The 59341-nt window shown below is 33.6% G+C and overlaps 2 protein-coding genes across 4 annotated transcripts; both read left to right on the top strand.

The window, feature by feature from the left end:
• The first annotated feature begins 9323 nt into the window (after nucleotides 1–9323).
• On the top strand, nucleotides 9324–11904 carry LOC132033382 (cold-regulated protein 27). Its single transcript, XM_059423344.1, has 5 exons — nucleotides 9324–9568; nucleotides 10629–10802; nucleotides 10912–11140; nucleotides 11225–11337; nucleotides 11426–11904. The coding sequence occupies exons 1-5, from the start codon at nucleotides 9467–9469 to the stop codon at nucleotides 11492–11494; spliced, it is 687 nt and encodes a 228-aa protein (XP_059279327.1). The 5' UTR covers nucleotides 9324–9466; the 3' UTR covers nucleotides 11495–11904.
• Nucleotides 11905–24831: 12927 nt separating this feature from the next.
• LOC132033381 (uncharacterized) lies at nucleotides 24832–35976 on the top strand. 3 transcript variants are annotated; one of them, XM_059423341.1, is made up of 5 exons: nucleotides 24832–24937; nucleotides 25044–25510; nucleotides 28420–28615; nucleotides 30919–31050; nucleotides 35265–35976. In XM_059423341.1, exons 2-5 carry the CDS (start codon nucleotides 25209–25211, stop codon nucleotides 35385–35387), a joined length of 753 nt encoding a protein of 250 aa, XP_059279324.1. In that variant the 5' UTR covers nucleotides 24832–24937; nucleotides 25044–25208; the 3' UTR covers nucleotides 35388–35976. The 3 variants fall into 3 exon arrangements, with proteins under 3 accessions (XP_059279324.1, XP_059279326.1, XP_059279325.1); XM_059423343.1 differs by lacking the exon at nucleotides 35265–35976 and adding an exon at nucleotides 33972–34297 and having other exon boundaries at nucleotides 24875–24937; nucleotides 25019–25510; XM_059423342.1 differs by lacking the exon at nucleotides 35265–35976 and adding an exon at nucleotides 33969–34297 and having other exon boundaries at nucleotides 24875–24937; nucleotides 25019–25510.
• The last annotated feature ends 23365 nt before the right edge of the window (nucleotides 35977–59341 follow it).

Below are 59341 nucleotides of genomic sequence, written 5' to 3'. Positions count from 1 at the left end.
AAACCGAAAACCAAAACCAAAACCAAATCGATATTTACTTGGGTTAGGTTTGGTTTAGTTTTGAATTTTTAAAAACCGATAATATTTGGTTTGGTTTTGGTTTTACTAAAAGCAAATAGAAGAAAAAACGAACTGAATCGATAAATTTTATACATATTATTTTTAAAAAATACTTTTAAATAATTTGTATACTTTTTAAGAATTTTTTTTATTTATTTTTTATTTATCTCTAATAGGCTAATGAACGTTATACCTTTAATCGATTTTAAAAGAAATCCATGAATTCAAATTCATGTATTCAAAGAAGCAACTATATGAGATTTACCTAGATTTATTTTTGTATTTCTTATAAACTTTATTCACTTAATTAAAATCGTAAATCCTAAGACACTTTCTCCATAATGCAAGAAACTATAGCTACCACAATAAATGGGTAATAATAGATTATAAGTTGGAAAAGGATAGAAAATTCTCTCCTAATTGTAGGAAAAAGAGAAATACCCTTAATTTTCTTAAAAATCGAAAAATCGACTACAACCAAACCGATGGATATGTATTATTTGGTTGGGTTTTAATAATTTTAAAAACCGATAATATTGGTTTGGTTTGGTTTTAACCCAAACCTAAAAGCAAACCCATGAACAAATATGACATACATTCAAGTAATAAAGTTCAAATACATGTGACATCAAATATATATATATACAATATATTATTTGAAAAAATACTTTCAAAATAAGGTATACTTTTTAAGAAAGTTTTGTTGGCTTTTCGAATCGGGCAAGGGGAGAGTCTCGCCCAAATACACGCGAAAATGAACTTTATACCTTTAATCGATTTTGAAAAATGATAATCCTGAATGGTAAATCATGTATTCAAAGAAGTTATAACTATATGCCTTTTTTATAGAGAAAATTTTGTTGGAGTAAAGTATTTCTCAAAGTCCAAAATGATATTCACTGTAAATAAGTATATTGGTCGATCATGTAATTAAGTGAACATTTTCTATTTGGTCCTTACACTCTTTGCAATGTATATATACTATAGCTACCACAATAACACAAATTCTCATTTTCGATCTCTGCATTTTAACATTGTATCAGAGCGGATGTTTATGATCCTCTCGTTTTCCTCTATCGATCGAGCATAACTGATAAGTTGGTACTTTTACCAACATATCTCTTCTTTAATCTTATATTTTTGCTATGTTCGATTGAGAAAATAGTGCATTTAATATCGTTTACATCTATTTTACAAGTTTTATGTGACTTAGAAGTGATCGGAAGAAACCAAGTGAAAATAAAGTAAAAAAGAAGCCAAATTGGACAAAAACTGCACAGTTTTGCAAAACTGTCAAAAAGGGACAATTTTGCAAAAACGGGACAGATTTGCAAATTCCGAAAATCAGTGGCTGCTTTGGACATATTTTTGATTGCAAAATTGTGGGACTATAAATATTGACATCTTTGGCATTTCAACACAAGCCTTGGAGAGCTAGGGTTTCATCCTCACACTATGGAAGAGAAGATTTCAGGCAATAATAAAATTCACCCATTTCTTCATCTCATCTATTTATTGAATATTTATGTGTGTAGTATTTCATTTCAATACTTGAACCTTGTTTATGGAAATACATTGTTTAAGTTTGGATTGAATCTCTTGTTTTACATGTGTTGAATGATTTTATAAAATATGAAGAGTTAATGTTGTTTTAATTATTCTTGGTCTTTAATGTTTCTTAAGGGAATTGCTCACCCTAGGACTCGCCTATTTATTTCAGTTTAAACTTGCAAGAGGCAAACTCGAGGTTGAGAAAGAATAATTAACAAGAATTTGGGGCGTTAATAATTAACAAGAATTTGGGGCGTTAACCCTCATCTAATGGAAATCGACCTAGGGATAGGCGACACCACTTGTAGCCATTTTATGTTCTTAATGCTCCTAATTGCTTTAGGGATATTCAATTAGGTAGTCTAAAGTCTTCGTAAGATAGGCCCAATTTAGAAATAAGAAATATAACTCACCATTATTTGTAAATCATGAAATACATTGGATCGTTGAAGTAGTTTCTTTGTATCCATTCTTCGGCCATTGATCATTTTACTTGCTTTCTAGATTAGCTTTAGCTTTGTTAGTATATATAAATCAAAAACCAATATATTATCAAGTGTTTGGCTTAGCTTAGGAAGCGATAATTCCTTACTTGATCTAAATTGCCTAGTATATTTTAACATTGTATCGACCCCAACTCAGCGGATGTAAATTATATGATGACCTGTACACTTTCTCTTTGAGGAGTGGATTTGGACGTTATCAATAACCGTGAAGATTTTTTTCCTTTTTTTGATGTTCTAAAGTCGCGAAATGAGTTTTTTGTTGTGGTTTTCGAAGATTTTGAGCTTGTGAGCACATTGCGAAGTTCGATTTCATTGTATTCAAGACCTTGCTTCTTCAGGTTGCGAAGAAGGGCGACAATTGTTCACTATCTCAAAATTTTTCATTTCTAGGGTTTATTTTCGTTGATCTAGGTCTTTTTTTTTTTTTTTGATGAAATATTGCTAGAATCCTCGATTTTTGTTGATTTCTATGGTAGATTTGCAAAGAAATTGTTGTATTTTTGTTGCTGAATAGTTGTGTAGAAATAATGGCGTCGAATACTCGTAATACTTCTATTGGTAATACGTCTACGTCTACTGAGGGTTTTGAAGAGTTTACTATCTCGACTAGTCATCCTTTCTATGTACAGATAGTTGAGGAGTTCATCTAGTTTCACCTACGTTTGATGGTACTGGTTTTGCGATTTGGTGTAGAAACATGTTAACTGCTCTTTCCGCTAAGAACAAATTAGGCAGTGTAACTGGGAAAGTTGACACACCAGGACCTGAATCCCCTTATTTTTCTTTCTGGGAGAGATGCAATGATATGATCATTGCCTGGATTACCAACTCACTCTCTACAGACATTGCTACTAGTGTTATGGGTTTTGACACTGCCAAGGACATATGGAGTGACATAAATGAGAGATTTAGGTCTTCTAATAGGTCAAAATATATACAATTTCAAAGGGAGATTAGTAGTACTTCTCAGGGATCTTCCAATGTTACCTCATATTTTACTAAACTTTGTAGTCTTTGGGATGAGCTCAGCACAGCCCATGTAGGGCCTATTTGTACATGTGGAGCTCTTCCCAAATTCATAGATGAACATAAACTATTCTAGTTCCTCAGTGGTCTTAATGTGTCATATTCTACATGCAAGAGTAGCATTCTCATGATGCCCCATCTTCCAAGTTTAAGCAAAACTTACTCTATGATACAACATGATGAGAAGCAAAAGGAAAATTTTGTTCCTGTATCCAGCTTCTCAAATGAATCAGCCTCATTCAATACAAGTGTTTCTTGCAACTTCAGTGGTGCTTAGAACAGGAATACTTCTCATGGTCCAACTACAAATATAAACTTTTCTCAGAAAGTCCAATTTGATCCAAAGAGTTCTTACAACAACAATAGTAGGGTTAATTTTGATCCGAAGAGTTCTTATAACAACAGTAGTAGGGTTTAATTTGATCCAAAGAGAGGTTCCACCTCTACTTCTTCTTTAATGTGCAAATATTGCAAGAGATATGGGCATACTATTGAGAAGTGTCGTAGGTTCCATGGCTTCCCATCAGACTTTAAATTCACCAAGAACTAGAATTCTGCCTCTTGTGTTCAGTCTGATGATGATTTCCTTCCAGAATCTTCTTCTTTCGGCCCAAAACCTGGTAATGTTGGCCATGGTTTTACCCAAGATGAATACCACCACTATCTGTATCTCCAACAACTTCATTAAAATCATATGAGTGCACCTCAGGCTACAGTTGACACTGAGAACTTGGGATTTGCAAACTTTGCAGGTGTGTTCAATCATCCTGAGGTTAACTTTGTTGCTTTTCATGCTTGTGCAGTTTCTACCTTAGGTTCTAATCCTTAGATCATTGATTTTGGTGCAACTAATCACATGACACCACACAAATATTTCCTTCATAAGATTATTCCTCTTGTTACCCCTTTCCTAATCACCTTACCTAATGGCTACAAAGTTAAAGTCATTTCCACTGGTTCCTTGCATCTTAGACATGACTTTACATAATGACTTTACCTTCTTTCCATTTCAATCTAATCTCTGTCCACAAGTTGCTTCTACAATTTAACTGTAATGCAATTTTCTCAATTTTTAATTGCATCTTACAGGGCCGAAGCAATTGGAAATTGGTAAAGCTACAAATGGTTTATACTTTCTCAATTCTGATGGCATGACTTCTTCAGTCACTTCTAGAATTCCTTTTAATATTTTTTCCTAATGTTCCCATTTCTAATTCGGTTACTTGTAATAGTTGTGCATCTGTTATTCCTTCCATTTCACATTGTCCTCCTTGTAATTCATCAGTTGTTAATAATAAAGATGATTTGTTTTGGCATCAAAGACTAGGACAGATGCCTTTCATTAGGATGAAATCTATTAGTTACTTGTCTGATAAAATTTCTTCAAAACAAACAATTTTTATGTGATATTTGGCCCAAAGCTAGGTAACAAACACTACCCTTTCATAATAGCAGCATTCATACTTCTGTCCCTTTCTAGTTAGTCCACATTGATATTTGGGGACCTTACAATACTCAAACTTATAATGATTTTAGGTATTTCCTACCTTTAGTTGATGATTTCTCCAGGATCACATGGACTCACTTCTTATCCTCTAAAAGTAATTATTTTTCTATTATTAAAGCCTTCATCCTCATGGTCAAAGTACATTTCAACACCAATGACCATACTTTTAGGTCTGGCAATGCTTATGAATTGGGGAGTAGTTCTAAAATCCAACAATACTTTTGTGATAATGGAATCCTTTATCAGACTACCATTCCTTATACCCTTCAACAAATAGGGTGGTAGAAAGGAAACACAAGCATTTATTGGAAGTATCTAGGGCTTTTCTATTCCAGTCTAAACTTCATTTGAAATACTGGGTGAGTGTGTTCTTACAACAACTTATCTCATTAATAGATTCCTTTCTGTTGTCCTACAAAATCTTACACCTTTTGAAGTCCTACATGGTCATCCCCTTATTTATGAACACTTAAAATCTTTTGGTTGCTTTTGCTGTGTTGCTACACCCAAACCTAGTAGGGATAAATTCCAACCTAGATCAATTTCTTATGTATTCCTTGGGTATCCTTATGGTAAGAAAGGTTACAAGTTACTCAACCTCACTACATATTCTATCATTTTTTCAAGGGATGTGGTCTTTTATGAGCATATTTTCCCTTATGAAACATTATCTTCCTCTCTCTTTCCTGCACCTGATCATCCTTTTGTTGATACTGCACTAACTAATCATGCTCATCCTGTCCCTGTCCCTCAATCTATATCTATTCCACTTGTCCCTAATGTTCCAACTACTCCACTCGATCCTCCTATTCCACCTGTTCCTACTGTTAAACCTCTACCTCCTAGAAGAAGTTCCAGATCTTTCCATTTTCCTTCTCATTTTCTTTCTGATTACATCTGTAATTCTGCTTTTCCTCCATCTTTCTCTATCACTGTAGACTCCAAGGTTTCCACTTCTCACCTGTACTTGCATGAACCTCAGTTTTACTAACAGGCTGTTTCCCATCCCGTCTTAAAGAGGCTCGAGGCAAACCATACCTGGGACATTGTTCTCATTCCTTCTCACGAGAAAGCCATCCCTTGCAAGTGGGCATAAGATCAAGCAAAGGTCTGATGGCACTGTTGAGAGGTATAAAGCTAGACTATTTATCAGAGGTGACACCCAAAAAGAAGGCATAGATTACACTGAAACATTCTCTCCAGTTGTAAAGTTGACTACTCTCAAGTGTCTCTTGTCTTTGGCAGTTAAGAGAAACTGGACTGTTTTTCAACTTGATGTTAACAATGCCTTCCTCCATAGTGATCTCCATGAAGATGTTTACATGAAATACCTCCTGGTCTTCAGGTTTCTTCTTCCTCTTCATCCACTCCTTTGGTTTACAAACTCAAGAAGTCACTATATGGCCTCAAACAGGCTTTTAGATAGTGGTTTTCCAAACTTTCTGAAGCTTTGCTATCCAGAGGCTACATACCTATCAAAAATGATTATTCCCTCTTCATCAAGTCTTCAGGGGATTCTTTAGTTGTGTTTGTGGTCTAAGTTGATGATATATTACTAGCTGGATCTGATATTGCTGAAATGACCAGTGTCAAAACATTCTTAGATGCTTAGTTTAAGATCAAAGATCTAGGTCTTGTCCATTATTTTTTGGGTTTGGAAATTGTTCCTCATTCAGGTGGTTATCTTATGAATCAACACAAGTTTACATCTGATCTATTGGAAGAGTTTTATTGTTCTCATTTCACTCTTGTTTCATCTCCTTTGGACTCATCTCTTTAGTTGGCTTCGGATGTTGGGACCTAATTCCCCGATCTAGTTCTTATAGAAGACTCATTGGCAAGCTTAATTTGTTACAACATACTAGGCCTGATATCTCTTTCTCTGTACAACACCTTAGTCAATTTTTGCATTGTCCAAGAGTACCACACATGCTTGGTGCTCTTCATGTTCTGAGGTATCTCGTGTCTGCTCCTGATTTGGGTATTGTATTAAACTCCTCTTTTGATTGTTCTCTTGTGGCATTTTCTGATTCTGATTGGGCTTCTTGCCCCCACTTCAAGAAGATTTGTTACTGGGTTTTATATAACTCTTAGTGGGTTGTCTTGTGTCTCGGAATTGCAAGAAACAACCCACCATTGCACTGTCATCTGCTGAGGCTGAGTATAGGACTTTGCGCAAGGTGGTAGCTGAGATTGTTTGGTTGACTAGGCTGCTTGGTGATCTTGGTCTCTCCATTACAGAACCTGTTCCTATTCATTGTGATAGCCAAGCTTCCCTTCAGATTGTTAAGAATCCAGTATTCCATAAGCGAACAGAGCACATCGAGATTGACTGCCACTATGTTCGTGATTGTTTGAACTCATCTCTTATCTCTCTTCATTATGTTCACAGATTACGATCACCGTCGATATTATGACAAAAGCTTTGCCGTGACCTCTACACCACCATTTGTTGGGCAAGTGCAAAGGAGTGCACACCCTAATTTCGAGGGGTGTTAGAGTAAGCCCAATTTAGTCAAAGTCCAAGTAATGATAGGCCCAATTATAAATAAGTATAGTTGGATGATGGCCCAATTGTAATTAGTGAATGTATTTTTGGCTATTTGGTCCTTACATTCTTTCATTATGTATGATTTATATATAGCTAGAGAAAGAGACAATAACACAAATTCTCATTTTCAGATAAAATATATCTCCTCTCTGTTTGTCTCTCTCATATGAAACCTAGGGTTTCCATACAATTTCACATACATTTTCGATCTCTGTGTTTTAACAAAGTTACCTATTATAAAGTCATTCTAGTCGCAAAGTGATATATCCAGCCACTTATAGACGGTGTGTCACCTATTTCTTAAGCTAAAAAATAGAAATATTAAACTTAAAAGTGATATATCCAGCCACTTATTAACAGTGTGTCACCAATCTTTATTAAGCTAAAAAATAAAAAAATATTAAACTTAACTCATTTTAACTGAAAACTTTCTATCCAACCCAATATCCAATCTGTAAAATCCCTTTATATGCTAACAAATTTATTGTTGATAAATGGTTTCTCCAATTCTGATCGATGAAGGAGTCTTTTTATATTTGGGTGAAACTAATCTTATACGAATATTTTGATCAAATCTAAAAATGAATCAAATTCTTTTCTCTATTGCTGAGTTCAAATCCTACCAATCACTAAATGCCTTTTGTCTTCTTTCTTCCCTCTTCATTTATTCAACGACTTACATCTAAAGAAGTAAAAAAGGTGGAGAAAATATCTAACTCAAAAAGGAGGAAAAAATATCTATGTTCTAAAATCAACGATATTTATGGAGAGGTCATATTCTTAAGACAGACACATGCTATCCTTCCTTTCACATGGCACATCGTACTTGACATTGACTCATTAATCACACTATCATACGTTTCTAACTTCTCTTAAAACTTAATCAAATATTTATGACAGATACCAATAGTTTTCATTGCCCAAAAAGAGAGTTTCCTCCCCCTTCCCCCTCCCCCAACCACACCCCCACAAAAAAAGGTCTATAATTGTTGAAATGAGAAAGAAGGAAAACAACCACAAGTAGTTGTTATAAGAATGCTTGATAACTGAGTTGCTATCCTAAGTTAAAATTTGCTGATAGTATTTAAAATAATTTAACATATTAATTAGGACCGCCATATCTTTTAACATAGTTATCCTTTGAAATATTAATATTTTACTATAATGGTCAAGTTTTTCTTGAAACTAATTTTTTATATTATATTATTATATGTTGTCTATAATAATATTTTATTATAACAGCAACGGACAAATGACGCCACTGTAGAGGGGTTTGGTCGTATAAGTTTTTTAGTGCATTCATTTGGTTTTGTGTAGTCACCATTTCTTATTAGAATCGCAGAGTTGCTGAATTAATACAAATTTAATATCAACCTACATCTTAAAAAGTATTAAACGTTCAGTGCAGTTTAGTCGATTGTAGCAGACTATCTATGCCCTTTTTTAGGTTAGTAAATGTACTTATTATAGGTTCTCTTATAAAATATTGGAGGTAGGGTAGGTCCGAGAGGAAAAAAGAAGAAGGTGGAAAAGTAGTAAATTTACAACTATACTTAACTGTGAATTCAAATTTAATCGTAAAAAAATACATTGTTCTTAAGTTATGCACAAAAAGTGGATCTCAATTTTGCAATCTTGTCGATTTGTTTTTCCTTTTTCTTTTGGTTTCATTCTTATTTGTCTAGTCTAGATACAACTAATAATGAAAGGGCTATGAGACAAGGGAAAAAGATTGTCATCAACCAGAGCCTATATTTAAGGATAACGAGGATGTGTGTCGATATGCATATGGTGCATATGACTTTATTTTATAGAAAAATAAGACAGAAGGAAATCACATGGTCAAAAAAGATAAGAAGTAATAGAAACTACGTCGTTTTACAGAGGATATTGCCTCATAGAGTCTATGGGCCGTTTAGAATAAATTAAGAATTTAATGAAGACAAAAGATATTTTATAGTGGACAGATATTTTTTATAGTAGTACTAAATGCCTTTCGAAAAAATATCTGGACCGTCTTAGTAAACTTTGAGTTGACGTGTTCACTTGACACATGTAAAAAGCGGTGACAGCTGAGCCTCTCCTTTTTTTGTACCAAAAAAAGTTCCTCCCTTTTTTGTCTCTCATTATCATTTTATTCACAATATAAATATATACCAGCACCAAATCTTTTTCTGTAATAAATTTTCTAGTAAAGCTTAAGATATATAGGTTGTTGATATTGTTCCTCTCTTTTTTTATTCTTGAAGATAAAAATACAAGATAATGGAAACTAGAGTGGAATCAAAAGGAAAAATTTCAAGAAAGAATATGGGTCATAAAATTGCAACAAAGATTGATGAACATGAAGAGATTTTGACTATGGAGGTATATATTTTCTTTTTTGATGATCTGGCTGATATTAATGAACTTTTATTTGGGTTTTTGTTTATCTGATTATTTTATTTCTATCTTTTATAAACTGCATGAATACTGTGTCAATTTGGTGAGTTGATATTATTCACTTTTCTTGCTTCAAGGGTTTATGTTGTTTTTTCAGTTGGATCATCTTTTTAGAACCAGAACAATAAAATGAAATTGACTTATATCTCATTCTAGCCCATTTTTGGGGGTAAATCTGTGTTTTGATCTTTTTATTCTGGTTTTTTTTCTTTCTTCCAGTTAGCTAAATGAATTAAGATATTTGCACTAAGACTTGATTAAGCATGATTTTGCTCAAGTTCAACTGTTAGAATTAATTTATACGCTAAACACGGTAAATACTTACGGATGTTTACACCTAACTAAAAAACAATTAACCTTAAGAATTAACAAATCAAAGTGAAACTGCATATCACTTAACCATGTTAAGCGTTAAGATGTGTATATACAAGATATATGTCTTATACGAGCATATTAAATTGAGGAATGAGGATTAAGTACCCAAAAAATCTGGCCTTGCCTCCCTCCACCTTCCCTAAAAAATCCACCAAATCCAAATATCTTTTTTTTGAATTACCTGTACCTGCATATCTTATGTGGTTGCTTTTTTTTTTTTTTTTTTTTTCTCTCTCTTTTTTTTCCCGTTGATGTTGATATTATTATGTTCTAATTGTGCACTGAGAGTATGTGAATGAGTTGAAATAATGCGAAGCTTACTTTTCCAGTCCCCCTAATTATTACTATGTTATATGTGCCTTTTGTGCTCATTGCATGGTTACTTCATGTGCTCATTTTTTTTTTTTTTTAAATTGTTTTTATTACATAGGGGTAGGGGAAGGGGAAATGGGGAAGGGGATTACAATGTGGGGATTCGAACCCTCACCAACAAGGCATTCAAAATAAGGAACATTCAGAAGGCAATGCTACTAAATTAACAGGCAAAATAGGGCTGGAAAATGTGAGTCATTTAAAAATTCAGTTTCTGATTAAGAAAATCCCATCTCAGGAATCTCGGTATGCTGGACCAAAGATCATGGAATGGACCAACGAGAAGCATAGTATGTATCTCAAGTCTATGGAAGCATCTTTTGTCAACCACTTATATGGTTCCTTAGATGTAGTTGGCTTGTCAAGGCCTAATAAATCCTCAAGGCAAAAGCACGCCAACCCTTCAGGCCAGGTCTGATTTGATTCGACTTGTATGCTACTATGTTATTTAATTAGCTTTTTCGTCCATACTTTCTTCTGCTAGTCTCAGAATCTGATTTTGCCTCTTTGGTTTATATCAGTATAAGGTGTTTCAAGATGGTTGTTGGACCAAAATCGATTTCAAGAAAGACGAGCCTCAGTTAAATAAAACAAGTGAATCCAGTACTGTATTAGCCAGGCCCTGGATTAAACATTACAAATCTCAAGGCAGACACCAAATGAGAGTAAATTCAGATCTCCAGGGAAACACTAAACAGAATCAATCTCCTGCATCTGACTTCAGTTTGTGCCAAAAAGATTATGTTACAGGTAGCTGAAATTTTCAACCAGCACGTCTTATTATTTCTCTCTGATCTCTATATCAAGTCATTAATATTTTTGTACCATTTTCAGAGGTGATGGATCAAAACTTTATCGATGAAGATCTTGAAGAAGGAGAGTCTAGCAGGGAGCACAGCGCAAAACGGACGAAAATTTCATTAAGTGATGGCACGAGCAGTGATCAAGTAATGAGTTGGACCAGCTAATTAAATTACTCAGCGGCATTACACCCATTAGATTGTCGACTAATCATAGTTTAAATGGATCATCCAGGTAGTCCCATTCCGAACGTCCTCGATGACTGGTGACCTTAGTGAGGATCTTCTGGAGTCAACGGAGTAAGTCTTTGGCTTTCAGAGACTATGATGACAACTGACCTTTCTAACCAAGAATGAGGAATAGAAGAGGAGCATTTTCTTCTTCTTTTTTCCTTTCGGACTTTAGGCGTATTAATCAATAGTACTGTTAAATAGATTCTGGGTAAGCATTTCGAGGCGCGGGGTTGAATTTGAAGATGTGTAATTCTGTCAAAGATGCATCAAGGTTGTCTGACATTGGCAGTGTAGCAAGGCACCAAGTCTGAAACTATTGCTGTAGTTTGATCAAGATTTTTGCTACAGTTTCTGCCCGGAGCTAGTTATGGTTTTTATTGTTTATTTATCTGTATGTTGGAAATTCGAGTAGCCATTAGACCTCTGTAGTCCTTGTACAGATTTTGGGAAAATGTTGTAAAAGCATTTGTTACTTCTCAATTTCTTGTTCTCAACGTTGATTTTTTTTTTTTTTTTTTTAATAACTTTCTGAAAGCAAGCAAGCAATCATCCCAGCCATGTTCTCAACATTGATTGACATAGTATTGCAAGGTATTAAAGCAGAGTTTAAAGGGAGAGCCTTGTTGCTTGCTTGCTATATGCTGATGTTTTTGCATGCGTTGCCTGGTTCTTCAAAGCTACTTGCCAGCTTTTCGAAGAATTCGTCCCGGATAAGGGCTATTTAAGGGGAAAAATTTACCAGGAATTTTTTCGTTTCCTGAGAATTCGTGACCTTTGTTAGGGTGGTAATTCTCATTCGACCGTCAAATTGACTAATAAACTCCCCATACACCACCTGCAATTAACATGCTCAGCCACAACGTACACCACTGCTGTAACCACCATTAACCACCCACAAGTAACCACCATTAACCACCCACAAGTAACATCTTCAGCCACAACCACCACACCACAGCCGTCACCACCATTAGTTACCATTTGCATGATTACCATCAACCACCATTATCACAGCAGCCACACACCGCCCACAATTACATCATCAGCCACTATTATATATCGTCAACTACTATCACAATTTCACTACCATTTAGTTGTTACTATCATCCACCATAGTTATCACTGTTATATAGTTTGTAATATTGGAGTAATAATATTTTAAATTACTTGGGTACTACTGTTGAAATAACTACTTTGGGTACCACCTTTGAAATGGGTACCATTAGTGAAATGTTCCAACAGGTACCATTAGTGAAATATTACCAATAGGTACCATTTGTTCTGCATAAGGACACAACCTTTCGGAACAAAGTGTCTATTCAACTACTTGCCTTCTCTATAAATAGAGAAGTAATTACTCCATATCAGTCACTTTAGTTCAACTGATAATAGGCTTGTTGTATCCAAAGGAGTGTTATCTGCAAACCCCATAGACATCTAATTTCTAACAATTCAAAAGAGTGATTTCTCACTGTTATGGAAATCAATCAAAGTTTTGGAATATCTTTGATGAATACGGATTTCATCAAACTTGATAGATTTGATGGAGCCAACTTCACTCGCCGGAAGGATAAGATAGTGTTTCTTCTCACTGCTTTGAAAATTTATTATGTTTTGGATCATGAAATCACTGCAATTCCATAACCAACTGACGGAGAATCTGAAACTGTGAAAGCATTAAGGAAGAAAAGTGAAGGGGATGAACTAATTTGTCGGGGGCATATTCTCAATACACTCACTGATCAATTATATGATCTCTATTCAAATTTGAAGACTCCAAAAGAAATATGGGATGCGCTAGAGGAAACATATCAAAACGAAGAAAAGGCACAAGTAAGTTTCTTTCTTGGCAATATTTTGAGTTTCAAATTAAAGAGAACTTATCAATAATGGATAAAATTTATAAACTGCAAGTGTTAGTTTCTAAACTACAAGATCTTGATGTGAAAATTCCTAATGCTCTGCAAATTGGTGCAATTCTGTCCAAACTACCTAATTCATGGAAGAATTATAGAGAGAAAACTTTGCATTCTCGTGAAACTCTGACTTTTGAGTAATTCAAAACCCATCTGCAAATTGAAAGTGAAACTCGTAAATTGAAAGTGAAACTCGTGCACGCGACTCAGAGATTCAACCTGTTTCAAAGATTAATAATCTGAGTCACTATGTTGAAAGCAAGTCAAAATATGAAAAAGGTTCTAGTTCTGGTTTTAAAGCCAATAAAAAAGGTTTTTAAGAAAAAGGCTATAAAACTAGTTACTTGCTTTAATTGTGGCAAGAAAAGCCATTTTTCTCGTGACTGCAGGTTTAAAAAGAAGGGAAAGAATTTTGGAATCTCAGAAAATTCCGAAAAGGCAAACATGTTTGGGGAAGTTGTTACAGATTTGGTTGCTATGGTATCAAATTTAAAAATTGGAATGGTAACATAATTAAACATTGTTGATCCCTCAAAGTGAGAAGAATGGTGGTTAGATTCTGGTGCTACCATTCATGTTTGCAACAACAAAAACTTATACAAGACATATGAAGAATGCAAGACGTCTGAAGGTGTTTTTATGGGCAATGATGCTCAAGCCAAAGTTGAAGGCAAAGGCAGCATGGAATTAAAGTTCACATCTGGACAAAAACTAACTTTGTTGAATGTTTATCATGTGCCTAAAATTAGGAAGAATTTAGTTTCTGCAAGTTTGTTGTCCAAGAAAGGATTTAAGATTGTCATAGAATCTGATAGAGTTATTATTTCTGAGGATTCTATGTTTGTTGGGAAAGGATATTATTGTAATGGTTTGTTCAAGATGAGTATTAATAAGAGAAAATTACCTCATAAGTCAAGCTTTTAGAGTTAGGCACATAAACGAGAAGATTATTAAACCGTAACGACTAGGGTTTCTAGGTTTTAGTCTGGGGGTGACTTAGAAAACTAGACCTCGATTAATATCGGGGAACTCCGAGGCCATTTGCGGGTGAGTCCGTAGCGTGTTTGTAGTAGATAATTTACTTACTTAGCGTATGTTTTGTTTGCGTGCGAAGGGGCCCATTGTCTCGGATTGGTGTTGTGATTTTTGAGTGAAATTGATTGTATATGTTATGAAATTGAAGAAAACATGATAAAACCCCGGTCAAAACATAAAGTGTGGTTGGAAACCGCTGATATGTTGATTGTGATTGCTATTATGATATGGCACCACCGTAGCGAAGTTTTTCATAGCGGGTCTTGATATGACTTGTGACATGGTGACTTATGCTAATATTGATTTATTGATTGTTCACATTCCTTAATTGAGGATTATCATTTATCTCTCTTCTTCAAGAGATAAACATCTATTTTTCTCACTTCTCTTTCTTATACACTCCTCAACTACTACTAAACCTTCGTATTCATTTTCATTTTTTTGTATTTTTCAAGGGTTTGGGCAAGGGTAAGGTTAGAAAAAAATCGATTGGCTTACATTAAAATATTTATTAAAAAAATTTAAAAATATATTTATTAAAAAAGATCCAGCCATTTCAAAACAACATATTCAAAAGACAATTATTATATGAGGTATAACTGCATATATAAATATTATTTGAAGCACACAAAATTATACGAGGTATAAAAATTTATCATACAAGATATAATAAAATTATACGTGGTATATGAAATGTATGCAGGGCTTAATAAAACGTATACAATGTATAACAAAATTATATGAGGTATATAAAATTTATTATATAAGGTATATATATATATATATATATATACACGATATAAAAAACAGTTCCAAAAGAATTCACATATTCATGATATATATTTTGTATAAGTTTATTTCTGATATAAATTAAATTTCAAAATATTACTTATATGATATTTATGTAATAAAAAAGAATTACAGCCATGTGTATCTTCAATATTTTGCATATTTTTTAACTACAACGGTGCATATGCTTAAAATATTACTTATCATACATTTATGCAATATAAATAAGATCAAATATATATATATTATATATATATATATATATATATATATATATATACACACATACATATATATTATATGCTTTGTATAGCTTTTATATGCATTTAATATTTATGATGAAGAAGTTATGGCATTGAAATTAAATGCAATCGTTTCGGAAATTATTTTGCTTATATATATATAGTAGGAACATATTTATACATGGGAAGTTGCTTGAGCAAAAAGTAGGGACGTATAGGTTTCCTTATACATAGGAAGTTGCTTTACTATTGAACTCTTAATTAAACTGCTACGAAATGTTTACTGCATTTACCTGTTAACAATATGTAAATATTTTTATATTCTTGTCTACTTATGTTTTTTTCCTTATTAATAATATTAAGAGTGTTGCTTATATCTCTGAGTCAAAATCTTTGTTATGCCATGCTAGATTAGGACATTTAAATTTTGGTTCTATGAAATTATTGTCAAGGATTGGATACTTAGAATGCAATCATAAACAATTAGATAAGTGTGAGGTTTGCATTCAAGCAAAAATGATAAAGAAATATTTTCCTAGTGTGGAAAGAAATTCACAACTACTTGAACTTATACATTCTGATATATGTGAATTAAATGGAATTTTAACAAGAGGAGGAAAGAGATATTTTATTACTTTCATTGATGATTATTCTAGATATAGTCATGTCTATTTAATCAAGACAAAAGATGAATCCTTTCAGAAATTCAATGAATTTAAATATGTTGTGGAAAATCAAAAGAATCAGAAGATCAAAATGTTAAGAAGTGATAGGGGAGGAGAGTATTTCTCCATTGAATTTGATGAATTTTGTGAAGTTTATGGAATTATACATCAGAAAACTTCGCCCTACACTCCACAACATAATGATTTGGCTGAAACAAAAAATCGAACGTTAGTAGATATGACTAATACTTTGCTCTTAAATGCTCAATTACCTCAAGATTTGTGGGGAGAGGTTGTACTAACAACTTGTCATATTCTTAATAGAGTTCCTTTTAAGAAAACTCAGACCTCTCCATATGAGTTATTGATAGGTACAAAACCTAACTTAAATTATTTGAAAGTGTGGGGGTGCCTAGCCTTTTATAAGATTCCTGACCCTCAAAGATTAAAATTCCTCACCCTCAAAGATCAAAGTTAGGTCCAAGAGGTATTAAGAGCATATTTGTTGGTTATGCGCAAAATTCAAAAGCATATAGGCTTTTGAATTTTGCAGACAAATGTTATTGTAGAATCGGTGCATGTGCAATTCTTAGAAAATAAATTTCTATATAATTCTAGTGAGAATTCTACAAAAGAGAAAAGCACAAGTTCTCCTACTCAAAGTAATTTTGAAATGATAAATAAGAAAAGAGGAGATGATTCTCAACATGAAGTTGAACCTCGGAGGAGTCAACGAGTGAGAAAAGAAAAGTATTTAAACTCCAATTTTATTTCTTCACAAGATATTGTATTTCTTGTAGAAGGAAGTAGGAGCAAAGTCAATCAATGTATACCCATTTTATTAAATACTGAAAGTGATCCAAAAAGTTTTAAAGAAGCAATGTCTTCTAGAGATGCAATTTTTTGGAAAGAAGCTATAAATGATGAGGTGGATTCTATATTATCTATAGGGATCTAGTAGCTTAATTGGTTGGCTACCTGAACTGTCACCTTGTTGGTGAGGGTTCGAATCCCCACATTGTAATCCCCTTCCCCTACCCCTATGTAATAAAAACAATTTTTTTTAAAAAAAATTCTATATTATCCAACAACACTTGGATAATAGTAGATCTTCCTACTGGTTCTAAACCTATAGGTTGTAAATGGGTATTTAGAAGAAAATATGATATCAATGGTTGTGTACAAACCTTTAAGGCAAGGTTGGTTGCTAAAGGTTTTACACAAAATGAAGGTATTGATTATTTTGATACAAATGCTCCTGTTGCACGAGTAACATCCATAAGAGTGATTTTGTCTTTAGCCTCTATATATAATTTACGTGTGCATCAAATGGATATGAAAACTGCATTCTTGAACGGTGATTTATGTGAAGAAATATATATGGAACAACCAGAGGAATTTGTTCTTCCTGGAAATGAGAATAAAGTTTGCAAATTAGTAAAATCCCTTTATGGGTTAAAGCAAGCTCCAAAGCAGTGGCATAAGAAATTTGATGATGCCATTTTATCATATGGATCTGTACATAATAATGCTGATAAATGCATTTATTCTAAGTTTACAAAAGATTGGTCTCATAATAAGTCTTTATGTGGATGACTTATTGATTTTTGATACAAACATGCTTGGAGTTAATAATACTAAAAAGCATCTCAATTCAGTCTTTAAAATGAAAGATCTTAATGAAGTTGACACCATTCTTGGAATTAAGATCAAGAAAAGTGATAAAGGTATCTCCTTAAATCAATCACATTGCATAGAAAATGTGATTCGAAAATTTAGTCACTTAGAAATCAAAGAGTTTGAAACTCCTTTAGATTCAAATATAAACTTGATTGAAAATATTGGAAGGGTCGTAGCACAACTGGACTATGCTAGTGCTATTGGAAGTATTATGTATGCAACACATAGCAAACGTAGGATATAGCACATGCAGTCTGCAAACTTTCAAGATATACAAGTAAACCAAGTGTTGAACATTGGAAAGCTATTTCAAGAGTGCTTGGTTATTAAAGAAAACAAAGAATGTTAGATTATGTTATAATGGTTTTCCTAGCACGTTAGAAGGGTTCTCTGATGCTAATTGGATAACCAACGATGATGATAAAAAATTCACATCGGGATGAATATTTACGTTGGGATGAGGTGCTATAAGTTGGGCATCAAAGAAGCAGACTCGTATTACACATTCTACAATGGAATCGGAATTTTTGGCATTAGCAGCTGCTGGAAAAGAAGCCGAATGGCTAAGGAACATGTTATTAGATATAAAGTTGTGGCCATAACCGATGCTAGCCATTCCCATATATTGTGATAATGAGGCAACGTTGAGCGTTGCTCATAATAAGATATAAAATGAATAGTCTAGACATATTAGTCTGCGGCATGCCTATTTGAAAGAATTGCTTATAAGTGGTGTCATGACAATTATATATGTTAAGTCCTACAAGAATTTAGCAGATCCGCTTACAAAAGCACTTTCTAGAGATGCTACTACAAAAACATCTAGTGGGATGGGGTTAAAAACCTTAACTATTTGTACATTATTAGAGGGAACCCAACCTTGAGTAAGCAAAACTAACAATAAAGGTTCAATGGGTAAAAACAATCTATTAATGTCGTTTTGAGCACCGAAAAGAAAAGCATCAAATCTTCAAGCCTTGTCCTGTGATGATCGGTGCATGTTATGCATAGGAGGAAATAAAAGAGTTCTTAATGAAAATGCCAAATGTCTGGAGTAATAGAGACATAAAACATTTTTATCTATATGAATACAAGAGTGGTGCCACTTCAGCAAGAGTTAATAAGGTTTGCTCTTGTAAGTATCCATGAATTGGGATTAGCGCATGGCCTTTAAGTGCTTGAGTGAATCGATGACTTAAAGTGGTTGGATAATATGTGGTGTTTTCGGTGTAGGCACAAGGGAGTTATGGTTCAATTCTTAATTAGTAATACCAATAACTGCGTCTAAGCTTTAAAATATTTACGCTACTAGAAAGTTCAAATCTATGAGATACTTTCTATTATGTATGATATTAGGAGTAGTATTACAAACTAGTGGGGGATTGTTATATAGTTTGTAATATTGGAGTAATAATATTTTAAATTACTTGGGTACTACAGTTGAAATAACTAGTTTGAGTACCATAGATGAAATAGGTACTGAAAGGCACCACTTATTGAAATGTTACCACTGGTGAAATCTTCCAACATGTACCATTAGTGAAATATTACCAGTAGGTACCATTTGTTCTGCATAAGGAAACAACCTTTCGGAACAAGGACACAACCTTTCGGAACAAGTGTTTATTTCAACTACTCATCTTCTCTATAAATAGAGAAGTAATTACTTCATATCCGTCACTTTTAATTTAACTGATAATAGGCTTGTTGTATCCCAAAGGAGCATTGTCGGCTAACTCCATAGACAAACAATCACTCTTTTGAGACAGTGATAATATCACGCCTCAAGTCTTTCCTTCCTATTCTCTTCATCTAATTTCTAACAATCACCGCCGCCACCAACTACTGTCATGGCACCATCAATCACCATCGTTAACCACTATAACTACTACCAAACCTATTATTTAACCGTCGCTGCCTGGCCCTTTTGTATATACTTTCTCCACGTTGCTATATTTCGCTTGAGAACGTGGACAATTATAACTTTGAAGAAACTCAATTGTAAGAGTAGGTAACAATGAACATGTCCAGATGAATTTAATTTCGTGGGAACTCTTTCCAAGATAGAGAATTAAAAATGAAAAAACAGTATTCTTTAAATGGAGAGAGATTATAACTTAGTCATAAATAAGACTAAAGTTAGTCAAATATTCTTCCTAATTAATATTTCTTACGGGACGTGTAAAATAAAAATAAAAGACAAATAATTTGAGATGGAGGGAGTAAAGCAGATGGTAGATTCTCCCGAACATTGATTAAGAAAATATTAAGTCCACTTTAGGTCACGTTGTCAATATTAGAACAGTTTGATATTTGGTGTGTTTTGGAAATATCAATGTTGATCCGCCGACACTAGTCAACAATATCATTCGTCATGTGTGACAATTTCATTTATATTCCCTTCCATTAAAATCTTCTCCTGTTTCTAGAAAGTTATCGTATGACGAATTGCAAAACTGAAATAGGAATTTCAATTTTGTAATGGAATTACAAAATGAAAAAGGAATATGCTGGCTTTTATTTTAAATTTGAATAATTGAAGAGTGATATCGACATTCCAGACTTCCTGATCCCAATTTGGGAAATAGCACTCATTAGTAATAACCAATCCTTATGATTAAAGTTTATAGTACTTGATCAAAAGCATCGGTAAATTTATTTGCAGCCAGGTTCCATCTTTTTATATTCTCTGATTTATTTCATTTACTATAGACATACTTAACTATTGTTTGAGTGAGTTAAATCGATCGATGAGTTAATGAATAAATCAACTTAATTATACAATTCAAAAGTAACAATTGTTTATTTAACTAATTCCTCACTGATTTTGAGGGCTAGCTCCAAAAATTCTATAGTGTTGCTATATGTGTGGCTAAATCAACTCAAAGATATTCTTAACATGGTATAATATTGTTCGCTTTAGGTCAAGCCCGCACTTTTTTCCCCCCAAAAGGTCTTACACCATCAAGAGATCATACACCTTATATGTAGTTTTTCAATCTTTCCGGCTATCAATGTGGGACACGACACTTCAAAAGTAGCCTAAAGTTCGAATTATATTGCATGAAGTTTGAAGTGGCAATTCAAACTTCAGGTTTGAGGCAATAGGAATTGTGTCTGTTCAAATTTCAGGCCAATGGCCTCAAGTTCAATAGCTATAGTTCAAACTTCAGGACAATAGTCATTTCAACTTTTAGGCCGGTGCGTATATACGTTGTATATTCTTAGAATATATAATCAATCGTTTTTATGATTTGATATAAACTATTAATGTATGTAAAATGCGAAGGCTTAATGCATATGCAGTCCCCTAAACTTGCACCTTTTTTTAATCTTGGCACCTCAACTAAGCGTTGTTCCTATTGAACCCCTGAACTCGTTCTCAAGTATGTCTATCAAACACAATCCGACTTACACAACAAACTTTGCAATAGGATAGAATTATTCTTTGTATGCCCGAGAAGATATCCAGTTAGTTTCATTAGTGTCATTTCTTACTTAATTACCAACTTCCAGTTCACGTGCCACGGTTTTTTGGTTGATCATTGATGGAATTGATTTCTATAGATGTTACTGTTTTGTTGCATTTAGGTAGTCAAATAATTGAAAATATTCTAAAGATTTTATTGCGGGGTATCTGATTTAGTAATATAAATTACATGGGGTTTACACTTTACAGAAGACAATCTTGTTTGAAGTTTCTGGAAATAAAGAAAAATATATGAAATTTGGGTTTAAGATGGTCCATTGACCAGATGGCTAGTTTTGTAATAGTATGCTTAGATAGTCAAAGAAATGGGTTCATATCTACTATTTGAAAAAGAGAAAAGACATCATTTAACTCCTGAACTTGGCACGAAAACTTAGTTTAGCAACTAAACTTAAGTTGTATTTATTTACCCCCCCCCCCCCCCCAAACAACTTTCAAGTTAATTAAATATCCCCTTAACGGGTGACATGGCAAGAAAGTGTGATGACTTTCTCAAAAGCGCGTGAAAGGGGAAAAAAACACTAAAAATGATTCCATCTGTACATATGTCCTCTTCTAATTGGATGACAATTTATTATACTTAATTATACCTTTTTAATATTTTTTTTCCTTTTTTTTTCTTTTCTCTTTCTTCTTCTTTCTCTCTTTTCTCTTTCTTTGTTTTTCCATATTTTCCGACGTCTCCATCTTTTTTTTTTTTTAACCTATTTGTATTTGCTTCCTCATCATCTTCTCTTTCCTCCATTTTTGATGGAGCTGGCGCCTGGCCAGTGTCACCTTCTCTTTCACTCACCATTTTCACCACTGCCAAGCCTCTCCTTCTACTTATAGTAGATAAAATTACTATTTTTCTTCTTCAAAAATTTCCCAACCACCATCGCCGCCGCCGCCATGACCCCCACCACCACCATAACCACCGCCTCCTAAAATCAACCCAACTGAAAAATCCCATCTTTGTCATCTTCATCTTCCAATCCGAATTTCAGTCCAAAATTAGCAAAGTTAAATTTTCGGAACTTGTCCGGTTATATGCGGCAAATTGTGAACTTTCCGGTGGGATTCCATCGGAAATAGGACAGCTTGAGAAATCAGATTCGTTACTTTTTCAAGTAATTGCTCTTTCAGGGTCTTGAACAAATGAGTTAGGTAATCTAAAAAGCTTGAAATCCTTAGATTTGTCGAACAAGATGTTTTTCAGTTGAAATCAGGTGACATTTCTTCAAGTTGAAGAATTTAACAATCAAGTTAAATTAAAGTTTCGGGCAACCCAAATCATTTGAACCCTAGAAAAAGAAAGGAAAAAAAGTTAGAAAAAGAAGAACAGAAGATGAGAGCAGTTATGGTGGGGAAGGTATGGTAGTGGAGGATAGCATGGTAGTAGCCGTGGTGGAGTATGGAGAAGGAGGTGGTTACGGTGGTGGTGGTTAGCGGGGAAGAAAGGGAATGTTCGTTATTAATGAAACCATGGGGAAGAACGAGTGGGAGAGAAGGGGTGGGTGTGTGTTGGGGGGGGGGGGGTTAAAGAGGGAGAAAGTCCGAAAGGGTTGAGATAGGCCCACCCGTATTTTTTTTTATTTAAATAATTTTTAGTTTAGTTTAACGAATTTATTTAAAAAATAATAATTAGATGACGTGGACCAATCAAAAGAGTTTAATCTTGTAACAACACCCAGGATCTTAATTGGTCTAAAGGAAAGTAAGGTTGATTTTAATTCACCCATAAGTTGTTAGCGGGGGGGGGGGGTAAATAAATACAACTTAAGTTTAGTTGCTAAACTAAGTTTTTGTGCCAAGTTCAGGAGTCAAATGATGTCTTTTCTCATTTGAAAAATGCTATTTAAGTCGGATTGTGTTTGATAGACACACTTGAGGACGAGTTCAGGGGTTCAATAGGAACAATGCTTAGTTGAGGTGCCAAAAGGTGCAAGTTTAGGGGGCTGCATATGTATTAAGCCAAATGTGAATCACATCTATTCCTAAAGTCAGAGACGGATGCAGCTATAGGCTAAATGCTCAGAACGTTAACGGCCTCTAAATCCTGGATCCACCCTTGCATTAAAGTATATAAAATACATAAATAAAATTCGTTTATAATGTTTTTGAAGGATAAATTTTAGTAGGCGTTTGGCCATAGAAATAAAAAAAAATTGAAATTTTTGAAGTTGGAGTTGTGTTTGGTTATAGTTTTTGCAAATAATATTTGGTTGTTTGAATGTATTTTTTCTAAAAAACATGAAAGATAATTTATAACCCAATTTCTAAAACTAGCAAAACCGCCCAAAACAATTCATAAACATAACCAGTTGGTTGAATCAGAACAAGCGATTACACAATTACATCAAAACAATTGATACATTAGTGAAAACAACTTTCAGCAAAATGAAACTTCAAATTTACATACCACAATCCCTCACCTGACTATCAACCCCCAACCCCTAAAAAGCTTAATCAAAGCCCCTTTAAGGAAGAGGGAGTGGTAAACTTATCTACACCGGGTGTTTACACCCATCTCAGTTAAGTTAACCGTAGATAATAAACCAAGGTCTAGAATTCTATTAAGAAAAAATTAAAAAGGAAAGCAAAGTTAATAAGGGAACATCACAACGGTCTTTGTTATTACAAATTTCTTGTTACCAAAATCTTATTTGCTATTGTAAATTCTGGTTATTGCAAATATTTGGACCAACATCCAGTTTTTCATTACCAAAACCCAACAAAAACTAAAACAAATAGTTGTAAACACTACCAATACTAGAATAAATAGGGTTAAATTTATATATAAAAAAAAATTAGGGTAAAATTTGAAAAAGGAAAAACAAAAGCAAGGGTCAAAACAAGAAGTGAAAACAAGGTTTGATTGTATTTGAAATTTTCATGGCCAAACACTAGTTTTCAAAAAAAGTTAAAAACATTTCCGGAAAAAAGTGAATAATTCTCATAGCCAAACAGGTCCTTATACTATTTTATTTGTAAAAACTCGAAAATGAAAGATGGGGGGAGGAGTTCAAACGCGTCACGGACAAGTATAAATAAATAGGAATTGCATCAATTCAAATTTCAGACCAATTACCTATTCAATTTATAATATCTATAGTTAAAACTATTGCTAACATGTAATAGTCAGTTCAATTTTAGTGAATGATGTAAATTTGGATATTTTTATGATTTGATATTAGTATACTAGTATTAATGTACAAATGAATAAAATGAGAATTATATATCCCTAAAGCAATGGGGGCGACTATTTTCCTCCCTTATAGTAAATCCTCCTATTCTTTTTCTCGGTTATCCATTCACCATTAGTGGTAGCATTCTTCCTCAATATTAAAAACGTTTTCTTCTCCACTAAGATATAGTGAATTAAATTAATCCATTTTCATTCACTATAACATACATAAATAACATCCCTTTTATTTTTTGAAGGATGAATTTTACAGATGGATAAAGCGGGTAATATTTTATTCCTCATGGCTATTGGAAAAACTCCAAAAAGTGAAATGTGGAAGGGGAAGGAGTTCAATCGCGTCACGGACAAAGTATAAATAAAGAAATAAAATACCCCTTCTAAGTATAAATAAAGAAATAAAATACCCCCTTCTATGGCCTTCCCATTTTATTGCTGTATATATATTCACATTGAACCTTCCTCCCTTTCTTCGTTTCTCCCCCCAAAATTTCTCTTTATTAGATTATCCCAAGGTACGTTCATCTTCAATTAGGGTTCCATTATCAAATCAAGTTTCAAGCTTTTACCTTTTTTTCTTTTTGTTTTTTGCTCAGCTCAATTATATTTTCGTTTTCACAGATTAGGTCAAGAATTCATTCTTCATCATCATCAGGAATTTCAATTTATTTTTTTAGCATCCCATCGGGTCTGCCTTCGATTGTAGAGTAATTCTATCAGAAGAACGAAGGAAGGAAAAAAAAAAAGGAGAAACTTTTAAATTGTTGTACACCAATTCTTTCTGCAATGCCGTCGTTTGTTTCAACATCAAAGGCCATTAGGCGTTTAGTTGCACATCGGAACGTGTTCAAACAAAGGGCGGGTATTGATAATAATGTTAACGTTCGATGCTTGAGTGGAATTGCTGGCGTTCCTTCAATTTCTCCTGGTTGTGATGCTGGTAGCAAGGTGATTAAGCCCTCGTCGTCGTCATTGGGGGAAGTTTATAGAATTGGGCCTTTAATTCAAAGCAGAGGATTTTTGGGATGCGGTGATGGGGAAGAGGGGAATATGTTAGCCAAAGTACACGAGGAGAGGCGCGTTATGGGGTAAGTCCTTAATTACCATTTGCAGTTTTTATGATGATATATGTGTATATGCAATTATGGCACGCCTGTGGCAAGCATTTATCTTAGTATTAGTGCTATAAGGAATGAAATGGACCTGATAGAGGGGGATAGAGCACAGAGAATCGGGGGCGAGGGGAACAAAATGAATCCAACAAAATTTGAATTCGTTCATGGTGTTTAGATGTCGCTATCGTGAATTGGATAGTTAGTATGTGAGGAAAGAAATTATTAGAAGTTGCAGCATGAAATTTGTACGTTATACATATACAATGTCTAAGGAATTATACATGTGTAAAATCCAAGGAAAGAACGTGTGTCCAATAGATATACATGTGCAAAATCTAAGGAACTATATGTTCAGTTTAGACTACTAAAAAGAGTTGATTGGAGTTACAATTCTCTAAACTTCTTGTGCTAATTGGGTTTATCAATGCATAGACAGAAAAGTAGAATGAGGGAAGAAATAGAAAAGGTCCAACTCGTAAGTTTTTGTTCCATTTGAGGTTAGCAAAATCCAGGTTCCTTACGTGATCTTTACATTGTAAAATTGTGGTGAACATTGTAAAAGTGACAAATTTGTAATTGGTGTCGACACCAAATCAAGAAGTTACTTTAAAGTGTTTGAGCTTTATTAATAGTATAGATATGCCTGGTACTGTGTATATAGTGTTGTTTAACTCTAGCATGATCCTCCTGTTACATTTAGATGATTATGTATATCCTAGAAGTTGTTGGGAGGATTGCTCATGTTCATATGTCGTATGCTCTCTTTTTACTTCAAACTGTCTAGACAACTATATGTAAGGCTAGAAACACTCTTTGAAGTATTGGCATAACTGCTTCAACTACAATCCTATTTCTGGTATCCAAGTTATTTGTGCAATCAATGACGTCCTTGCTTGGTGAGCTACACTTCAAGTACCGTCTAACTCCATAAGTAAAGTATGTACCAGGAGACATTTACATTTGCTTAAGTTGTAGCTACATTGTCTACAAACCATGCCTTGTCAACCTAGGCCAAAGGACTTCTTGCTCCTTTACTTTTTTTTTTTTCCCAAGGGCAGAGTCAAATTCTTTACTGTCCTAGATCAGCCCACACGTATCAATAGCAACTCAGACCACCTCCCAATCCTTATCCCACTTAACCTATTTTTGCAGGAGAAATCACCTTAGAGGTTAAAATAGATATCCACGTTTAATTGTTCCCTGAATGGGCAAGAAAGTACAATTGTTAATCTGTTACCCTTGATTACTGTTATGGAGCATAAATTTTTTGATATCACGCAATTCCACAACAAATGAAGGTAAGTGGTGATATTTTCAGGGAAAAGGAAAACGAAGAAGAAACAAACAAGACTAACGACCGTGCTGAAGAAAGGCCCCAGTATCTGTAATTTACACGTCGGATAAGTAGTAAGAGGAAACATAATAACAATGACGCGAATATGTGTAGTGATGGAATAATGGAAGATGGAATTAAGAATCAATTGTTCCCAATTCCTTGAATTCATTGTTGTCAAAGGAAAAAAGCTTTAAATAGTGCTTCAGGTCTATTGGGCCTTTTCCAATATATAGTTAAAGTGTGAGCTTTAGTTAGAAAAGGCGCAATGAAGAAAAACAATAAAAATATATCTGTGATCCAAGAAAAAGTAACAAATTCATTCATAATCTTTTCCTTAGCTTTAATATATCTCTTTGCCGATTATACTTATTGTTTAGTACTGTTCCATTCAAGATAAAACACATGGGAAATAAGTAGGGATGGAAATGGGGCGGTGCGGGTGCGGGTGGGGCTGGTCGGGTCTAAATAGAGGAATACTAATTCTATGCGGGTGCGGTGTGGGTGCGGGTTTGGGTGTTGCACTTCTAATTCACTACCGACCATTGCACTTCTAATTCACTTACAAGCTTGCTCTTTACCTACTTACAGATCCCATTTGAAATCAGAGGGGCACATGGTATTAGGATAATGTAGTTGGCTGTTTATCCATAATTAAGATTTTACTCACCCTTTACAGGCATTAAACACGCAATGTCTTCGCAAGAAAACAGTACAGTAGGGAATAAGTACGCAATATTGTCTTAAGAACTTTGAAGCATAAACATGTAGATATATGAACTTACAGACTGCAACATATATCGCAGGGCACCATAAAAACGTTAGTTTGTGTAGCACAGGTTTTAAACAAATAGAGAAAGCAGAACATATTAGACATTTTTTTTTTTAAAAAAAAAAAAAAAAGAGAACGCGGGGCGGGTTTTCGCGTATTAAAAGGCAATGCGGGGCAGGTTGTAATTTCGTGGGTTTAGACTGAACTCGCACCGCACCCGCACTGCACCGCTCCACTGCCATCCCTAGAAATAAGGGACACACCTTAGTGCCTTGGCTACACTGAAACTCAACTTAAGTGAGACGAAGCACCCTCTTTGAGCTTTTTTAGGCTTAAGGGCTTAAGAGCGCCTTAAATGAGCCTTTGACAATACTGCTTGAATTCAACAATTTTTACTCACCCAGCTTAGAATTTGATGAGGATGCACTCCTTAGGAGGAGGAAGAGTAAAGCTGTTCGAGATCACTCTTTGCTGTCAAATTTTGCTTGAGCTATAATAGAAATGATATACCTTCTGTACTTCCACTTCTAGTTACTAAATGAAGCACAAGAAAGCCATGCAATTTTAGCAAGGAAAATTTTCAGTGGAGTTGATGACTGATGCATGTTCAATTTTTAAATTGCATACAAACTCGATTTAATTTTCGTTTACTTGAGATACATGCTGATTTCTCCTTCAAGAGGATTTTTTAATGTCAACTCCTCACATGCAAAAATTGCCCTTCAACCCCCTGAAATGTTATACAACGTACATGCTAACTCGTATCGTTGTTATTAGATACTCTCCAGAGCAGTTATATGCTGTGGTTGCTGCTGTTGATTTGTATGAGGATTTCCTTCCCTGGTGTCAAAGATCAGAGATCCTAAAACGCCATCCAGATGGATCTTTTGATGCTGAGCTAGAAATTGGCTTCAAATTTCTCGTTGAAAGTTATGTGTCTCATGTGGAACTAAACAAACCAAAATATATCAAGGTAAGCATTGGCCATTTATCTCTAGTATTTTTTAACTTTTTAAATTTCTTTCAATGAAGCGTATCACAAATTTCTTTCAATTTAGTTCTATGTTATGTTTCAGTTACTGTTTTTCTTATTAATAGTTACTCAATATGAATGTTGTGAATTGATATCACCTGGATCTTAGTAACATCAATGGTATCTCATCTTTTAGCCCTTCTTGAAATCATGCAATTACTAGAGTGTAGTGTACCAATCAAGAATTATTTAGTCTGCAGATATGCCTTCTAATTGAAGCTATGAGCGTCAAAGTACTAGTAAAAGGCTGGCATTGAATTATTCTTGAGAAGTTGGACCATGATTGGAAAGAGTGTAAAAACTAGTAATTTTTTTTTTTTGATGACATGGGAACCCGCAGCCGCTACCCTTCGGGTGCGCACAGGGTAAACCCAGCTCCTGTGCAATAGCTCGCAAACCACACAGGAGAAAAAACTAGTAATTTTACAGCTTCATCTGATTCTTTTTCTGGGATATGTACTATAAAAAAGTATAATTTCCATTAAAAGTTACATTTTTCATTCATATTTTAGACGAGGCAAGGAAGGTATCTCAAACGACTTACAATCTTTTGGAATCAACGCAGATCTAGGGAAAGATCAAACATAATGAAAGCAAAAATATCCATATAGGGGATTCCAACTTGTTAGATCAAGGTTTAGGCGTTGTTGGTAAGCTTACATTAGGTCCATATCTAACAGGGTTGTTATTTTGGTTGGAGATATATCAGTAAAGGTGACCTAGTGTACGGATATCTGCGAGATATGGAGAACTCTAATTTTTCTTAGAAGACACATGATTGAGTACTGGAATGGAAAACAACAAATTAAAGCAAGTGGATATTGATGATGCATATGGGGAACCAATTAGTTCTGAATTAAGGTTGTTGTGGATTTATTATTTAGAAAATATTAGGGGTGTGCATTCGGTTTTTCGGTTCGGTTTTACATTATTTGGTTTCGGTTTTTCGGTATTCAGTTTCTAAAAAGTACAATCCAATCCGAACCAAAATAAGTTTGGTTTGGTTCGGTTTTTCGCTTTTCGGTTTGGTTATTCGGTTGCGTCATATGAGCTAATTAACATAATCGAATAGTTATATTTGAATGACGAAAAAGAACAAATATTATAGAGAATGAGAAATAATCATATCAAATTTCTTAAATATATTTTTTAATATAACCACTGGTAAAACTTGAAAAACACAATATTTAAAAGTATATAAATTCATGTTCATAGCCTAAAGATTGAGAATAAGTCATTTTATATCCTAATAGAAATAAATCACTAAGTAGGAAAAGGTTAAAAGTGGTAAAACACTCAAACTCAAACTCCCTTAAGTACTAATTTTTTTTTTCAGTTTTTTATTTTTATTTTTCTAAATCTGAAACCAAACCAAAAAACCAAACTTTTTAATTTTTCAATCCAAAACCAAACTAAAAAACCGAAAAGCCAATCCAAATTAAAATTCGGTTTGGTTTTTATAGGAGGATGGTTTCTCTTCCCTTTCCACATTTCATCCCTGTCTTTGTTCTTTCCTTGGAATTTGGGGCATTGACTTCGCATTGGCTTCCTTATTTCCATGAAGTCTGACTTAATGTCACATATAATTGATTTTAACCCCTGGACAAGACTTTCAAGAAAAAAGAGAAAAATTGGGAATAGTTTCCATTTGTTTCATGGTGGCATATGTTGAATATTTCCCATTTGTTTCGTGGTGGCATATGTTTTCACCAAGTGGCAGAGCGTCAACTAGGAAAAAGTACCAAAAGAAGAGGATACACCAGGTCATGTATCTGCCGCTATGGTTCTCAACCCAAAGTTTTGTGTTCATGCTTCTTACATTATTAACAGGTGTCTTTTTGATAACCTTCTGATTAACAGGTTTCTTGTAATTAGCTTGTTGAGGATAGGAATTTTAATTAAGGTGGTGGGAAGGTCACGACGATATTTGAATTGGTCCATACATTCTCTCTCTCTCTTTTTGGGTTAATGGATGAAAGTTTACCATCCTCTATTGCTTATATTTTAAATAAATCCTTTATCAAAAAAAAAAAAAAAAAAAAAAAAAAAAATCTTTATCAAAAAATATATCAATCTAAATAATCTTGATATGTCTATTAGATTCCAAAAGCTTTAGGATATAGGTATTGACGAGAGTCCCTTTTGCTCATCTAATAATTTTTTATGCTTTTACCTCTATTGGCCATTATGAAATGTCTTAATTTACCTTTATTTCATACATATACTTTTTTTCACTGTTGCAGACAACTGCTACTGACACTGGCCTTTTTGATCATTTGATTAACATCTGGGAGTTCAACCCTGGACCAAGTCCAGGAACTTGTAACCTTCACTTTCTGGTAGATTTTAAGTTTCAATCTCCGTTATATCGACAGGTAAGTTTCCATTTTCAATATAGTACAATATTTAATGTCTTAGCCATAATACCATGTGAGTAAGAATATTTTGAAGATACTAATTACACTGATGCAAACTTTGGGGTTTTGCTAGGCGGAGGTACTCTAGGTCATTAGCTTATTGTATCGTCATAGAGGTGTCACGCCCCGAACTTGGGCCTGGACGTAACATGGCACCCGGTGTCTGACCACATGTGACCGAGTGAACCAACTGGCTGGCTGAATCAACATGTGATATTATAACATGCTGAATGGGGAAAATAAACTAACACATGCTGATATACTGAAAGTCTAAATGATATAAATCAAAGTGCGAAAACACTAATATACGTCCGAACATATTTGTAGCCAACATTGCTTAACATGAAAAGCCTGCGTCTAGCTGTTACTCTAGTCTATGGAGCCTCTAATGAAATCGAAAACACCGATGTTTGTCTATAAATACCGAAGAGGCGTAAAGTAATGATAATGCCCCGAAAGAACTGGGGCTCACCAAATAGCTGGTACGAGAATCCTAGCGCTTTGAATGTCAACCTGTAAATCGTTACCTGCATCGTGAGATGCAGGCCTCGGGCGAAAGGAGACGTCAGTACATTTAAATTGCACTGGTATGTAAAACAACTGAAAGAACAAATAGGTAATAAATACTGAATTTGAAACTGAAACAGGAAACTATAAACTGAAACTGAACATAAGTACTCCCTGTTCTGAATGAGAAACCATCTGTTTATCTGAGTAAATAAGCTACGGCCTCAGGCCCAATATATGTGCACAAGCTATGGCCTCGGGCCCAAGTATACGTATACATAACTACGGCCTCAGGCCCAAGATGCATAAAGCATAAACTACGGCCTCAGGCCCAAATACAGGTGTTCAACATTCAGGGATTTAAAATCAGGAACTGAGAATCATCGTAATACATGTCGAAAATCTTTTGAATCATATTGAGTTATCATAAGTTACATGATACTGGACTCCTGAATAGAACTAGACTGAGACATGTATTTATAATAAACTGATTTGTCATAACTGAGGCTCATGGGATATTGAACATGAGCCTATACTGATTATGTAATGAGTTCACGGTGTTCGGAATGATAATCATAAACGAATTATGAAACTATGTCATCTAGAGAATAGAAGTTCCACAAATATTCATGGAACTAAGACATAACTACTTTCTGAGGCAATTCGTAATAGTCATAAAGAATGGGATGTAGGGAGAATCGTAAACATTCCCAAACGTTGTGAGTTAGCCTCACATACCTTAACTTCCTGCTTTTGAGTGTAATACAACGTTCGTCAACCCTTTCAACTTTAGTCTATAGCAATACAAGTCAAAAGGATCCCATATTAGCAATAATATCCATGCTTTGGTCATCTAAGCATTTTATCGAACACTTGGTGGGCATAAAGCTCCACAACCTTCATTAATGGTGTTTCTACACCCAACAACCCATTGTCTTGCTCTTAGATGATTCTACCATCTCATATTGCTATAATCGATATCATTCTTCATCACCCATAAGATAAACAACATCCTTAATCAACAATCAACAACCCAACCTTATAATTGTTCATGCTTTTCTATCAAACTCATCAACTCATATCTCATGAACTTGGAGTCTATAATCATCAATACAAAACTATAATCGATTAATGGATGATGGTAATACCTTTTTGACGTTCAATTCCCTTGAATTCGGATTCTAGGGTTCTTTCGTCCTAAAGCAAGTCTCAATCGAATATCTATGGATTTGAAGCATTTTATCATGTTAATAGAGTATTGGGAATTGAAATCAACTTAGAATCATCATTAAAACTTACCTTGAAGGGTTCTTGAGGCTTGGGATGAGTTCTATCTCTTTCTAGGTCGTTTTTTGTGTTTGGGGAAGTTGGGGAAATAAACCCCGACCTTAAATATATAGTAAAATACGTAACCTGGAAAAATACGACTTCCGCGCCACCCTTGGGTCGCAAGGGTGCCGCACATAGGCAAAAATTGGTCAGAGATGGCTTCTGCTCGTGCCACATTATGGAGCCCGTGCAAAGAGTTATACCCATTTTACTGAAGGAAGTGCAGCAGCACCCGTGAGTCGCAAGGGCTACAACTTTCATGTTTTAAGTTTTCTCAAATTCTCAACGGATTTTCACGAAATCGGGCTGGAAGGCAGACCTGCTGTAAACTTAGCCGATTCTATCGAATCTTAAGCACCTCACTATTCGTCTTGATTTTCAAAATAACTATTTCCACCCAAACTCATCTTGATAGTACTTCACATGTCTAAAATGCCACATTAATACTCATTTAACATATTCACACCTATTCTGAATTTATAGAGTGTTACATTGATGCGTTGCTAACGTGCATGGCCTGCTGTTCTGAGCGTTTTTGTGACGCTCATAACTTCTTGCTCCGATCTCCGTTTGACCTGATCTTTATATAGAGGGAAAGTTATTTCCAAGTACTACAACTTCCATTAAGTGCACTTTTCCAAATTCCTAACTAATCAAAGGGTTATGGTTGCCCGAAGTAGGCCCCTCGGCCGCTTTCGCAAAAATGTGAAACCTTCTAAATTTCGTTTTACTTTCTTAATACGAGCTGTGCCTTAGTCTGAGGACCCGAGGTGTTACAAGAGGTGCCTTGTCCCTGTAGTCCAGATTTATTCTTCAGTTAGTTGCTTTCATATTGATCATTGAAGAATCAAACCATAAGAGTCTCGAATAACATTTCCTAGTTGTACTACTTTGAATGCATTTTGAATACCATTGAGGAACCCACTTTTCGGTTTTCACACTACTGTTTCTATGTGAAAATCATTCATTAAAGCTTCCAGCTTTTAACCTCCAAAAATAATATTTCACAACTTGTGACTCATTTATTACTACTACTGTAGCAGAACGGCAGCCCGGTGCATGAAACATCCCGCATTCATGCGGGGTCCAGGTAAGGAGCCGCTCCCCAAGGGGGTGTAAACCCTGAGGCAAGCATTAGTGGCTGGTTCCACAGCTCGGACCTGTGACCTATTAGCCACACGGAGACAACTTTTTTGTTGCTCTAATGCTCCCTTCGCTAAAGTAGCAAAAGCATGTTGCAAAATATTTTATACCTTGTATTTTTAGAAAACCATATATTTTAGCTTTTTTTGGCACAGTATGTTTTGATGGGTCAAATAATAGGACTAATAGAGAAGTATATGGAGATGCAATTCTGCCGTTGTGCTCATTTAACTCGGTGCATTTAAAATCTGAAAAGTTGCATCCCGTTCTTCTATCGGGGCACTGATGATAACTGCTAAGTGACTGAAAATAGCCTCAAATCGTGACCTTAAGTATCCCTAAGTTAATGTTGGATAGATGGGATTAATTTCCTTCTCTGTTGGTAATGTTATATCAACTAATGAAAACATTAGTACTGGTTCGCTTGTTTGGTACTGTTTTGTTGGTGATTGGTATCATTCTTGCACCACAATTTGATCTGGCTTGCATACCCTTCTTTTCAAGTTTATTAATTTGTGGTGCTTTGCTTCTCAGTTTTTAAAGGCGATCTAGGATATATGTGATTCTCTCTTTCATGGCTATGTCTAATAAAAGTCATATAGTATCGATCCATCTTTTTGGTACTATTTTTGTTCTTGATAGCATTTTCTTCATCTTCCTGGGGTGCTAAGTCATTTTCAGTTTTCTCGATGGCATGAAGCAGATGCGTCCCTCCTTTAGCTCCAACTGTCCTTCCCATTCTTTTCTTCTGGGAGTGAATTTTAAGAAGATCTAGCTCTTGGTATTCTAAATTTGATGATATTCTACCTAAGTATCAGATATTTTATTTTGATAATTTAGGATAAATGTAGCCAGTTCTCTTTTCCAGCTTGGTAACCTCAGCTACCTTAATAGTTGTTGTACTTTACTAAAATACTGAACTTGAGAGTTTTCTTTGAGTGGGTACTGAAAGTTGAGAACTGTTTAGGCGGGATATGGAATTTGGTTAACTGGAGGCACCTCAACAATGAGAAATGAGTGTTTAATTTACCTTGAGAAGTTGATTTTGCTTTGCTGTAATTTGTATTAAAAAAGTGTGTCTAGAAGTTTCAGAAACCTTATTTTTATCCCTTTCCTTTTCTCTTCTGTTGATTGGTTAAGGTGCATCATCTTAACTTACTAGTTAAATGCCATTGTGCATTGCTCCTTCACAGGTAGCAAACATGTTCTTTAAGGAGGTGGTCTCTAGACTAGTTGGTTCATTCAATGATCGTTGCCGTTTGATATATGGACCAGGGGTTCCTATTCATGAGAATACATATCAACAGAGGTTATGAAGATTGGTGTTTGGTTGTGATGAGATGAAACCATGAGGGGCCAATTCAATTTTCCGAGTACCAGTTGGTCCAACTACATTAATTCTTGAGTTAATTCAAAACGTGAAAAGGAGCTGATTCAGCCTCCCTGGTATCTCCAATTTCTTAAAGTTACTGGATTCTTTCTTCTCTTTTTTTTTTTTTTGGGGGGGGGGGGTTACCTTGGGGCCAAAGTGTAACATTTCAGGTTATGCCATTTCTTTGTTAAGTCCACATCATATAGGCTTAACCAATACATTTGAATCACTTTATAAAGCAGTTTGACTAATATTTAGAAGCTTCTGTACAAGGATACATGGTATAGGAATGCCATTAATCGATGTAATATGCACCAATGATACTTCTATTATTGAATTTAATCATTGGGCCTAGTTGGTCTTCATAGAAAAAGAGTAAGAATCGCTGGGCCTAGCTGGTAAACTTACAACACTCGTTCATTCCAGTTGGGTAAGCGCTCTTCTTGTATTTACCCCCAGCTGGGATATGTGTACGTCTCCAGAGAATAATTTTTTAGAGATTTATGAATGAAGCAGGTTAGTACTGTTTGACTCTTGAAGCGATGAAAAATGCTGTTTGTCCATCTGTCTAATAAGTGTGAAATGAGAGCTGGCTTTAGTTTTTTAGATTTCCAAGTGATATATATCATAGTTGTGAACAAATTTATAGATGCGAAAATTGCATGTTTAATTTTTGGAGTACTTTTCTCGTTCACTCAAGTTTCGGTTTCTAACTGTGAATTGGATTTAGTTTGTGGACTTGAGAGCATATATCTGAGCCCAATGTTAAGTAGTCTGAAATCCTTCTAGATATATGACTCATACTCTCAGTTTCCTGGGAGATGGATGCCTCTACATTATAACTGGATGCTGCGAATAACAATATCTCTAGTGTTGATAGGTTCTAGTATAACTCTTGAAACCTTAGTGTAAGGTGCTTTAACTTGGAAATACAAATGGTTTAGTCCAATGCTCATTGCTTGCATTGAAGTGGGATTAGATAACCCATGGTCTTATATAGTGTGTTGATGTTTTTGAATCTATGTAGTTGACTCATCTAATAAGGACGGTTGAGAGGGAGGCAAAATGTCATGCTCCGAACCATGGCCTGGGCGTAACATGGCACTCGGTGCCTGACTGCATGTGACCGAGCGAACCAACTGGCTGACTGAATCAACATGTGACATCAAAACATACTAAATGGAAATAATACTAACACATGCCGATCTACTAAGAGTCTGTCTGAAATATCATAAATGCAGAAATACTGAATAAGCCCGAAAGTCTGAATAAGTATTCGACAAATAACACAAAGCCTCGCCAAACATCCGACCGATCGCAACTATAGTCTATGAAGCCTTTAAGAATAATAAAGTTTGATCAAGCACGGGACAAGGCCCTGTGCATACTCGATCGACTAGAAATACTGAAGATTGTAAAGTGTGATAACGCTCGGAGGGAATTGGGGCTCACCAAATAGCTAGTACGATAATCCTAGCGCTCTGAATTGTCAACCTGTAAATCGTTACCTGCATCGTGAAATGCAGGCTCCCGGGCAATAGAGGGACGTTAGTACATTTGAATTGCATTGGTATGTAAAGCAACTGAAAGAAAAAACTGTAAGTACTGAAACTGAACTGATAGCTGATAACTGAAATAAGGAAGTCAAGCTATGAATACTCCCTGTTCTGAATGAGGAACCGCCTGTTTATCTGAGTAGATAATTTGCGGCCTCAGACCCAATAAATATGTGCACAAGCTGTGGCCTCAGGCCCAAGTATACATAGACATAAGTGCGTCCTTAGCCCCAATAACACGGTGTTCATCATTAAACAATTTACAGAAAAGAACTGAGAATCACGCTGAAAGATACAACAACTACGTCGGGCAATGATTCGCTCGGATATGCATTCATGAACCGATTATGAGAACCGAAGCTTTAACTATTTATAAACATGTCGAGTATTCTAGACCGAGACTCCGCGGGTATCAAACACAAGTCTATATCGATTACGCACCGAGCTCAACATTCGTAATGAAAGTCATGAATGAATTATGAAACTAGGGGATAGAAGTTCTGCAACTATTCAAGGAACTAAGCTTAACTATATTTCTGAGGCAATTAGTAACGTTGTAAACGAATGTGGCGTAGGGAGAATCATTAACATTCCCAAACGTAGAGAGTTAGCCTCACATACCTTAATTCCGGCCTTTGAGTGTAATACAACGTTCGTCAACCCTTTCAACTTTAATCTATAGCAACACAAGCTAAAGGGATTTCATATTAGCAATAATATCCATGCTTTAGTCACCTAAGCATTTTATCAAACAGTTAGTGGGCATAAAGCTCCACAATCTTCATTAATGGTGTTTTCTTCACCCAATTCCCATTCTATTACTTCTAGGTGATTTTACAATCTCAATTTGATGAAAGTAACATCATTCTTCATCACCCATATGACTACACCAATCCTAAGTTCATAATCCACAACCCTAGCATTGTTCATATGATAATCTCTATCAAACCCATTTACGATTCTCCCAAGAACTTATCAATTCACAACTATAAGTGATTAGAGAGTAGAAGTATTACCTTTTTGAAGTTCAATCATCTTGAATTCGGATTCTAGGGTTCTTTTATCCAAGACGAAGATTCAACCGATAATCTATGGAATAAATAAGGATTCTAGCGTTAATCTTTGTTAGATTGATGTAATAATCAATGGGGTTTGAGTAGGAACTCACCTTGGATGCTTTGTGGAAGACCTAGGGTGGTTTCTCTCCAAAAAGAAGGTTTAGACTGAAGTGGGAAAAGTTTTTCGGAGTTGGGTACATATAAAATTCGAAAAAAGGTTGTTTCAGGCATAATTTGGCCTGGTGCGTTGTCTCGGGCATCGCAGGGGGCGCTGCACTACGCATATATTACATGACCTGATGAATTTTACATTTTTCAGTGATTTTGGCCTGGCGCGGCGCTCGGGGTGTCGCCCAGGGCGGCGCCCTAGGCCATTTATTACAGCGTTCGGTAAAAAGGGCTTAACTCCTAGCACAAAGATGCGTTTAGCCTCCACAACATATCGTTGGAAAGGTATTTCAAAGATCTACAACTTTTATCTTTTAAGTTTTCTCAAATTCTCAACAAATTTTCACGAAATTTGGCTGGAAGGCAGACGTATCGAAAACTTAGCCGATTCTATTGAATTTTAAGCGCCTTACTTTAACCATCTTGCGACGATCATATCTCCCTGATCCGATCTCTGATTGGCCTGTTCCTTATATAGCTGGAAAGAACTTTCATTAAGGGTACTTTCCCAAATTCCTAACTAATCAAGGGATTACAGCTACCCGTAGTAGGCCTATCAACCATTTCCACAAAACGTTCAAACTTTCAGTTTTTCCACTAAAATTCTAACGATACGAGTCTAACCTTAGTTCTAAGATACGTGGTGTAACACAAAAATATAAGGTGATTTCTTCCTATCTGTCCAAGCTTTGGTGGACAGAGTTAAAATACTACATCAATGTTAGTAGGAAGGAAGTAGTCAGTAAATGGAAATTAGTCGAGATGCCTGCAAGCTGTCCCGGACACCAATTGTAAAGGAAAAAAAAAAAAAGACTGTTGGGAACAGGAAATTATGATTGGAGTGAGTTATTCCACTTGGTCCTTCCATATCCTGAACTTGAGTTATTCCACTTGGTCCTTCCATATCCTGAACTTTGATGCACAAGTTCTTGAATATGACAAAAAGGTAAAGGTAGGTTGAATCAGAGGAAGTGTTATGTATGTAAATATCTCTGGAGATGAGTCTGAGAATCTGTTCTTTCACGTTTATTTTCTTACAATTATGCAGCAAAAAGGGTCCATACATTCAAAAAGTTCACAAAGTAATAAGTGAAAACAAAGGCACAAGCCAAATTCAAGACCACCAAAGAGTTTCATTCACATAACTGAGCTCAGTGGGAATGAAGGAGCTGTCAAAGTCCAAAATAATTACATGATTGATTTGTTTACAGCCTAGGGGAGAAAAAATTACAAAATTGAAAAATTGATTCCAATAACATCCCATGTTACCAAGAATACTATCCATTTCAATAATTCATTCACTTTCGGAGATCCCTCCAGCTGGAAATTGATTGCAAAATAAAAAAGTATATGGCGTGGCCCCTAAATTATGAATCTCATTGGTCTAAGTGGACTTCATGGGATCCTCATGTCAATTAGGTTTTCATTTTTAACCACAAAATGCTCCCGATTTTTATATATTGTATCCTTATGATAACATCATTTTAATATCCATTTCTTTTTTTCTTTTTTTCTTTCCACGCACAACTTTTTATTCGACCAATCAAGATCATGATCAATATATCCAATGTTTTCAACCGTGCAATAAACCACAATAAAGCATTCAATGAGTGCAAATTATTTCCATCTTTTACCTTTTAATGTTCTTTGGTAGTCCCTTCTTTGTCATGTTCTGGCTGCAGCATGCATTGAGCCTGGAAATTTTGGTGAAAGTTAAAAAAGGGTCACCCACGTCGTGCTTTATCTTCGAATATTGATGATAAAAAATGACATTTTTTCCAAAAGAAATGTTCCTTTATTATAAAAAAAAAAAAAAAAAATTCAACTTCAAGAAATAAAGTTTGCGGCTTGATAGAGATTGGAGAAATTCTTTTAGGGTCACCTAGCAAATGGAGAATAGTAGATACTAATAGTAGTATCCATTTTGTCTTAACCTTAGTGATTTTATCAATGATAAAGACGCCAGTTTTTGTATTCTGGATGCTTATATTACAATTATTAGGATACAAATTTTGTTTTTAGTTAAAGATAAGACGTCTTACGGATACAGGGCTCATGTAGTAATACGTGTATTTTGTTGTTTATCTATTCTTCCCTTTTAAACAGTAGACTGCCATTAACAAATTGCGTGACATGTTTTTTATCCAAAAAGTCTTACTTGGTTGGATTTTTTTTTTCTTTTTTTAAAATAATCATGGTGTTTGGACCAACTTAACTGTACTTTCAACTATTTCACTGAATATCTATTATTTCCCACTAGCACAGATACCTGGAGCCGGTGGGCGGAGATAAGAGAGAGCATATATTTTAATTGAGTAACCACATAATCCAAAATGTAAACACTTAAAAAGGGACACGTTGATTTAATTATTTTATGTTTCGACATTCAAACATGATGAAGATACTGATGTGATTGTGTAAGATTTCTTCTAATGATGCCTTTCAACATTAAACAAAAACATCTCTGTTTATTTAGTCTTTAAAAAATCTTAAGGAACTACTCCTATGATAAATAGGATCGGAATCTTGTCTGTCTTATTAATGGGGACGAGTAGCTCGTAAATGTTAAAGCATATTATCTTGCAATCCTATCTACGTACCCTTGGATTTTAACTTTGCTGTAACCAATTAAGCCGACCAAATTAAAACAGGTAAATGATCAAATCCCAAATTAGCCAAATGACAGAAGCTTTTAAAATTCTTTTGGTGAATTAATGTTTGTGTAGCACTATTTCATGAGACCCCTACGTTACTCTAGTCTCTTGATTTTCTTTTTATGTTCTAGAAATAGGGTTTCTACTCTACATCTCATACGTCCAATTTTATCCACAACTAGTAAAATTATCCGCGCTTCATGCGATTTTAAAATATTTTATTTTATTTAGAAAATAAACATTTTATAATATCTGTAGTGCTAAAAATAAAAATATTCTAAAGATTTTGTTCGTGTTGAAATGAAATCAGAGCTTCCGTTCGTAAAGTTTGTGAAAATGGTAAATAATCCGTAGGCGTGGACGAATTATGATAGTAATTTTTCTTTCTCTTACTTCAAAAGCAGCTGAAATCCAAACACCGAATTTGATTTTTGATATTTAATTTTTTTAATTTGATATGCCTAAGATTTTTTTTTTTTATTTTCTAAAATTGTTTTTTGCAACGTTGAAACACTCTGTTTATTTTTATAAATAAAGGAAAGAACTTCAATAAAAAAATTGAACTCTATGTCATATGTATGGGTGGGCGTTCGGTTCTTCGGTTTGGTTTTATCAAACTTCGGTTCGGCTATTTCGGTTTCGGTTTTTTGAAGGTGGACACCGAACACCGAACCAAACTAGTTCGGTTCGGTTCTTTCGGTTTCGGTTTTTTGAAGTTAGGTTCGGTTCTGTTTCGGTTTTTTCAATTCGGTTTTTTTGACATGATATTAGAAACGATTCCATTTACACTAATTCATATTCTCAAAAGCAATAAAACATAAAACTGATAAATTGAAATCAAAATCAAACAAACGGGATATACAAGAACAGAAAATCATAACCATGATATAGGATTACTAGGTGTTATATATATACCATAAAAATAATTAAGAAAACACATAAAGGACATATATTAATCCTAAAGACACATCCTAGTCACCTTTCTTTGCTACGGATATTTGATTTTCTCAGCTAAAGTGGAAAATTAGGATACAAAAGCAAAAGAAGGCTTGTTATAATTGAGTTTTTTTGGGCTTAAACTTAATGGCTTGGACTATTTTAATTTTTTTGGGTAATGTATTAAATTTCGGTGGGCGTTCGGTTCTTCGGTTTGGTTTTATCAAACTTCGATTCGGCTATTTCGGTTTCGGTTTTTTGAAGGTGGACACCAAACACCGAACCAAACTAGTTCGGTTCGTTAAAGTTCGGTTCGGTTCGGTCCGGTTTTTCGATTTTTGGTATTTATGCCCACCCCTAGACTCATATGTCTTTAATAAATGATTTTTCCTTCGTATATGTAAAAAATATATGTAATTTATTTATATACAGAATTTAATTTTCAAAAGAAAATATGATTTTCCTTTATATATAAATATCTAAGTTTTTTAAGTATAGAGTTAAGTTTTTTTCGTTTCATAATTTTAACATTTAAAAAACAATAAAAAGGTAATGAAAGGAAAGTGAACAAGCATAGCCGATCAATAGGCTCCAACTTTATGGAATCAAATTGCAGGATCTCTTATCTAATTCTGCCTTCATTTCTTTTTTGTCTTTCCCCCTTACTTTCAACTTTTCCTTTTTTCTTTTCATACTCATAGATTTCCCAGAAACAAATATCAAATCTGTGTTTTTTTTTTCTTTGTATAAACAAAGGTTCAAAACCAAAAAGACTTTGGTATCCTAAAAATGTAACCTAAGAAATCTGATGCATAATAAAAGTGGGTACGTAACAAAAGATGTTCAATGCATTAGTGAGTTAATTTTCTTTAAAATAACATAGTAATTCAAACTAAAGGGAAAAAGCAAAAATTGAGAATAACACAAACAGGGAATTTATATACATAATGAAACCGATAGACTAAATATTCTCAAGAATAATAATTCACAGGTCAATAATAGTATCTCATCTGTCAAGTTTACATATGAGTTTGTTTGATGTTGTAGTAATAACTCGTATGCATATTAAGATGAGAGGAAAATTCAATGACAAATAATTTAAGAAGTGACTTATTTAACTAATGAACTTCCCTTTACACTAATTTAAGAAGTGACTATTTTAACTAATGAACTTCCCTTTACATTTGTTTCCTTCATTGTTTCTTTGTCCTTATGATCATATGTTATGGGTACTGCTTTCTGTTCCTGAGTAAGACGATTTTTGCATGTACCAAAAAGTGTGTGGGATGTAACAGCGCTAATCATGAAATGAGTTTCCTATAACTTAATTACATGGTTAAGTTTAGGACTTAAAATAAGATAAACTGGGTCTTTTTAAACTTTTGGTAGACTTTTCGAATGCCGAACGGTTGTTTCTTTCGACTTCCAAACGGATGTGGTTTTAAAGTGTTGTATAATTTAGTTTAATACAGCATTTAGACCAATTGAATGTAGAGTGTAGGAAATAAAAAGCAAGAAATAAATGAAAGTGGAGGAAAAAATTAAGAGGATAGGAATATTATGTACTTATTGTAATTATTATTATGAAACAATCTTTGACATATTAAATATTTTTAAGAGTTATGAAAATAAAATACACAGTAATTATGGATACAAATTAAGAGCAGAAGTTAAGGAGACAAAGAGGTGTGAATTATAAGCAATTGCAATGTAGAAGAATATTATTAGATTTTTTGTCCTTAAAAGATGCAATGACCTTATAATTAAGATGCTGCCATTACTTTTAAAGATATATAGAGCGAATTTCCCTAAGAACTATTGTATGAACACGATCCGCATAATGGTTACTTTAGCTAAAGAGAAGCTGCGATCTATACAATTTAGGAAGACTTGTTACTTTGGACGTCAGTAATGTAACCTAAAATTACAATCACATAAGAATAATAGTACTTTGCATCCGTTTTTTTCACCCTCTGTGTCACCTTAATTCTCCATAAATAATTTTCTAGGCCATAGAGAGGTGTCAAATCACCTTGTCTATGCTAGCTTTAATATATATATATATATATATATATATATATGAATTAATTTCTATATATTGACATTTCTTTTCAAAATCTAAACATATAACGTAGAAGTAAACTAAATTTTATTCATCTCGTAAGAGTTAAACACAAAAACAAAAATTCGCTTCACATTTACATAAATAATGTATGTAAAATGAAATATAAAAGGAGGAGTGAGAAAAATATATGATCAATGATGAAAATGTAGAAAATATTTTAAAGAGAACTGCAAATACACGAGGAGTAGAATTTCAATGTTTAAATTCTATTCACATTACAAAGACAACGTATGCAAAGAACACAGAATTTATGCCAACATATCTACACGTAATGAATTGAAAGAACAATCTGTCAGATCAAATTACCTCACATCATTTTTTATTAATCTGACTCTCCTTGTACTCTTCCAAAAGAATAATCTTTGTAGGAAAAAAAATTACAAATAAGAAGAAAAATGAAATTGGGAACCAAAGAATTAAAGCTACAATTCCCTTTTTACCTTATGTACCAATCATAGTCATTTCTAATGTATGTTGTGTCGAGCAACCAGCCTTTCTTCAAATTCACCTAGATAAGAAAATTTACAATATTATTACCAAGGTGACATGAGAAGTAAAAAATAAGGTGATACAAATTGAGCAAGATAAAGGATTTTAATGAAGAAACACAATAATGTCAAGAAGAAATTAAAAAAGGTCGAAATTGAGAAAGCTAAAAAATCAAATGCTGTCAAAGGTACAACAGAAAAATTGCAAAAATGAACGGCCAATTCATGTTGTCTTGTTTGGTTAATATATATAAAGATTAAGCACTTCACATTCCAAATGAATACCACATTCAATATACATTAAAATCAAAAGAAATGGAGTGGAAATAGTGTCATTAAGGAGATTAAGAAAGTAACTTTTGGGAGTGCTAGTAATGTAATCTGTAGGAGTAATATTTAGTGCAATTACAAATTATTATACAAGATATAATAATGGATAGTACTTATCATAACATAGATGTTAGCATGCCCCTCAAATTTTAAGCTTTATTTTACTGACCCTTGATCTTCATTAGGTTCATCACTAACTGCAATTTTAAGTACCAATATTAAATGGGGGAGAAAAGGTGTAATTAAGAAATTAAGAGGTGTAATTAATAGAATTTAGAGGGTGACTTTTGAATTATTTAATATACAACACATTTATTAATTTTAAAATGAGGAAAAATTCAAAAAAAAAATCAAAAAAAGGAGAAAAAAAATAAATGCCAATGGAGACCGTAAAGAGGTGCCACATAGGATTGTCTATGCCTAACTTTATATTATATATAGATATAAGTTGGTGTCTCAAGCTTAAAAAAATCATTTTATTCAGTTTAATACTTTTCCAAGCCACCACAATTAATTGATTTTTTTTTTCCCTCTGAAATTTTCAGTCTTGATTGGGAAAGCTTATAAAACTCAAAAATACTATGATAGACCAATTGGTAGCGGTGACTCTATCCGGTGGTGGATAAATTCTAACAAAAAGATTCGAAAAATACATAAATATCACACCTGAGATTTGAACACATATTTCTCTAATGTCAAGATATTCAAAAAATCATATATGTAAAAAAAAAAAAAAAAATCAATTCATGTTGTTCCACCATTGGTTCAAAAATTCGAACATTTGAATCTCATCGTTTCGTTGGCGGAAAAGCAGATCAAGTAATTCATGATGATGTACCTATATATTGACAACGATAACATCTATAGCTTGTACTAGTATATTTATTTAGCATCATAAGCGGATCCCACTAATATCTTCATATATATATATTCAAGATTTGACATGACACGTACGAAGAAGAAAAATATGAATTGCTGAAGCATATATAGCTAACTAGATGGCATATGCCCGTGCGCCTAACACTCTTTAGATTATAGTGTATATGTATATTTATATTTGGATAGTATATATATATATATATATATATATATATATATATATATATATATATATATATATATATATATATATATATATATATATATATTCACCCTTCCCTCACGGTACTACTTCGCTATCGGTCACCCAGGAGTATTTAACCTTGCAAGGTGGTCCTTGCTGATTCACACGGGATTCCACGTGCCCCATGCTACTCGGGTCAGAGCGTAAACTAGTAATGCTTTCGGAGCATAGATCCGGAGATTCCCGAATAGGGCAACCTTTCGGAATTTCTTTGAATCCATGGGCGGGCAAGAGACAACACAGCGGCGAAACATCTTAGTAGCCGAGGAAAAGAAAGCAAAAGCGATTCCCGTAGTAGCGGCGAGCGAAATGGGAGCAGCCTAAACCGTAAAAACGGGGTTGTGGGAGAGCAATACAAGCATCATGCTGCTAGGCGAAGCACACACTATGTTCAAAACACGATTAATATAACATTGTAATTTGTGTTCCGTATCCAAAATTTTATTATAGTAGTGTTTGCTACGAATACAAAGTTTGCAAAAATTTATTAATACTTTTTAAAAGAGAAGACTTGTTTAAAAAGAAACTATCTTCCTCTATTTGAGACAAAATAATAGCAATATTTAAGCATCAGTTGATACTTTGAATTTTAATTTGATTAATTTAAAGGTGTAAAATATTCTATTGTTAATGTATGTAGATTGGACCTAAACAATACTTATAATTTTTCTCAAATTTTGATTTGGATAATTCTAATTCAAATTATTAAATTAATTTTACATGTTTAAAACGAAACAAAGTAGAAATTTGATTTTCTATTTAAATGAAGAACTACTATTTTTTTAATTTTTGGTGAATATTCTTGATTTAGCTCATTTTACTTGTCATGTTGTGTTTTGCACGTTTTTTTTAAGGAAACGTCAATTAGAATTATAATTTGACTAATTTACCTTATTTATTATTTGATCTCCATTTAATATTATTTTTTCTTTTACGACATTAATCTCCTTTCACATTTATTAGAGTAAGAATAAAAATGAAAAAGTAATTAAATTCTATCTTATTTTAAAATATAAATATTTTAAGTATATTTATTTTAGTAAACATAACAAATAAATGACATGGCGGAATAGCAAATACAACAATTAAATATCTAGATTAGATCTCAGGCTAATATAAGAAAAGAAAGGAAATTGTATGGTTTGGCTACTTAACCTTTTGAAGAAAAGCAATATTACGGGGTTCACGTTTTTTGCTCTAAAATAATTTCATTTGCTCCCACTAATGGGTTGATACGCATATGGCAATTTAACAAATAAATGACATGGCGGAATAACAAATACAACAGTTAAATATCTATATTAGATCTCAGGCTAATATGAGAAAAGCAAGGAAATTGTATGGTTTGGCTACTTAACCTTTTGAAGAAAAGTAATCATATGAGGTCCACGTCTTTTGCTGTAAAATAATTTCATTTGCTCCCACTAATGGGTTGATACGCATGTGACAATGAATCCATCATTATTGACTTAATGGAGATACTTTGGGAATTACATAAATATTGTTTGATTTTTTAAAATAGGGTGCACTTTTTTTTTTTATTATTATTTTTATATTGCTTGTTTTTTTTAATATGGGTTCCACTTTATTTTATTTTTACATGAGTTTGGAGGTGGTAGGGTTCACTTTTTTTTTTTTAAATTTTATATTGCTTGATTTTTTTAGTATGGGATCCTACTTTTTTTGTTTTTTGTTTTTTTTTTTTTTTTTTTTTTTTAAGGGGTGGACGTGGTGGACGACGAAACCACCCCAACTCATGCTTCTAATATAGTAACATGAGTTGGAGGTGGACGACGAAACCACCCCAACTCATGCTTCTAATATAGTACTACATGGCGTATGCCCGTGCTGCGCACGAGCCCAACACTTTGGATTATGGTGTATCTATGTGTATGTAGTTGTGTTTGGATAGTGATAATATATATATTTTATATTGCTAATAAACATACATAAGTTTGCACTGTTTTTATGCATATATATATATATATATATACACATACTATGTTCAAAAACACGATCAATATAATATTGTAATTTGTGCTCCATATCCAAAACTTTATTATATTAGTGTTTGCTACAAATACAAAGTTTGTAAAAATTTATTAACACTTTTTAAAAGAGAAGACTTATTTAAAAGGAAACTATTTTTCTCTCTTTGAGATAAAACAATAGCAATATTTAAGCATCAGTTGATACTTTAACTTTTAATTCGATTAATTTAAAGGTGTAAAATACTTATTATTTTTTATCATATTTTGATTTGAATAATTCTAATTCAAATTATTAAATTAATTTTACATTTTTAGAACGAAACAAAGTAAAAATTTGATTTTCTATTTAAACGAAGAACTACTATTTTTTATTCTTGGTTTAGCTCATTTTACTTGTCGTGTTGTCTTTTGCACGTTTTTTTAAGGAAACGTCAATTAGAATTATAATTTGACTAATTTACCTTATTCATTATTTGATCTCCATTTAATACTATTTTTTCTTTTACGACATTAATCTCTTTTCACAACAGTTAAATATCCAGATTAGATCTCAGGCTAATTTAAAAAAATAGAGAAAATTGTATGGTTTGGCTACTTAACCTTTTGAAGAAAAGCAATAATATGGGATCTATGTTTTTTGCTGTACAATAATTTCATTTGCTCCCACTAATGGGTTGATACGCATGTGGCAATGAATTCATCATTATTGACTTAATGGGATACTTTGGAAATTACATGAATATTATTTAATTTTTTAATATGGGGTGCACGTTTTTTATTTTGACATTACTTTTTTTTTAATATGGGGTCCACTTTTTTTTTATATTGCTTGATTTTGTTAATATGGGGTCCACATTTTTTTTTTATGAGTTTGAAGATGGTGGAGTCCACTTTTTATTTTTATTTTTTATATTGCTTGATGTTTTTAGTATGGGGCTCACTTTTTTTTTTTTTAAGGTGATGATGACTGACGACGATCCAGCTATATAGAAACCCACGTTGCTATATAGTAGTAATATTGAACTCAATTATCTTCGACACATAACATACATACATAGTCCCCTCTGTCCCAATATGATAACATTCCCCTCTGTCCCAATATGATAACATATTTACTTTTTTCCAAAATTAAGTTTTTTTTTTTTTGAAACTTATGGTCTAAAAAAGCCATAGAAATTTCTGTGGGTTATGGCTATAAATCATCTAATTAAGGATAAAATGGAAAGTTTAAAACTAAATATAGAAATATATTATTCTTTTTAGAACTGATTAAAAAAGAAATGATGTCATATAAACCGAGACATAATGAATATTAAATTTTGAACTCGTAAATTAGAAAATCATCAAGTTCAAATTGTTAATTCAGAGTCATGTTATATAACCATATTCAAGTAATATTCAATATTCAGAGGGCTTTCTATATTTAAAACATTTTTACGCTGCTTGTCTATCTACAAAACCCTATTTTTTGTTCGAATTTTGTATGACCAGTCATACTCTGTAAAATGGAATCTTTTTAGTCAATGTATCTGATGAATAAAAGTACCAAGTATATGGACATCATCTTCAATGTTAGTGACGGTTCGAATCTTAGTGGGATATCGTAAAAATCTGCACAGATCCTTTTTATTTTGGTATAATACCTAAGTCTCTGCCGCCTCTCTAGTTTATAGAGTAGCATATAATATAAGTATGCTCCATGCATCTTTTGGAATAGTTGTATGTACAATCGCCGTACTCATATTCCCTCGTGCTCAACCACTGATTATATTATGCCGACACTCATTTTATTTGATTAGGTTATTTACTTATTTATTCAAGTTACTAATGAAGGTTACTTAGATTAAATTGAATTACATGATTCATTTATCTTTTAAATGATTAATTGTGTAATATCCAATGCATAGTACTGCAGGTTGACGGATATAATGAGTCTTAGCTTGTTATTAAAGAATCTATGGGTGAAACAAAATTTAAAAAAAAAATGTGTTTATGAGATCGAAAGAAATTTTAATGTATTTGTAAGTGTACTATTAGGAAAAGAATTTGAATGATTTTATTAGCTCAACAAGCTAATGAGTGAGTCTATAGCAATGCAATGATTCCATAAGCTGGATTGAGAGAGAGAAGCTTTGAGCAACTCCATGTCTGAGTTGAGGGAGAAAAGTCTAGAGCGACAGAAAATGAAGTGAAATTAGTTGTACATATCTATATAGAAGATATACACAACAAATACTAGGCTTTCCAATTGTCAATATGACATCAACTCTCAGATTTGAGCATATCTATGGAAGATACACATTAATAGAGTGAAAAAGACCTAATAGCCTTTTCAATTGTCAACTTAGCTTTCTTCAATAAGGGTAAGAAATGATATTTCCTTTTTTAGGTAGGTACAGTATCATATTTTCCAGTGCTAAATTGTCATAAATTATGAAAATGTTTTTTATTTTATTTTTTATTTTTTAAGGAAAACTTTTTTTACAATACATGGAGAAATCAGTAATGTCATTAGGGTGTAAGTAACTTTTCATCACAAAAATATCAGCTCATATTTATCTAACTTGATTTGGTCAATTGACACATGAAGATTCTTTCCAATTATAAATATCCAAAATTGACCCATCTCCTAACAAATTAACTCACAGTAAGAAAATTTTTACAATGGTAGAGGCCCAACCAACAATAGTTGTGTGAGGCTCCATTGTAATTTTGACACTTGGATAGTGGGGTCCATTTGCACACTTTATATTTCACTTACCACTCACCACCATAGTCCCCCTCTTCCGCCCACCCCTCTTCTTTTTTGGTTTTCTTTTTCTTATTCAATCATGACCTAGTGCAGTTCTACACAAATTGGAAATGAGAAAAGCAAAAGATAAGCTAATATTTTTTTCGTAACTAAAGAAAAGACAGCAAGTGAAGGAGTTGAGCATACAAAGAAAATAAACGAGACTGATGCGGCAAAACATTTTAATTTATTTTATTTGGATCATTCTTATTTCTCAAAGTTTCTGGAAATATGTACCCATAGCTAAATATTAACGAAAAATACTAAAATTAGAGTTTATTTGGTTTAGCTGAATTTAAGTAATTTTTAGGAACAAGTACTTAAAAAATACTATTTAAGTGCTTAAGTTGAAATTATAAATAAACAGATAAAAATATTGAAGCTGAAATAAGCAGTTGATGTATTTGATAAAAAAAAATGTGTTATGAAATATTAGAATAATATGGTGGATGTCCAACTCCTAAAGAATTAACTCCCACTACTCTTCTCTATGATGTATAGTTAATCCTCCACTACTTCCTCACCATTATGTGATTATTACTCCCACAACTCCATGATCTCCCCCACAACTATCCCATGATGTCAATTGGTTAATGTCATCTTTAAGACATCCTTTGTAGCTCTATCTCTTTGTAATAGTATAAATAGAGGTATATGATGAGATATGAATACAAACTTGATTTTGGATGAATAAGAAATCTATCCTCTCTTGTATTTCTATTTCTATTGTTTACATCCTTTACTATTGTTACTCTTTTAGCTTAATTTTACAACACGTTATCAGCACGAAAAGCTCACTCTTTATCAAGAACGATGGTAGGTGCTTTTTTAACTTTCACAGCTCGTTCATACCCTTTGGCCGTGGTCAGTTTGGCAGTAAGTTTGAGCCTTTGGCATGGATCTAATTATTAAATAATATTATTATTAGAAAGGGAGTATGAGGTATGTGATCTCAATTTATTTTTACTTTAATTTTGCTAGTAGGTTACAATAGTTTAGACTTAATTCATATATTGAATTCTATAAATTAAGTATAAGCATAAAGTAATGGGATTTTCTAGTTGTCGTCTATGCAGTACTTTTCTAACAGTTTTTCCAACTAAAGATATGGTCTCACTTAGTTCATGTTATCAACAATATTCATTTCATTGATGTTGTATAATTATTATTTCAAATTGACCATTAGTTTTTACGCCATTTATTGTGTGTCTTACAAGTTTGTTACTGTGGCGTTTTGAAAACAAAGTTGCTATTAGTTTGAGTTATTTCAAAGACTCCTCCTTTCATTTTATTTATGGCACAAAAGTTTGAAATAATCACTTGAAGGTTGTAACTGAAGTCCTTTAATATTAATATTTCTTTAAGCCTGTAACCACTAGTAGTAGTGATAATATTTTCGGAGGCTGGCTTGATCATGGTAGAAGGCATGTTTAAGAAACACCGCAAGTTGATGTTGTGCCTTTTGGTGGGTTCAAACCCTAATGTACTAATAAGGGTAAGACATCGGATTTTGAGTCCTGATGCCCTATGATGATAATATAAGATATTGGGTTCAAGTCCCATCGATTTTGACCTAACACGCCTTTATATGGATAAGACGTTGGGTTTGAGTTCCGATACACTATGTTGATGATATAATGATGACTAAGGTAAAATAATATGTATTTGATGAAAAATCATGAAGCCGGTCCCACTTGATATGCGCCATTCCTTGAGAGAAATGTGGTTGCAGTGCATATAAGTCTGAAAGAAGACAAATGGTTTAATCTGTGAATGAATGTGGGCGTGACAAGGGACAAAATAAGAGTCATCATTGTCGTAATTATAAAAGGAAGAGCACTACGGGTTCTCAAAATGGTCCTTCAACGGGTGAAGGTAATTTTTGCCTCAATGTGGTATGAAAAGGTCATTTGGCTCGCAGTTGTCGTGCGACCTAATTTGATAAGTTTTATAAATCCTCCATCAAAAGAAAGGAAGACAATTTCAAAGTGATGTCGAGGTGGGTCTATGAATATGATAAAGAAAATGGGTTTATAATGAAAATTTATGAAGCATATATATATGATTATAGTCTATTTCTTAAAGAGAATGTGACTTGTGGTAAGTATCGTGAATGCTCGCCCATTTTGAAAGTGAAATGTGTAACAGTATGGATAATGACGTGCTCATGTATTATTGAATAATTACCACACAACTAAGCTCTACGGAAGGTTTGAGAGAAAAAAAATTGTTTTGACATAGATGGTCAGGTCATGTACTTTTAGTACGTCACGAATATTGTGATATGTCTTATCATGAATTACCAAAGGGTAAAAGTAAGAAATAAGTCTTGCTTATAAAGATTTTGGCCATGACCATAATGACAATTAATCCGTAAAAGGAGATGCTCACCATATGGATGGTATTATGATATGTGCGGTAGTACATAATTAATTGGAACTCTGGAAAAGCTACTTTGTTACTACCCAGAGGAATGATATTGTTCATAATATTGATATTGTAGTAAGTCTCAAAAGAAACTTTTTAAGTTTTAAAGGCATTGGCCAAATATGAATTATATTGAGACTATAAATTATGGAAAGATTTTATATCTTCATTTTACTACAATCAAAGCGGGTTATAAATATTTATGTGAAAGGTTACCCGCCTTTTCCTCCTGTTTGAACTACACAAATATGAGCATAATAATAGAGTCACATGCGATAGTAAACTAGAAGTTTACTGAAAGAAATGTTTGTTGGCATGACCGGTTGGCCATTCCGGTTCAAATGTGATGCGAAAATTATTGAGAATTCACGTGGTTATATACTGAAGAAATAGAAATTCTTCAAGAATTCTCTTGTGTTGCTTGTTCTCAAGATGACAAATTGATTATTCTACTAGCTAAGGTTGGGATTGTATCCCCTGATTTTGGAACGTATAAAAGGTGATATATATATATATATATATATATAGGCCCAGTTACCTGCCATGTGGACCGATTTACTATCATATGGTTTTAATATATGTATCTATGTTATGGTCACATGTGCATTCGGTATCAATTTGCGATTTGGTTTTTGCAAGATTGTTTGCTCAAATTATTAAATTAAGAGCACAGTTCCAAACTATGAAAATTATGCTGATATGCTGGTTTGTATCCAAGTTGGTCTAGCAAAAATTGTAAGCCTCCAATACAATTGGTTATGAGAACAAATATTCCGAAAGAAAATTTGGTTTGAGATAGGTTATTTAATATGTAGCAGCACTTGTAAGCATCAAGCCAACAAGTTATGATACTCTCCTCGAGGTTGGTTCAGGGTCAGGAACCAAGTAATTCCCGTCTAGAAATTTGAATGTGCGGTATATGATTTAATTGCTCCACCACAACGCACAAAGATGGGTCCCCAAATAAGGTTGGGAGGTAAATGTTAGATTTCCTAACATTAGGGGGAGGGATGATAAGCGGTTAAAAAATAAGGTATATGTAATGAATTATCGCTAGTATGATCCTCGTTTGAAAGACAACTCAAGTCGATTGCCAGACACACTTGCTGACCCAAAAGTGAATATTATATTCCAGCTGCAAATGCTCCAATTCCAATTTGAATTAAAGTCCTTGAAGGACGGAGTCTATGGCAATAGACCGATCAGTTCCAAAGATAAAACTCCTTGAAGAAGGAGAGGAGCAAATGATCAAGATGGTCATTTAATGAGGCAAGTGCTTTAAACAGCACCACGACATAACACTTCATAAAACCTTGGAAAAGGTTCAGGTACCTGAAAATGATGAAATGTGAAGAGATCTCGATAAGTTATGTCGTATTGGAACTGATATCAAATGACCATCAATGGTATCTTTGAAATAATGTAGCGCTCAAAATTATAATGGTAATGAGGATCTTGAATTCAAATTTGTCAAAGAATGTGGACAGATATAATGATTGGCCAAATAAAATACGCAGTTAAAGTATATTTTGTTTCACGTGAAATAGTGATGTTTAGGACCTATAGTCCAAGGACCTCAGGGTATAATGTCAGTGGAGTACAAATGGGTTCTTGTGCGAAGAGTAAAATGAGATATAAAAACCGTAAATATAAAGTACGGCTTGTGGCATAAAGATATTTCGCAAAAGTCCTGACATTATTGTATGGAGATGTATGTATTCTCATGTGGTCGATGCAATGGGGTTTCTTATCAGTCTAGTAATATATCAACATTTTGAATGCGTATAATTAATTGTTGTCAATATGGCTATATAGACAACGAAAGAAAATCCGTAGGGATTTAAATTGGTTTGAAACATTTAAGGTTTACAAAAATAAAGCTTCAACAAATCTTTATATAGGTTAAAGCGATTCCATTGAGTACCCCAATGGTTGTGATGTCGCTAAATATAAATAAACATCATTTTGACCTCATGATAATGATGAGTATATTGTATTGCATACTGCAAAAGAAATTATTAATATAGATTTGTTTATCCTAACAAATATTATCAAGGTTTTGTTGATTATGTAAAATGCAGGACATTATTTTTATTATTACATGAAGTTAGTTCTTCAAAGCGAGTTACCGATTTGCATGTACGGATACTGCACATTATGATGTTCTATATGTCAGTCAATTATTGATACTTATTCAAGTCCTGCCAAGGTGATAGCTACTTACAAAGGAAGTCAGGAATACGTGTCTAGCTGAGACCAATAATTCAGCACATTTTGCAATAGTATGATGTTTATTTGGAAATGAAAATTTCAACAATATTATTGTACGAAGCTTACATAGCTCAATTGAAAGAAGGATATAACAAAGGAGACATAATACAACACATTTCATCAAAGTTCTTTTCCAGACACGATCTTCAACAGAAAGGTGAAATAGATGTTCGACAAATATGCTCGATTGAGAATTTGACGGATGTGTTCATTAAAGCATTACCAACCTCGACATTTGAGAAGCCGGTATACAAGATTTGGATGTGTAGTCTTCAAGAATTAAGTGATATTTTAATCAGGGAGAGTATAATACGCATTGTACTCTTTTTCCCTTAGTCGAGGTTTTGTCCCACTGGGCTTTCCTTGCAAGGTTTTTAACAAGGCGGCAAGCAATGCGTATTACAAGATATGTATACTCTTTTTCCTTCACTGGGATTCCCACTTGGTTTTTCCTAGTAAGGTTTTAACGAGGCACATTATCTATATGGACATCCAAGGGGGAGTGTTATGAAATATTAGAATAATATGGTGGATGTCCAACTCCTAAAGAATTAACTCCCACTACTCTTCTCTATGATGTATAGTTAATCCTCCACTACTTCCTTACCATTATGTGGTTATTACTCCCACAATTCCATGATCTCCCCCACAACTATCCCATGATGTCAATTGGTTAATGTCATCTTTAAGACATCCTTTGTAACTCTACCGCTATGTAGTAATATAAATAGAGGTATATGATGAGATATGAATACAGACTTGATTTTGGATGAATAAGAAATCTATCCTCTCTTGTATTTCTATTTCTATTGTTTACATCCTTTACTATTGTTACTCTTTTAGCTTCATTTTATAACAAAATGCTAATAGACACCTTTTTTCTGTTAAAATAACTTAAACGCCCTTAAAATAAATGGATATAGATACTGGAGCTAAAAATAAGCAGTTGATGTTTTTGATTAAAAAAAATTACTAATAACCATTTTTTCTGTTAAATAAACGGAAACGCCTTTAAACTGATAATATTAAAAATAACATTTTTAAACATACATTTTTTTAAGGTTAATCTCATAATTGTTTCTTTGAACAAATGAGTTTGAATTCATGAATTTCTTTTAAGAAATGATTTGAAGGTTTAAAATTCATTAGCCTAGTACAGCTAAAGAAATTTTTGATGAAAAACTAAACAAACTACTTAAAATTATTTATAAAAGTTAATGTATTGTATATTTATAATTACAAAAATTGTGTATATAATTTGTAGGTTTGATGCGGTTTTTTCTTCTGTTTGTTTTTAATAAAACCAAACAGAACCGAATATTATCCGTTTTCTAAAATTTTAAATCAAACCAAACTCAAACAACTATCGGTTTATTTAATCGATGTCGTTCGATTTTCGATTTGGATCGGTTCTTAACTGAACCGTGAACACTCCTACACTTTAGGATATAAATTGATTAGATAAGATTATTTTTAATATATATATATATATATATAGAATATTTACTTAAATAGCATGTAATAATTAATAATATGATCTCTTTTTCTTCGTAACTACAGATCCTAAGGTAACAAGTATAGTTTTTTTTTTCTTTTCTGTTTTTGTTTTATTTTTTAAGCCAATCCTATAAAATAAAATAGCGCCTTTGTGCCATAAATTAAAGAAATAATTGAGCTAAAGTTTTTTTTTTTTTTTTTTAAATTGTATTTGGGAGTTGGATATTGGATAGAGATAAGAAAGAAAAAGAAAATGAAAGAAGAGAGGGGTGGGGGACTGGGGTGGTAAGTGGTCAGTGGCATGTAGAGTCCGGAACCAAAATGCCTCCAAAAAAATCATTTTGAACCAAAATACCCAACAACAAAAAAAAAATGTTACAAAAGTACCTTTAGCGCAGTAAAATACTATACTAAAGCACTTAACCGTAACATCTGCGCAGTGCTTTTTAGCTAAAGATTTTACTGCGCCATAGTACTTAACTGCTGAGTCCTTTAGCGCTAAAAATAATGCGCTATAGACATTTCTCTCTCATCTATAGCGCATTATTTTACTGCGTTATAGATATTTTCTCTCACTCTGCGCTCAGTTAAAAATCACATGAGTCCACTTTTAAACCCATCACCCACCATCGGTCCCTCCAAAATGTTAAAAAAAAAAATTAAGAAAACGCCATTGAAGGCAAAAAAAAACGAGGTGGTCCCACATCCAAAAACGTCATTTTCTATTAAATTTCATCAGGAAAGTTTAGATTTTATATTAGCCGAGGAGCAAGATTCTAAGTTCGAATTTTGGGAAAAAAGCTAAGGACAACTTCGATTGAAATAACTTCTACAAAAATCTTCGATTAAGGTTTTCTACTATGAACTTTTGTTATTATTTTGTTATATACATTATATTCTAAGCATGCTTAACATTTAATCCTTGCTATTTCCAAAAAAAAAAATCAATATTTTTTTTTGTTCTTGTTCGGATCGTGCTGGCTTTTAAGCACGTTCCATTTTTTATTTTTTTTGTTTAATTCATTATTTGTTAAATGTTTATGAATTGTTAATTTGTTATATGTTTATGAGTTGTTAATTTGTTAATTATTTATGAATTTTTAATGAGTTTTATTTTGTTAATTGATTATTTGTTAAATATTGATTATGAATTTATTAGTTGTTAAATATTGTTTATGAATTGAAAGAAGTTGATTGGTAATGAATTATTATGTTGTTAACACTTTGCTTGGATGATTGTTATGTATTGTTTTGACATTTATCGTATTGTGTTGTATTGTATAGGACCAAATCAGTGGTTACATAAAATAGGACCTTTCGTTGTTACATAAAAATAAAATTAAAGTAACAATCAAAGCAAACATTGTATTTAAACTAACAACATAATATAATACAATAGGTAACAACCATCCAAACAAGTTGTAAATGATTATGAATTGTTAATCTATATAATTTTGAAAGCGTGAATATATATGTTAAATAAAAAAAGATTATCTTAAAAAGAATAGTTAAAGTTCTTCTTTTCATAAATACATAAGCTAACAAAAAAATGTAAAGTTTGTAGGAAAATATGTATTCGACGAATATACTCTTTTAGTTTAATTTTATTGTAGTTGTGTTGGCTATTTGGTCAACTAAAAATATATACATATTCAAAATAGAGTTCTAAACAAATATTCTTATTTCAATTTCGATTCTCAAACTAATTAACTTAACAAGTCTTTACCATCACATAATTCAAAAGTAATTAACATAAAAGTCTTTGCCATCACATATGTGTCCTTACTATCACATATTAAATTCTTTGCATATCCATGTTAATTATTCACAAGATATAATACTACATAATTCACATATTCCCTACAAATTATTAATTAGTTAATATAATTTATCTTTCATTTCAAGAATAATGACTAATTTAGTTTGTACAGACCGGACTCTTTTATGGATCCGAATGTTCCCCCTGGGCCCGATGTTCCCCCGGGACCTAATGCTCACCCGGGGCCCGATGATCACCCGGGGCCTACTGTTCACCCGGGACCCGCTGATAGATCAGTATTGTCTTTGCAAGACAATCATAGGTCGACTCCTATTATGGGCGGCACTATGGGATATCTACTAGGCGCCGTCCCCGTGGCCGCAGAGCTTGGACTCTTTTACGCGAGCACCCCCACACCCTCGCGTCTCGAGAGAGATATTGTTTGGGGGCGGCATCTACCGTTGCGTGTCCGTTGGTCGGGTACATCATGATTGGGCGCTCATCACGGCCATGGTTCGAGCGGTGGAGGGCCGCAGACACACCCTTCCATCTTCGCACCCGGCGAGGCCACGATTACACTTCGGGACGGGAGGTCCTCTTTGGATTGCGGGTAGATGGAGAGCCACTATACACGCGGTACGAGCCTCCTCACCGGTCGGACGTGGGCGAGGAGTTGGTAGGCTCGCCACTTCGTGCTCGATGCCGGGGCGGATTTCGGGGAGTC

This window comes from Lycium ferocissimum, chromosome 10 (assembly GCF_029784015.1).
Source record: "Lycium ferocissimum isolate CSIRO_LF1 chromosome 10, AGI_CSIRO_Lferr_CH_V1, whole genome shotgun sequence".
In the NCBI taxonomy this organism is placed as follows: Eukaryota; Viridiplantae; Streptophyta; class Magnoliopsida; order Solanales; family Solanaceae; genus Lycium; species Lycium ferocissimum.
Note: the sequence above shows the minus strand (reverse complement) of the source record. Positions and strands in the feature narration are given on the sequence as shown.

What these genes read in the sequence shown, in the direction of transcription:
- LOC132033382 (XM_059423344.1), top strand. Translation starts at nt 9,467, where the DNA reads ATGGAAACTAGAGTGGAATCAAAAGGAAAAATTTCAAGAAAGAATATG. An exon ending in ACGCCAACCCTTCAGGCCAG is followed by an intron (nt 10,803 to 10,911) that starts GTCTGATTTGAT and finishes GGTTTATATCAG; the next exon opens with TATAAGGTGTTTCAAGATGG. An exon ending in CCAAAAAGATTATGTTACAG is followed by an intron (nt 11,141 to 11,224) that starts GTAGCTGAAATT and finishes TACCATTTTCAG; the next exon opens with AGGTGATGGATCAAAACTTT.
- LOC132033381 (XM_059423341.1), top strand. Translation starts at nt 25,209, where the DNA reads ATGCCGTCGTTTGTTTCAACATCAAAGGCCATTAGGCGTTTAGTTGCA. An exon ending in GAGGAGAGGCGCGTTATGGG is followed by an intron (nt 25,511 to 28,419) that starts GTAAGTCCTTAA and finishes CGTTGTTATTAG; the next exon opens with ATACTCTCCAGAGCAGTTAT. An exon ending in ACAAACCAAAATATATCAAG is followed by an intron (nt 28,616 to 30,918) that starts GTAAGCATTGGC and finishes TCACTGTTGCAG; the next exon opens with ACAACTGCTACTGACACTGG.